Consider the following 63,831-nt stretch of genomic DNA (forward strand, 5'->3'; position numbering starts at 1 on the left):
GAAGAGCAAATGTCATGAGTGTCTAAGGATGTCTGTGCAAGAGAGGCCAAGGTTGGGCTGGGTGGCAGTGGGAGTCTTTGCTGGTGAGGTAATCTTGAAGGGGCCTCCCATCACCTCCAGAAGGTTTTACAGTCATTAAAGTGACCTTGCATGGTCCCACTCCACCATTTCATGCCATAATGTTTACATCAGTCAGGACTGAACAGGTTGATCTCTCAACTTCTGGTCACTTTCAACTTAAATAGACAATCTAAAGAACATTTTGTGCATGTCCTCAACATATGCAGTGTGTTTTAGTTAAACTGTAAATGTTGTTGTTTGTGAGTTTCAGAGAAATTTTGTGAAACGAAGGTCTCGTGGACAGAATATGTTTTTTAAAAGGAGTTTCTAAAAATGAGTAGCCAAGGCCTCAACGCACTTGACATGCATCAGGGTATGCAGGTGTGGTTGGTGGCAGAGCAAACAGAGCAGAGGCTTCTCCACCTTGTTATAAGAGCACTGATTCAGGGCAGATTGAGTTCACCTGTGTTTACTTGACTCCACACAGCACAGTTGTGCTCGTTGTTCCCAGAGCTGAGCAGGCTCAGAGCAGACATGGAAGCCTTTCAATCCACTGTTTTACCTTTAAAACATTTCTCATATAGTTTTTATTTATTTGAAGCATTACAAGACCTTAATGGACAGTCATGCTTTTGTGTGACTGAATAATGTTATGTTCAGTTATGTTAAGATGGTGCCACCTCTTCTTGGTTTTTAGTTGGTAACCACTCGAAGTTCTCATTTATGAAACTTTTTTTTTTTTTAACTGTAAATATATTTCAGTGGTGTATAAAATAGTTCACATCACGTCTCTGCCCCTCAGTGAATCATCACCTCAGGTGTGTCATTCAGTCTCATTATCCTCTCCCTGTGCCCCATTCACATTAAGATGCATGTTTTCCCTTTTTTTTTTTTTTTTTTTGAAATTCAGGACAAACATAATACAGATAATAATTTGTTTGCTCCAGCCAGGGCTGGATTAACTTACCTATAGGGGCAATGGGTTGTGGGGCACAACTGATTTGGTTATGGTGACTTAAACCTGAGAAGATGAAGTAAAACATTTGACTCATTTACAAAAATGATACCACAAGGTGGAGCTATGACCGCAGGGTTTTACATGATTCACATTCTGCAGTTCTGCAACACCAAGACCAGAACAGTATACTTAGTAGAGACCACTGCAGTGTGAGGAGTGTCTGAGGGCACACTTTAGCGGTTGTTGGTCACTTGTGGCCCCTGGCTGGTTGAGAAGAGTGAAGAGTCAGCCATAAATCACAATATGAAAACAGAGCAGTGGATAAAATCTGTTTTCAAAGATTGTGAATCACTTGAACCATGAGAGGTCATTGAACCTGCAGTCATGAATGTGCACAAAAATGCCAATTTTCATAATGAAAATGGTGGATATAAAAGTGCCATTTATAAACACTACAGTCTGTTTTGTGAAATGTTAGTAACGGCAGTAAAGTGTACATGATTTAAAAAAAAAAAAAAAAAAAAAAAAAAAATCAGCTGCAACATGCAGAAACATTGGTAAGGTCCTTTTAAAGTAACCAACCAGTACATGACTTTATGCCATTAGTTCCTGATTTGTTACTGTGCTAAATCCTCTGCACTTAAGTCTAAACCATTTATTAAAAATAAAAAACAACTTTTAATACGATAACAGTAAGAATCAAAGACTAATTAATTCCTCATTTCAATGAACAAGTTTCCTGTTAAGTCCATAAAAGCTTCCTAAAGCGTGAAACGCACCTTTGCGAACCTTTCCTGCTTCCTGCCCCAACTGACGATCCTTAAAGCTTGTTTCCTGCCGCTACGCATTGTAATCAGTGTTAACAAAAGGAAAGCAGTCCTCTGTATGTCATGCACGTAATGTGACTCTCACTCAGTGTGCAACACAACAAAGAGTGTTGCAGACACAAGCCTTCATTGCATCGGCAGCATGCAGGCAGACACTTGAGTTTGTGTCAGCATTTGTACTTGTGTGAGTGTGTGAATTGTAACTTAGCTTAAATAGTAACCTATCAAACATACTGAAAGTACAACTGACAGAAAATAATCTAAAACTGAAACAAAAATGCATCAAATCTCCAAAGAAACAGGCGGTTTCCTCCCGTCTTCACCGGCAGCTTGCACGTATTAAAGCTCAGCCCCCCCCCCTCCCAGCATTGGCCCGTTTGTCAGAAGGTTGCCAGTGCTGCTTCCTGTCCCGGCCTCCAGCAGCACACTTTAAAGTAACGCCGTGCTGCATCATTGCTTTTTGTCAGGAAGACTTTCAGCATGCTTCTTCCCTCTGAAAGGCTCCAGATGAATGACCTATTTTTTAATTCAAGCATTCGTTTTTATTCAGCCTTCAAGTCCTTCTCACTTTGGGTTTTTTTTTTTCATTATGTCCATGTAGTGAGTTGCGGCTCAAGTGATTTTCACTGTAACTTTATGATTTAAAACCAAAACAACTTTTTATGTTTTGAAGTGAAACTGAGAAATCCTTTGCCAAATGCTTTAAGCTAGAAGAAGCCAAACTGAAAAACTAAAACTGAAAGAAAAATTCTTTTTATCGATTCCTGAGTTTCTTCTTGTCTCCACTTCCTCTGGATGATGGCTGAGCTGTGGATCAGTGATGTTAGCTGACGCCAGCTGTGTGTGTATTCTTTGTATAGTGTGATGAGCTCATCAGTAAGGGACTGCATGACAGTTATTGAGGCATTGCACAAGTACCTTCACTGTAGTTCTGTTGCAGTGCAGAGTTAAGTAAAGGTGACTGTTACCTTGTGAAGAAAGGCACAGTCTTTACAGAGATCATGTTCAAGCCTTACTAACTGTAATAATCCACATTTACTTAAACAGAGGAACAGATGCTGCCGCTTTATGAAGCGTCAGCGACAGTCTTTCTTTCTTTTTGTGTTTCTTTTTCTTTGAGTGGAAGTCAAGTATGTGACAACGCGCTGAACATTCATATGACTCTCCTCACTGTCAGCTGGATCATCTGTGCTCTGCACTCATAGGTTTTGTGATATATATATAAGAGCAGCTACACAGACGATGAGCACCCTTGGCAGGAAAAACCTTTGTGAACAAATGCGCCGAAAGCGCTGAGCTTTTTTTAATTTCCTCAAGTGAATCTTAGGAAATCATTTGCAGCCGCTCTGGCAGCATCCGGAACCCACATGTGGCTGCAAAAAATGGTTGCAGTTGTCACTGAAGATAAGGATTTGCATTTGTGATTTCAGTTTGAAGTAGTTACCACCTCAGCACATTTCAGTGTAAACAGAACTGAGCTCAGGATGGTGCAGCCACACACACACACACAAACACACACACACACACACACACACACACCGCCTTTTCTTTTTCTATCGCCTTAAGGTGTAAATTACCTACTTTATTTTTTCAGGTATTCACCACCACACCAAAAGTGAGAATCCATCCCTGCCACACCCAGAGACACCTGGCCAGGCTTGTATAGAGCACAATCTATAATCACAAAAATGATCCTTTGTGCTGGGCTGTATCCTGTACGCTGTATCGTTTCACATCATCCACGTTGCTGCAGTGACTGAACGCTGCGGTGAACGGCACCGATGAGAGATGGTGCTTGGATGAACCCATCAAAGCTTGTTGGCTGTATGGTGGGTGAGGGGTTGGAGGAACGGGACACCGACCCTGCAGGGGAAACAGTTTCGGGAAGGAGGGGGAATCCACAACTGAAGCACCGCCCCGCTGTACTGAGAGAGTCTGCAGACCTAAAATCAGGCTGAAAGAGAAGCACATTTCCAAAGGGACACTATTATATATCAATGCACAATGTTTTCATCATGCACTTGGAGGAGTCCTGCCTCTGGCTAGGTTTCATTAACAGTTAAGCCATCGATCACCCACACTAAATGCCCAGATGCATTGGCTTTTGTAAGGAAATACCGGGATTGAATGCAAAAAATGGGACCTGACAATAGCAACAAAGAAGTCACATAACAAAAGTGTCTATTGGTCAAAGGAGTAAGATTCAACCTCCTCACACTGACAACATTTTAGCCGCTGAAGTGTTCCTTAAGAGAGAAATGACAGTTCCTTAGAACAGACGTGCAGTTTCTTAAGCATCTGACTGGAAAGTACCTTACTTTCATCTGCTCATGCTTACTCAGCGCGGCAAAGAATGACATAATAACAACAATAATAACTGTCATACTTTATGTCAGTTCTGGTGAACAGTTGTCCAGGTGTTATGGGCTATTGTTCTGGATTTAAGGCTAATCTGCAGCATAAATACAGAATGTTTCATACACGACATAAGCTTCTATTCTTTAACAGCTGTCAGGATGTTTAATAGTGACAGTCTGACAGATGGAGTGTATTCTTCTGAAACCTTGGAATAATTACAACAAGCCTGCAGTCTATCTATCTATCTATCTATCTATCTATCTATCTATCTATCTATCTATCTATCTATCTATCTATCTATCTATCTAATAGCAACATGCAGTTACTGGGTATCACCGCTAGGCGGCACCAGGGGGTCGGCCGGCGGAACGGCAGCCAGTCTGTGGGTCGCGCGGTCGGCGTCTTGTCATCCAGCGGCGGCAGCAGCGTGGGCGGCCACTCTACAGTCACACCGAAAGTCTGAGCCTGTGCGGCGGGCGGGCAGCTGCAGAGGACCCGGTGTGCTTCACACAGAACAGCGGCTTCGTTCGGCTTGATGTTTAACGCCTTTATGGGAACACCGCCCTCGCTAACATCTGGAGCTCGCGCCTGATAGTGAAACTACTCTCCCTCGTGATCTCGTGGTGATGTGCGGCACGGATAACTTATGAAGTGACCGTTAGCGTCTCACAGGTGGAGCTGGTGGTGTCGGTGCCGCACCGGGCTGCAGGAACCGGACTCGGTTTGAAGGTGAGCCAGAAAACGCTGCGTGTCGTAGCGCGGCTTGTCGCTTCTCACGCCGGCTGTCGGTCCGTGCGCACCTCGCTGTTTGTACGGCGGGAGGTGACAGCGTGTTCTCAGCGCAGGGCTGCAGGCTTCCACCGGCGCTGCAGCACGCAGGGGTCTCTGGGTGGGGTCTCATAGGTGACAGCGTCAGTTCATGCATGATGTATGCTAAAGAGTTTTGCACACCTGGGCTGGCCTCCGAGCCATTTTTATTAAAATGCCACATTTTTGTGAAGCCACTGCTCAGAAGTCCATTGCTTAAAGTGAGAGGAACAGGTGTGTGTGTGTGTGTGTGTGTGTGTGTGTGTGTGAGTGAGATACCATGTGGCCCTTACTGCCGGAGTTAGATGATATTTTCTCCTTCCCATCTTGTTTTATTGATGCCTTTCTCTACTATGGAAGGCAAAGGCATGGGAGGCTTTCTCAAAATGGACTTAATGAGGTGTGTGTGTGTGTGTGTGTGTGTGTGTGTGAGACAGAGAAAAGCGAAAGAGAACATAAAGCATTCAGCACCGTGTAACCTGCTGGCAAAACCCCCTTTATATGATACACTCTTAAATGCTGCAGTCAGTCAAGTCAAAGCTGCACACACACACACACACACACACACACACACACACACACACAAGTTTTAAGAGAGATAAATGAGTTTGAGAGGGCTTCAGGCTCTGCTGCTGTGGAGATGAAGGGGGCAGTTTTGGTTGCTGGCTGAGCAGAAATCCCACAGAGACAATTAAACTACTGACCTGTGTCATCAAGGATTTGTTTGGGCTTCCTGTTTGGAAGGATGGTAGGAAGCAGACTTTTGGGCCAGATGGCAAGAGCCCACACACACACACACACACACACACACACACACACACACACACACCTGGAACAGCCGATCATGGCCCCTACTGAGGGACACCGGATTAGTGGCCAGGGTTTGAACCTGTGGCCTGCAGTGCTCAGATGTACATGGAGACTCAGTGTTGAGGTACAAATGAGTTAACTGACACACACACACACACACACACACACACAGACACACACACAGAGGCACTTGTTGGACTTTCCAGACCCTTCCACTTATGACCACCACTCCCTCTCCTTTTTACTGACTATAAATTATTTTCCAGTGCTTTTATCTCATTATGAGACGTTCCGTCCTCTAAAATGAAGAACAGTTACGTCCAGCAAAGACGCTATCGTTTCGAAAATCTAGTGCTTCTTCCTGTCTCATATCACACTGTGCTGCAGCTGGTGGAAGCATCATGAGGCCATAAGGTGATTTAACTGATGCAGATCTGCTGATAAACTGAAACAAACGTGTGATGATCTTATAGAATATGATGCATTGCTGTAGCTTCAGTTACCCAACAGTATATAAAGTAGTTCAAATGCATATATATATATCTGTAATTTTGGCACATGAATGTAAAAGCTGTTGCAATTGGGGCTGCAACTAACTATTATTTTCATTATTGATTAATCTGCTGCTGATTTGCTCCATTAATCGATTCATTGTTTGGTCTGCAGAGTAGTGAAAAATGCACAAACAGATAAAGCAGCAAAGTTTTGGTATTTTTGCATTAAAATAATGAAAAAATATAAAAAATGATCTCTTAGAAAGAGTGAAAACAGTTGGAATGATCCTTTAACCGTCCCCAGCTGAACCTAAAACTAATCTTAATCTTTTACTGTGAACTGAAAAGCCTCTGTTTTCCTGACTTTTACTCTCAATATTGCAACTGAAAGTGCTTCACATTGTCTGACGACAAAAGTAGAACCCCCCCCCCCCCCCCCCCCCCCCCACACACACACACACACACACAGGCATGCAGCTCTGAACAGGATGCTGAGAGCATCCTGGAAGAAGTTTCATCTGGTGTGAACCGTCAGTCTGCATATGTAGGTGTGAATACGCTCTGTGTCTGCGTGGATGGCGGCATTTTGCAGGTGTGTTTTTATCTCTTCTCTCTGGCACACTGAGCGTTCTGAGCCTGTTTGAACAGGTTGGATGCAAAAGAAGCAGCAGTGACAATAGCAGGTTTATTGCTGGGCCACCGCTCTGGGAATGAAACGCACCCTCCTGTTTATACGGAGTCCTCCAGCGGGTGCGTCAGGGTGGAAAACTGGTTTGGTTTTTACAGGAGCCCTCCAGCATTTTCACAATGCGTTTTTCATGGCAGTTCGCCCAAAAGCTGCACTGTTTATCTTTCTTGTGTTTTATGCCACTACTTGTCACTGCTCAAGCAGTTCTTTCATCTCGGATGCCTGTTAAGACATTTGAATGGAATTTTGTCTGAAGTTACCTTAATGAAAGCAGGAAACAAGAGCAAGCAGAGTAACGTGCAAGGAGACAATCTCATAGATATTCAAGTTTGCAAAATATATACAGAGAAAAGACCAATATATTCACATTTCTAAGCAGCAAATGTTTCGACACAGGTCCTGTGTCGCCCGTAAAGAGATGTCTGCAACCTCTTAATGCAGGACCCCTGCGTCTAAGAGCCATGAGCGGGTCAACTGATGACATTCCCATCAGCTGCATCAGCATGTTAGCGTTGTCATTGTTAGCATGTTAGCACGCCGACGTTAGCTCAACGCACCGCTGCGCCTGCAGGCTTTGTTTTTTGTGTGAACCCAGCAGCATGACGGCGAGAAGAAGATTGTGCATGACGTATGATTTTTCATGGGTGCCAGTGTACTTAGGGCTGCAACTAATGATTTTTGTCACTCTATATTATTTTCATGATTAACCGATTAGTTATTCAGTCTATAAAATGTCAAATAAAAGTGAAAAGTGCTCATCATGATTGCCCAGATCCTGAAGTGACATCTCCGAATTGCTTCTTTTGTGCAGCCAGCAGTCCAAAATCCAAGGACTCTTCAGAAATTACAAAGAAAAGCAGAAAATCCTTACAGTTAGGAAGCTACAACCAGCACCTAGTGGACATTTTTTGCTTGAAAATTTATTGGAGCAATGAAGTGATCGTCAAAATATCGACAAATCGATTAATCCACTATCGTTGCGGTTTAAAAGTGTTAGCCTCCAGCGTGCCTGCTGGTTGACACTGCAGCAGAAGCAGTGCAGAATAATTCATCAGAAGTGAAAGTTTGATGTGCGTGGATGAATCAAAGGTTTCTGTTGTTATTTTACTGCTGCTGATTGCACACATCTATCCATCTGCCGTGCGTAGTTGTGGCTTTAGACTGACGTCATCGCTGCAGTCAGAGAGCACAGATGCTGCCTCCAGCAGGTATCGGTTGACCAAGATATCAAAGCAGGGCAGGTGAGGAAGGAACCTCAAGAAAAGCTAAAACCAAATCAACAAACATCATCGTGCAGCTTTTAGCCATTTGCATCAATTCTATAATGTGTGGGTATAATGTGACTGGATGACGGATGAGCAGCGCTGCCCTGCACGCCTGCGTCACATGTGTTTGCAACAGAGCTGACAGGTGATGGCAGAAGTTACTTGGGCTGTTTGTTGTGAGGATGAAATGATCAAGATTTGAGCTGATCCCCGGCGATCTAGACGGGGATTACTTTAATTCTCCTCCTGGCTCTCGTCATGTCTCTCTTTTTTTTTTTTTAACACTGTGTCATCTCAGCTCTCCTGTTTTTTTCCTCACACACGTCATCCCACTGAATCAGAACGGCCTCATCGGCACGGCAGATACACCTGCACTGCCAGATCAGTCACAGATGATAGAAAAACAGAGTTACACATACGAGCTATTTTTACTTTACAGAGCGAAAGAAATGGAAAAGCAAACATTGGATCACCTCATTTTGATCAGTCTGTACCCAGTACTCCCACTACTCACCGCTCTGTGTGACGTACATATACATTTGCACTTCTACTAATCCTCTTTTTAACACAGAGAATTATTTTAATCTTAAGTCGCCCACTGTGTTGTTGCTTTATTTTCCTTTTCCAGGCAAAGAGACAGAAATAGCACGGCTGTAGAAATGCATGAAAGTTCTGTACATGAGGGTTAAAGTGAGGGATCAGCAGGATACAGTAGGAGCACGGACAGATGGGTCACCGAGAGGTCGTGAGTGGATCACTGAATGAAGGGCTTGAGGGGGTTGATTAACAGGGGGCAGATCAACTGTCGTGCTGTCATTCATCTTAGAAATCTGTTCAGTAAGTTGCAAACTATATTTCCATCTGCTGGGTTGAAGCTGCGTGAGCAGATTTCACTGACTGTCAGAGAAACCCGTGAGGAAAAGACTCTTTGAAGCTGCTTCTGAATGTGTCAGCTGATACTGGAGGTGTTTCATGGAAACTGATGAATATTCTACTGTAACAGCGAATGGCTGTACAGTGTAACCACCACGAACCTCTTACACATTTTAAAACATCATGGTCAACAGATGCACAAGCACACTTTTCCACCTCTCGGCTGCTGTGCAGTAATATTGAGCCGTTTCAGGGGAAGCTGGTTAGCAGAGCGGTGTTTAGCAAACATCAGCGCCTGATTGGGCTGTGCGCATCGACTCCTGAATTAGCCACATCCTGCTAGGTGGTGCAACCTTTACTGCAAGGTGAAGCTGGATGTTATCAAATTCGTTATCATCACAACATATCTGTATTTTGTTTTCATGCAATTGAATAGTCAATGTTTAGATCGGCTTTGTCACTTCCATCCATCACTTTTAGCGTAATATTTGAACACTTTATCCTCCCAGCAAGCAATGTTGAAATATTGTAAAGTTGAAACAACATCTAAAGCTAGACCTCATCAGGGGGTTGAAATATACGTCACAGTGTTGTTTCAATGTGCAGCCTGCATCAACATTTCAACATCAGATGTTCTTAATGTCAGTGAATCCCAACAGAAGACCAGAATCAATGATGGCTTGATCCTGTAGCATAACATAACCAAACCCCAATATTGCCCTTGTTGACATGTTCCTTCACTTCCACGAAAGATGACGCTGCAGTTCTTTTGTGAGATAAACGAGTGCATTGCTGTGTTTCCTGTGGTATTTGTTGACAATAAGAATTAACGGTCATCTTATCCGTTGCAGGGATTTTGTTCGTCGAACTTTTCTAATTTTGACATTTGCAACGAATTCTTCAATAGCCACCCTTTGTCTTTTTCTTGGACTTGTAACAAGTCTGGATGAATAGCAAACTGTCTGTCAAAAAGGAATTTTAATCTGCCCATTATGTGGCATACACTGGTCTCCAAACTCTTCCTCAATGTCCATTCGACGACAATGCTGTCCCCCTGCCAGAGTTCTCCAGAGAGACTCCAGACTTCTCTGTGAAGATCCTGAATAACTCCTCTCTGTTTCTTTGAAACCACAATTATGACTTCCATTTTTCCCTTTAAATATTCTTTTCAGAGCCAATGCACTCTCCCCCGACTGTCTTACCCTTATGTGGCATCTGTGGGCAATTACCATTAAGTTTTCATACAGGGCCAGCCAACAGAGGAAGCTGTTGTATTGGAGCTCGCAGCGTGAGTCTGTTGGCTGCGTAGCAGGACGGCAGGAAGGAGGGATGGCGGGAGGGATGGATGGCTGCTGAGGGGATCTATTCATGTCTCCAGGCGAGGCCATACTTGAGTAGACACTTATTGTGACGGTGACCTTCCTGTCACCATGCAGCAAACACAAAGCAGCTTCATATGAGGGTCAGCTGAGCTGCTCTCTTTGTTTCTCATGCTGCCTGTCAACTCCTCACGCCGCCTCTCTTCCCATGTGTGCCGCTCTCGACTGTGTGATGAAATGTTTATATAGTGAGTTCTCTTTATATTGTCTATCAAACAGCCGTCCATTCTGAAGAGTCAGATTTAAGCAGTTCAACATGATGGGGTTTACTGCCTGTAGTTACAAACGTTTCAAACAGCAGCGGACCCAAAAGTGATTTTAAGTTTTCAACCTTCTAATGTGTAAAATACCAAAATTCCTTTGCACTTGAAAGCCTTTTTAATATCACTTTATCTACATGCTGTCCGTCATAGGTTTGGTGAGTCCGTTTGTGTTGAATTGGTTCTAGGAATGGCTCATCTTACACCCTTCTCCCTCGGAGTGGACGTGTTGAATTTTGGAGAGGTGACAGACCAGGTGCAAAGGAGAGCTTGCCAGTAAGCTTCAGGCAATCTTTTGATGACACTTGAAGTGTCTGTAAGTGCATCCACAGGTCTGCTCCTGTCTGATTGAGGCTCCGAGTGGCCACCAACGGCACATTTAAAGAAATCCGGGATTTGCTCAGAGTTAGTCGTCTATGAGAGCCTGTGAGAGCAGAACATTCCAGGCTGAAATCCATGGCTGGAAATGACTGAGGTGGGAAAGTCAACAAGAGCCGCTTTCCAGCCTTTCATCGATACAGTCTGCATGAGAAACTTCCACTGGATCTGCTCAGTAATCAATGCAAGACTGTGAATATGTATGAGAGCAGACTTATCTCTTAGAAAGTGTTTTGGAAAGCATCTTTGGATAAAGGAACGGCAGTTATTGCACCACAGGGAAAGTAGTGGGGATGGAGAGCTGAGGACTTTCACACCTGTGAGCAGGTTGTTGATTCAGTGTTTCCCTAAGACTGCGAGGTTCCTCATTCTACCGATGTGGTCAACATGCTTTGAAGGTGATATTGCCTGCAGCCAATAAACATGACACTGTTGCTGTGCTGCCCTCCTTTGATTCGATGGTGACGTTAGACTTCTGTAAAAACACGGTCGCACTCATAAAGACTTTAAAAAGACTTGACCTCAATTATATGAACCTTGTAATTATAAGTTCAGTTTGGCCTGTTTTGTTTTGAAAGTGTTTTGGAGTTCTGCCTTTTCGATGTTCTTCGTAGAAGTCAGTTTGTTGTTCCTGGCAGAGCAGCCGGCCAGAAGGTCGTACATGGACTTCAGCAGCGATGCCCTCTAAACTTACCGTACTGTACAGACTGAACTCTAGTGTCTCATTCTAATATCATCTATGATGCCTGGTAAATCTCTGAACAATAGGAACTTGAGGGCCTCAATCACCCTACATAGGACGGTACTTTCTGCTGAGAGGAAAGAACAAAATGCCAAGTGAAACTGTGGCAGCGAAATATTCCCAGAACATAAAGTATTTAAGTGCCAAAAAGGAAATATTTGAAAAGGCTGTCATCCCGGTTACACTCATTTATTTTCCAGTCAACACCCAGTTCAAAAAAGGAACAGAGAATTAGTTTTACACTGAGGATTCGACGGTGAGGCAAAAATAGCACACGTGTATGAACTTGCTTTTACTCTTTCATATCGCTGTCATTGATATGTGTGAGAGCTGCACCAGCACCAGTCTATTTGTCCTGTTTCAACTGAGCAAGATGATGGGAAAATGAAAAACTGTGAGGAGGACACGGAAACAGAAAAGAGGGACAGAGGACAGAGACAGGCAGCCCTGTTGGAGGTGCTCAGTGCTCAAATCTTTTACCTCCGTCCAATGAATGTATATTCGATCAGTTTTTATGTTCCTCCTTATTACTGACTTCTAAATAATTAGCATAGAGATCATGCAGTGTTGTGTATTTTTTCACCTCTGCTTCTTATGTTTTGATCTTCCTCTCTCTCTTTCATCTCCGCTCGCGTCACCCTGCAGTCTCTCGCGGCTTCTGTCACCAGCTTCTGCTTTCTCTGCCGCTGCTCCGTCCTCTCGAGTCCTATACCTGGCGTAGGCGCTGAGAAGCCATTACGCTCTCTCCAGTGGCAGCTTTGGCAGTCGACTGTGCCGTGAAGTGTTGGAGCAGCGACGGACGGCGCTGCTGGCGTTCTCTTTAGGGAGTTTTTCCATGAAGTTATTTCTCCTGCATTGCTGCGCAGCTGTCAGTGTGACAACACGCCAATCAATTAATGGGAAATGATTTCACCCAAAGCTTTTACTGATGTGTTCGTCTTCTTTTTTCCATTCTGATCAAGTCATTGCAAAACACTGTAGAACCCATTTAATGAGCAAGGGGATGGTTTCTTTTGGCCAGACCAGAAAACTTAATTTCAGTGTTGATTGATATTAATAATAGATGTGAAGGTGGTCGCTCATAGTGACAAATCCACGGATCCACAAATCCAGCAAGTAGCTGGTGGACACAGCTGAGCATTTAGCAGTTCAAGAGACAGTTGGTTGACAGAAAACAGAGTGAAGTTTGGAGTAACCTTCATCAGGTGGACGCAAATGCTGAGCTAGTGTTGCTTCCTAGTCCGCAAACCATTTGCTAACGAGTTTAGCATATCACATTTAGAGGTGAGCATGTTTGCAGCTTGTTTCCGCTGTGCTCACGAAGCCAAAAAAAGGTCCGCTCAGGCTGCTGTTTACCGATTTGCACTGCATTTTTTGAGTAATGTGCCTGGAAGTGTCTGAAGATCTGAAGTATCAAAGTTGGAGCCACTGCCATCGCACATTAAGCTAATCATACGCAGCTTATGCGCTCTGTTGTCTCCGCAGCTTCACCCAAACTAAACTTACCCTTGAGGCTCACAGGTGGGTAAACTAATGCAGATGTTTGGCACGGCAGACAGCCGGACATGCACTTGGACCCGCATAAAGGTATGAATTAACAAGCGCAAACATGCACGCGTTTACACACTTATGCACAAACCGTCCTGTGTTTGTTAAGCAAGCCCACACAGTGAAACTATGCAAATGGATGTCACATGTTGTTTAGACACGCATGTGCGAGGTAGACAACTGTTTTCGATTGAGAAAGAAAATGCGTCTCTTCCACGTCCATCTCTCCGCCGCACCGTGTCATGCTATTCTCTGCTCTGCTGCGATGGATTTCCTGTTGGTTTTGTTTTGCTCTTTCACTTGGTGGAGCTTTTTTTTTTTTCTTTACTCCTCTACTCCTTTGCTCCTTTCATCTTCTCCCAACATGACATGGAGCCCGTTCTCTGCTTTTTTTCAACTCTCCATCTGTTGCTTCTTCTCTCTGCCTTGATGCAGGCTGGGTCATCTGCAGAACGAGGCAGTGATAGCAAGAGCTGCAGATGTGATACCGCTTTTTTTTTCTTTGCTCGCCTTCCTGTACAGACTGCTTCGTCAGAAATGTGTGGGTGTGCAGTGAGGTGCTGTGGGTCGGGGTTTGAATATTGTGCGATTCAAAAGCTGCTTTCCCACAGGCCACGTGTCAATCTATTGTTGGAAACGCTTGATAGCAGTGGCCTCTGCCAATCCTTTAATCATTTCTTAATGACTTCCATGGGAGGCGGTTCTCACTGTTTGAGAGATCTGAGATTTTTTGATTATACAAAACCAGGAGTGGAGGAAGTTTAGCTGCGGATTTGAACTTTTCAAGTCGCCAATTAAATCTCTCCTGTTTAGACAGCTGAGGGGAGAAATGATTGCGAGACAAAGCATGTAGGCCTGACCTCTGATCTGCTCTGATTGTCTGTGCTACTGTTTATCTCTGTATAGTTAAGCAGCTTTTTTATGCTGTTCCCTCATTTATTCAGGTCAAAGGACAGTCTGCCAGAGGACAAAAACATATTTCTTAAGTGTAAGCTTTGCATTGAGTCTCCCAGATGTTAAAAAGGATGTTTTTAGGGCTGCAATTAATGATTATTTTCATTAGGGGTTAATCTGCCAGTTATTTTCTGCATTGTTTGGTCTGTTAAACATCAGAAAGACAGAAGAAAAATGAAAGATATTCATTTTATTATAATGCAAGATAAGGCGAAGCAGCAATATGTTACACTTGACAAGCTGGAACCATGACGTGTGCTTGCAGCTCCACAGAGTCTTATCTTTGGTTGTATCTAGTCATGCACATAACTTCAGTTTTCCATGTGCTGAAGTTTGGAGATATCTGCTCCTGTTAATGCACTGGGACTGTCACTAATATTAAACATTTACTCTGTAAACTGCAACTTGAATTAACAATTTGTAGTACACTTGGCTAAACCTAACACTATCCCAAGCTTTCCTTGCTAACGTTTCACTGCTGCCCACTTTAATGTGTTCAGGCTGCTGTGTTTTCAACCAAATTAGCTAACTGAATTTTACATGTGCTTTTCTTAAGATGCCTTTTGCAAATATGTATACACGCACAGTATGTATTTACTCATGTTTAATGTGTGATTTGCTCTTCATGGCGTTAATATTTCATACACTTTTCATCATTCATTATTTACCAGTAAGTCGCAGAGGGACCCCATATGTTCCTCCACTGTGTGGCTTCGTAAACAATCTTAACATCACACGTTTGGCCACATCTCATATTTATGAGATGAATTCACTGACACGCTAGACTGGTGGTGCTCGTGGTAATTTTTAGAATATATATATTTTGGGGTGAGTGCATGTGGTAGGGGCTTAATTTCCCCGGCGAGGCATCAATAAAGTTTTATCTTAATATGATGTATTTCCTACCTACAGTGGAGCCACATAGTGACTCAGTTTGCAGCACATGAGGAATCAGTGAGGGATCACAAAGCCAATCTTTGTGCATTTTTATTCTTGTTCTTTTGTAACAAGGTCTAGAAGATGGCGTCCACATCTTGCACAATTACTGATCTTTGCACAGTGTTGCAGGATATTTACTGGTGGTTGCACAAGTGCCCTGAAGGTGAGAATTGAACTCGACCTGAGTACCACACACTGACCAGTTGTGGCATAGCAGCAGCTAATAGCTATGGTATTGCTCGCTTGCAGCATACATCAGTCAGGCATTGCATTCATATTTACTGTAAACAAAATGATGCCTCCAATGAAAACACCACATTGTTTTTGAATTTGCTGCACTGTTTTATGGCACAGAGGAAGACTGTTTTGCAGAACAGGGTCCGGGCACTGGTTTTCTACTAAAATGGACTCTTCTGAGGGTTCCTCACAATGGCAGATGGTGTAAGGATTGAAAAGCAGATGGAAAATGAATGATTTGAAAATGTTCATCCTCTGCAGTAACATGAATGAGAAAACCAAGCGTCCCCAGGATGTGGGTAGGGGAGACAAGGGTTCAAAGGCCTTTTTGTGGCAGGAGGGGCTTTGAGGAAATCTGGTCTTGATTTTAAGAAACACGAGCAGCGACAAAGATACCTGCTTGTACGCAGCTATAAATCAGCCTGACTTATCTTTTTTATGTTGAATTAATAATCCAAGAGTGTCATATTTGACAGTATGTATAAAAATGCTCCATACACAGTAGCTTTCAGTAGCTGCTTCCTGTGTGGTTTTGAATGCGTGTTAAGTGGGTTAAGACTCATGTCAGCACCCCGGCACACTGATCTGGGTGGAGGCGTAACAACACAGTGGCTGACTGACTAATGAATTGCTCGCTCTCGCGCAATCTGTGGTAACGAGATGAAAGACGGACGCCACAAGACAACCGAAGCTGTGTTCAGACAAATGGCTTCAACTCATTCTGACCCTGAGTGAGAGTCTGCCAGTGGATGCAGGAGAATAATCGAACCCTTTCGAGTGCATATTGGTGTTAAACATTGGGAATTAGGATTGGATTGTGTCGAAAGGATGATCACTGATATATTGCTTTCGTTGTGGCGGATGTTTAATTGTCAGTGTTTGTTTGTATAGGTAGCATCTGATTACACACACTCGTACTACAGGAGGGCTGCAAACAGAAAGGAAGTGGCCTGCTGTGTTATGGCTGTAACATCTGGCACAGATGCGAGCTCAGGGCATACGTGGTCCGATGGGAAAGAGAAAGCACACAGCGTAACTCACAGTTAATCTATGTGACCTACTCATGCTTTGGTACATCAGAGCCAACGGGACGATGGAGGAAAAAATGTACGTTTTTGGAGAAGCTTCTAGAGGGTTTTTGTGCGAAAAAAGATCTGTAGGATCGGATAAATGCATCATTTTCCCCAAAGAGAAGACTCAGATTTATTTCCTTGTGCCCAAATGAGTTTCTGATGTGAAGTGAGGTCGTTTCTCTGCCCACAGGAAGTAATGGGAATGGAAAATACCTAATAGCGCTTAAAAAGCAGCGAGCAAGTCCCATGTCAGAAAGCTTCCTCACCAACATTCGATCTTTTTATCCTCTCATGACCTTTGGTACTAAAGATCACAGACAACATGAGAAGAAAACAAGAGTGTGCTGCGTGCAGTTCAGGGACACCACAGTGCAGGATTTCTGAGTAATGGAGGATGAAATATCCATTACAGATTTACAAGATCGACACCGTTCACATTAGCATCATAAATGTAAAGCTTCAGCTGATAGTCAGCTAAGAAAGAATGAATGATTCCTTCTTTTAAAAGAAGAACATTATAGTCAACTAATATGCAAAATCCTCTTTTTAATGATTTTCTGCATTTGTTTCAAAGGTCAGTTGGATTGTTGGTCAGACGAAAGTTGTGAGGACATCAGGCGGTCGTTTCCCATGGCCACAACTTCTGAAAGCACGGTCCTTAAAAACTGGATTAACCCGAAATTTAAAATGGACCCAGCGGTGCTGTTGGGCAGGTTGTAGTGCCTATTAGAGCAGAACAACGCCAGTAACTAAGTCCAAACGCACCTTGACTGTCTGAGCATTAATCTGCTGCCGAGTCCCCAACCAATTAACTTGGACGCGCACTGTTAATTGTCAGTTTTACAGCACCTTCCTCTTGGACAGAAAGGAAAAGAGCTCGACTCTGAACCTAAAATTCAGCATTAAAGTAACCACGGTTTTTCTGACTCATTCTGATTTTGGCAGTTGTCGTTGCTCGATGCCAATATTATGCACATTTGACTCAATGGCTTTGGACAGAGCGATCTGTGAAAGCTTCAGCGCAACCGGCCTCACCCAACGTAAGAATTCTGGTGGTTTTTATCAGAATGTTGTTTTTGTCGGGCTTTTCCACAAAGTATGTCAGCGTGGTATTAAGGCCTCGTCACACCTGCAGTCGAAACAGCAGCATGGTATTGCGGCTGACTAGCACTAGCCCGGCTGGCGAGCACGATGCAGAATATTACGCAAAGATGCACCAAGTAATTTCACTGTGCCACTTTCTGGTGGGCGTTCACACTGACTGTCGAAGAAAGCGGTGAATGAAATGAGTGTCAGCAGAAACGAGAGAGAAGACAGACAGAGAAAGAAGGAAGAGAGAGAAAGAGGGGGGAGGGGAGAGGTTCGGAGAATAAAAGGACACAGGGCAGAGATTAGCTTTTGGGCTGCTTTGAGAGCCATTGAATATCAAAGCTTATTGACACGCAGTCACAGCGAGCCTCTGTGCCGTGGTGACTGGGCGCCTCGGCCTCAAAGACCAGAATCAGGGAGCGGTGTCAGGACTTGCTCGGGTGTTGAGGAGATGGAGTTGTTTTATTCTGTCTCGGCATGTCAGGAAATGTCACCCTATTTAAAAAGGATCCAATTACGCTGCTGTTCTGCTGCGGTCCCCTAAAGGCACATCAGGCTGCTGCACGGGAGAGAGCCGCATTTCCTGTGATAAATCTCAAAAGAGCTGGAACTCGACAGAGATGGTGTGAATGAGACAACAGTTATCATAGAGTGCTTTCTCGATGTAAATCTCAGAGAAGACACCAAGAGTTTAAACATGTGCATCGCAATTTTTTTAACCCTCCATTATCTAAGTTTCATCACACCTCTTCCACTTTGAGGGTGAATACCTTGGTATCTGAGACTGCCACTTCCTGCTGGGTGCTGATGACACCGTGGCAGCGATATCGCCATCCAATCATGTCCTCTATGGCCTGACAGCAGGGCCATGTCATGTGGTGTACAGCCCAGGGATTACAGCCCCTAATCTGCCTGTCATGAAAACCCAACTAGAGAAAAAAAAAAGAGAGATCACTATCGCGGAGTAACAAATGGCGGATGTTGGAAACAAGATGGAAAACAGGCAGATTGACGTCGGACCGCACTGCATTTCCTCTTTATCCGTATGGAGAACTGCAAAATCCTGACGTGGGAGACTGAAGCAAGGGCTGTCAAGTGAGTGTTTATATGCTGTGAGCGTGCGAGCGGGTCGACGTGTGCGCGTTCGTGCTTTACATCGATCGGAGAGCGTCCGTCCTGCTGTGAGCGCGTGCGCAGGCACACACCAGGCATCACCACCGCAGAATAAGCAAAGGATGTGGTTATGGATCGTTCTGGTGGAGGTTTCTATTTGCAGGGGTGTGTTTATCCTCTGTGACCGTAAGAGAACGCGCAGGCTTCCACATGTGACCACAGAGAGACCAAAACACTGACACGGGCAGCTGAGAGCAACAAGGAATAAGAACGAGTCAACCTGCCTTTCAGGGCCGCTCTGCATGTGTATGTTTAAAGACTGCATGAAGGGTATCTGCACATGTATCCTACAAACGACGATTCAGCTTGAAGTCTGGTCAGGGCTCGGAGTTTAAAGCCATTGTGTGTATTCATGTCATTATTTCAAAGAATCCTGGTGGCGTTTTTTTTTGAGCAAGCCCGGATGACGACGACAGAGGAAAAGTGGAGGGATCACCAGAGTTATTAAGACTCATCCTCTGGGCACCGTGGATGTCTGTACTTCCCAGCAGTCCGTCTGATAGTTATTGAGACACATCGGGAAACAGCTAAAGCGTTAACCTGAACGAGGCACTGGAGGAAAAGTGAAGCGATCGCCGACAATGTTCGAGCTCTGTACTGAACGTCCTGACAAGCTGTCAGATAGTTGTCTTGGCGTTTCACTCAAAACCTCCTGATCGCGCTGGAGGAAAAGTCAAGGGATTACCAAAGTCATTAAGATTCATCCTGTGGGCACCATGAATATCTAGTAAAATCTCAGGGGATCACCAGTAAGCATGCAGTAATTGTTGAGATATTTCAGTCTGGTCCAATGAGGCTGATCATGTGTCTGATTTAAACACCTTTTATAACTAACTCTTACATCAGAGGACAGGGCAGGGAGCTAAAACAGTGACCCGGCATGGAAGTGTAAATCTAAATGAAGTAATCCTGCATTGTCAAATCCATTGTAGAGGAGAGAAATACAAACATCCACACCCTGCGGTAACCTCAGTAGATCAGTATGTGATGGAACAAGCCGCGATGTGTTCGACGGCTTTGTTGAACTGCATGGGAGCACATGCTCAGCTCATGCTCCCGCTGCGCTACTGCTGTAGCTGAGTAATCACGCTTTTCATCTGTCCAGACACCCACCGTTTACTGAGAACCACAAGTTCACACCTGTGCTGCAGGCGCTGCTGCACAGCCTCCTGGGAAAAGTAGGAGATCAGTGTCGAAACCGACAAGGGAGTTTTTAGGTGAGAGCGGATACACCAGAGGAGAGAATGATAGCGTTTAGCGTAAAGTGTGCACTCACGCTGATTGTATTTGACAAGTAAGAGGATGCAAGTGGGGATTTTCCCCTTCAGCGCATAGCGCACCTGTGACTGCTTTTGTGTGTGCCGTCGTTTGGACGCCTCCAGCTGCCGGCGGCGAACGCCTTTCAGCTGGTTAGACTCAGCTTTGGCCAGAAGTTTGAGTATCGTCTGCGGCAGCACGAGCGACGGAGGAGATTATTGTTCGGCTAATGGCTCTATGGCAATAGAGGGGAGGCTGTAATTTCACTCCCAGCAGTGAATCACAGAATGATGGTTCACAGCTGAGGTCTGCAGGAGCTTCTCATTGGTGGTCGCTCGTTACGTCTCGCCACAGCCTCGTGCAGATGTCCTATTATCCAGTAATAGTGCTTCCACTCCTGCTCAATGACTTCCCCTTGGCCCAAGAGACACTTTTTCACATTAAATGTCATTTTAGTAAAGTGAGCTGGGGAAATAAATTTGGAAAAGACCAAGTGTGCCGATGGTAGAGAGAAGCAGACATGCTATTAAATTAACAATCAAGACCTTTATTCACCACAACAACAGGGCTTTAGTAGAGGTAAACCATAAAGAGGTAGAATTGACCCAGTTTGCTTTATTCATCATTTGTCTTGCAGCCTAAATCGACCAAGCCGAAATATCAGCTAGTATTATTGCAGGTGTGTTGCTGTCAGTACACGTCAGCTGGGTACTGCTCATATATTGTTAGCAGATATTTTAAAGCCTCAAGGATTAATACTGTCTTTTTATTGGGCTCAAAAATGCAGTATTTCATCAGGCTATACACAGTTCCAGGTTGTGGATAGACTAAATGGAGTGTCTTTATTGAGACTGTCAGTGGGGTGTTGATAGAACTGAGTCCGTTTATGAGACTGTAGTTTGTGGGGTTCAGTTAGATTTTTGATTCACAAAAGCAGTATTTCCTGCAGGGAAATTGTATTTTGAAGTAGTATTTTGTCAAACTCGTCATCCATGAAAATAACCTTGTTCTTAGATATTCAATCTTTAATAGATCTCATGCAATCTGTCTGGTTGGTAATATATGTTTGTTTAACAAACAAGTGTTTGTCATAAATTACAATCAATAATCTTCCAAATAATAATGTGCCTGCAGCTGAACTTTGTTCATGGGACTGCAGTCAGGGCGATGCTCAGTAGGCCTAAAACTGCAAATGTTAGCACGTAAGCATGGCAGCCTAGCACTGCTTTCACAGCCAAAGAGCCTGTTGTTAGCTGACAGTAGTTTGAGGGGTCATCGCCTAGAAATGTGCCTGCTTCTGTTTCTCGAATCCGCCTAAAATCAGTGACCTATTGTTTAAAAAATGACCATGAATTTCATGTCGTAAATGTGCTGCCATTAAGCTGCATTATGTGCCGCGTGAGCAGGGAGAGATCGCTCAATTGGACTTTGTGTCGGTCATCCAAGAGGCTTTTTCTCGTCTCCTCGACACTTTACATAATTGAGTGAGGAGTTTTTCAGGTGTGATAAAGTCCTTATTGTTACGATGAGGTTCTAGTAACACAGTAAGCATGCTTCACCCGAGGAGCTCAGCAGCTTTTGTTCCCATAGACCTTCCACGGTTAAGCCGGAAAACCCCTTTCACTCTCCAAATGCCTTCCTTCACCCATAAACCCATTAACCAGCACCGACCGCATAAGTGGAGGCTTTGGCTTACTGTTCTGTGGCTTTCCCTCTGTTTGTGTAGCTCTGTTGTTGGATCTATCAGGCTGTCTCTGTCTGACACTGTCTGCTAGTAGGTGGCCGGCTGCACTCAGACCTCTTACCCTCTCTGTCTATTTGTGCCTGAGTAGAAAAGAGAGCCTTACCTCTGAGAAGCCTAGCACCATCTTGTGGTGTTGGAGCACAGCTGCACTCCTGCCCTTTGAAAACACTGCTAATTGTCTGCACCACAGAGGCTCCAGTGGCGCAATCGGTCAGCGCGCGGTACTTATAAGACAGTAACCAGCAGAGTGATGCCGAGGTTGTGAGTTCGAGCCTCACCTGGAGCAGAGTAGTTTTAAGCCGAGCTGCCGCAGGAAAAACTCTGGCATGTGGGCAGCAGGTAGAAGCATGAGAGAATTCTGTATGAATCTCAGCAGACTGAAATCATCATTGTTGACACCAAACAGAGGGTTTCTATATTTAATAAAGGTGAGATATTTATATGTGGCCAAATTTTCAGCCTAACTGGAAACTGGAGGATCAACAGGCACGAATCACCTGTTCCATGGAGTTGAATAAGGATGCGATGCAGGTTATCTGGAGGAGACGCTCAGAGTGACTGGCAGACCAGAAGCTTTAAATATTTGGATTAAGCAGCTCCAAACATTTGCTTCCACGCTGCATCTGTGTGAGCTCACACCAAGCAGAGACATGGATTACTGTTGATTCTGTGCACATTCTGTCCAGTGTCTGTAATTACTCAACAAAGCTGCTCACTCTTGGCTTTTGACGGTTGGATTTTTTTGTTTTTTTTGTTTTTAACGTGTCTGTGAACATATTTTGCCTGTGCACTTTGTCCTGGAAACCCATTTCCTCTGCTTGTGTCATGCAGCTGGCAGGCGTAGGGGGGGCTCACGAGCATGGATGAGCCGGCCAGCAGGAGCAGCAGCCTGCAGAGGAAAAAGCCGCCATGGCTCAAATTGGACATCCCGACCATCCAGCTGACGCCGGACGACACGCCCGCGCCCACCCAGGTAGAAGCACACGAATGCACGTCAGAGCAGAACAGCCCTTTGTCTGATTTCATGAAGTGGCACAGACTCGGTCACGTGTTTGTGTGTTACAGCCGGTGAAGCGCCTGCGCAGCGTCAGCATGCCGGGGGAAAACCCTCAGGCCTGCATCGCTGCCTTGGAAACTTCCAACAACTACCTCAGACCTCCTCTGGAGAGACTGCCCTCCTTCACACAGTCCATCAAGAGGTTAGACACACACACACACACACACACACACACTCATAAGAGCTTTGTTCTTTCCTCTCGGCTGATTTTCTCCAGCTGCTAATTTCCTTCACCCTGTTGTTCCTTCTAATTCTAATAACTCCTCTCCACTAATAAATCTTTAGCGAAACTAACTGAAGCTTCATCCTCCTTTCTGATTTAACGCTAATGAATCTCTTCTCTCTTGTCCTCCCTTTTCTTTGATTTTGCCTTATTTACCATCTGCTTTTCCACACTGCCTCCCTGTCCTGTCCTCTACATGCTGCTGTGTGTAAAGTGAGAAAAGGGTGCACTTTGAGCGGGTCAACACTGTTCCCCCGAAGGGCCAGAGGGGCCCCAGGAGGGTGTCGGCCGTTCGAAGGCGGTCCTGCATCCCCAAAATACTGGCGCGACGGCGTTCATCTATACCCAAACAGATCATCAGGTACAGGAGAGGTGGAGGAGGGAGGGAGGGGATAACAGCGGTTTGCAGGTGTCCTGATTTGGTGCCATGCAAACCAGTATGCTGAATTATAATGCAAATGATTCTAGCATAACCAGGAGCTGCCACAGATTCTCTCGACTCCTGCTGGATTGGTGGAGTTTAAGATCCACCAGTTGGACCAAAAGAGCCATTTAACTGCCAAAGAGAAAGACAGTTCCCTCTAGAGTTGGTGGAGACCAAAACCAGAACTAAAAGGAGAGTGAATATTCATAAGGTGGCCAGAAACATGACTCCAATTGAAGGCTTCATATCTCCTTGATGTGTAAATAAGCTACAGTTTGCTAACAAGTCTGCCGTACTAGCTTCAGGTTATAAGTCAAAATAGCTTTTGCAGCTTGTTTCTGCTGCCCCCAAGTGGCCGTAAGAAGCAGTCAATGCAGGTTTAAAGCAGACCAGATCATTTCTGCACAAATACAACAGATCTGCACTGCAGAAAATTGTATTTCAAAGATTTTCAGGCCAACCATGGGTGGTAGAGTACGGGTTTTTATGTGTTGATGTGTGTACAAAATCCTTCAGAGAAGACAGGCGCCCAAAGGAAACCTGGTGATACACAGAAGTGGTCGAGGAAAAAGTGAATGCACCAAAAACACACTGTTTTCACTTCTCCGCCCTTGATGTCTGTGTGGAGGTGTGCACTAAAGTCCTTCCCGCCCTCTGCAGCGTCTTTGTGCTGCAGACGCGACACTTTGAACAACGTCCGACACATGAAGGCTGCGCATAAGCTCTCGCGCACGCAGTGTATCAGTATCAGCCCAGGTGGTGTACACCACCACATGGTTGGAGGCAGACAAAATAATACAATTACTCATACAGACTTTCTATGTGCCTCACGCAGCGCGGGGGCCACATCAAAGCGGCCCCTCCCACAGCACCGAACTGAATGTTAATGTTTGAACACGGAGCCAAAAGTAAAGCCTTGAGTCTTCAAAGGAGCGTCTTCCTGTCTTAACTTTATCAGGCCCAGGTTTACTCCCCTTGTATGTGTATGTGAGGGAGAAGCAGAATTAATGCGTTTGATGTTTATGAGAGAATTAATGGGATCGAGAGGAAGTTTGTGTGTGTGTGTGCACGACTTCTTGGAGGTTAGCTGAGGTGCCTCCTCCTCACCCTCCTCCTCCTCAGAAGAAGAACGCATAAATACTGGATAAATCTTTACTCTTCAAACAAACTGTGCGTCAGTGTGTGATTTGCCGCAAACTTGTAGCTTTAAGGGGAACTGAGAGGTCGCCCTGGTGTTTGTTGATCTGCAGGACAACAGGCTGAAACTCTTTGTGAGTCATTTTTCATGCTAAGGAGCCATTAACTCTGACAGATCGTGGCCACAGTTTCGCGCGGATAATAATCTCCCCCAGTCACACTGATGCTGGTAATGAGGTGTTTGAACTGAACTCAACACACTCAACTGGACTCCTTTTAACTGCTGGCACGGATATATATCCCTGCAAAGCAAGGTGGGGTTCAAGCTAAACCTCCGTGGTACAACCTCTCCGGTGAATGAGTGTGTGTGTGTGTGTCGTGTCCAGGCATGTCCCAGTGCCCTCCCTCAGCCTCTCCTCCCTCACAGTGTGTATGATGTCCCGTCTCTCCCTCCTTCTAATCTTCCATTTCCTGTGGAGCACTGGTGTGTTAGAGGGAGAACTGGTGTTTACACACACTCCTGCGAACCCAGGCAGAGACAGAGAGAGATCAATAGAGGGGCTCTTGAAGGGGGGGGGTGGGGGGGGGTACTTTCAGTCTGACAAGGACCAGAGCCGCTGTGTTCTTTGCCCAGTAGGTCACATCCTTTTACGCGAACTCTTGAGGAGGGATACTGGGAGGCCTGCCAGCGACTGACACATTCACACACTCCCTCACGCATGCACAGTCATATGGAAACTTGTGTTGTGTGCTGGGAACGCAAGGTCAGAAAATTTAAGAGCCCCCAGCTCATCAGTGCGCCGAATGACCGAGTCCAGCTGGTGGAAGACTGGACGTCTTCTGTGGATCTCCTTCGCATCAGGACGCTCACAGATCAGATTCCCGGCAGGCCGAGGAGATCAACGCCGGCTTTTCCTCTAACCTTTGATTAACCAGGGGGCTCAGTGAGCAGGGCAGGGATGTTACACAGAGTCTGGACATGTGGTGATCATCCTCTCTTTGCATAACAGCGAGTGTTACAAGGTACTGCTGGCCTGGATATCAGGAAATCCCCTTATGGAACGCTGTATGTGTGATCTGCAGAGGATCAGTTTGCATTCAGCGGATCAGGCTTTAGTACTGGTCAGGGGGTAAGCAGGGACAGTATGTTAGTGACGCCAGTGATGGAGGCTGTGCAGCTCCACAGTCCCTGCCCCCCTCAGGTATGACCCAGACCCTGAACCCCTCCTGGAGCTCTCTGGACAGGTGAGTGCGCTTTGGTGTTGCTCAGTGGGACAAACCAGAGCAGAAGATACTGAACTAAAAGGTTGATCTGAGTCAACAGATGATGGAATTGCGGATTATGCCTTTGTTTTTCATTTGTTGTGGATTTATCAAATTTAGCTGCGACTGGCGGCTCACATCTGAATAGTTTTCATTCTTGGGTTGCACTGAATTTTGCAGTTTGGAAGGAAGTATTCAGATAGTTAAAGGAATCGCTTTGTAATAGCTTGTAATTGACAGTGAGATGAGAAGACTGATACCACTGTCTCGTCTGTATAAGAAACATAAAGCCAGCCAGCTGTTACTTACTGTAGCTTAGTTTATGATAGACAAAGACTGAAAAAATGGGGGAATAGTGAGCTAGCAGGTATAACTTTCAACTTTACAACTCTATGTTTCATCTATACAAAAGCCAAAGTGGTCGTGTTTGTGGCTGTTTCCTCTGTTTCCAGTATTTGTGCTAAGATAAGCCAGAGTGGTATCAGTCTTCTCATTTAACTCTTGACAGTAAAGCAAATGAGCGCATTTCCCAAAATATCAAACTATCCCTTTAAGTGAAAGTAGCAATAGCAAAGTGTAGACATAATCTGGAAGTGAAAGTAAAGGAACATAACAGGGTCAACACAACAGCAAAATGTACTTCAAGTATCAAAAGTAGAAGTATTTATGCAGCAGAATGGTCCCAGTCATTGTATGTTAAGATGTTAGGATGCAGTGTTGTGGCTCGTCAAGGTTTAGCTAATTTTAACTGCTTTATGTAAAGTTCAGTAGTGTAAAAATGCATCATTTTGCGTTCTATTTTTCGTGTGGAATTCCTGCATTTGCAAAGGGAGTGCAAAATTAATGCTATTGGATAAGAAATGGAGTAAAAAGTTGCTTTTGCCTCTGAAATAAATTGTAGTAGAAGTATAAAGAAGCATAAACTGGATATTGGAGGGATGTCACATCTGTGTTTCTGTATAGTATTTGATTAAATGCGGTTAGAAGTCGCCACTGGCCAGTATTTCATTTCATCACCGTCACTTGTGATAATAATTCTTCCAAAAAGACGTTCTGTTGCTCCTCAGGAGTTTTCTGTTTGTCAGAGTGTGAAACAGCATTTGGATCACCACGATGCTAAAACACCTCGTTTCAACAACAACCCAAAAAAAGTGCCTGCAGCTTTTTGTTCATCTTAATTACTCTTAGTTTTCTCTTTGTGAAGTAACACTAAAACCCACTTGTTGGCGGATTAATCCAATCGAAAAACTCAATAGCTGTCATCAGCGTTCATATTTATCGTCTGTTTTTTCTTTTTTTTTTTTTTCCAATCGTAGCATTTTATTCACGTTGCTGACTTGCCCCTTGGCCTTTTCTCCCAGATGAAATGAATGCTGTCTCAGCCTGTAATTACGGTACAGTGGATCGCTGCTTCATATGTACCAGCCTTACCTTTAGGATATGAAAGCTAATTCATGTGGCTTCACCTCGCTTTGATCTCTGATGGGTGATGAATCTGTGCTGTCGTCAACCAGTCATGAAATATTTTATTTATGGTTTCGTGTGGGTGAAAATGACCTGCGTGCCTGTTGCTGCCTGTGTGCACGCAGACAAATATCCTCTTATCTAAACAAACACAAACAAATGTCATCTCGCTCGAAACGGGTTCTGCTTGGCGATGTGGGCGAGTGTTTGCATCTGTTTTACCGCCAGCGGATGTTATGCTAATGCTGCTCGTTAGCTGTTTTTAATGAAGATTTCTGCAGCTTAACTCTAATGAGTTACCATCATGTTTACTCCTCCTGCTCAGAGAGGCCCCGTCTGAAACCGAACCTGTCTGCTTTCTGAGACATTCCTCTCTGGAGGGACAACAATCAGGGCTGCACCACTCCCCGCCTGCCCCCGTGCAGCCTTAAAAGGCGTCCTCAGCTGGCGTCTTTCTTGATGATGAGGCTCGAGTGTTTATTACTGAGCGTGCTGCTCTCCAAACAGTCTCCCCTTAGTGGCCTTCCCCCTCCTGAACATGCAGCCTGGCAATGCAGGCACTGTTTCATGGAAGAAAGGGGACCTGGATGCACACGTCCAGTGCACATTTATTGGGTTTAAATGAGGAACACACAAAGAAACACACGATTCAGGCCATCGGCTGCAGAACTATCAGCTGCAGCATCAGCTTCTTTAGTGCTGACGGAGCAGAGGGCAGCAAGGATCAAGACTGTATTTTTTTTTTTACTTCAGCCGCTTTCAGCTGCACAGATAAAAATAGAGGAGAGGCAAATGTTTGAGGGAAGCTGAATGTGAGGGGTTTTAGTCAGATATGTTGGCATGTTGCACAAGACATCTTGGCTGCATACTGCAGCTGCATAATGTAATCCAATCACTTAATCATCATCCAGAACAAAGTTTAAGATCACTGGTTCTCCTGAAACAAACCTAAATGTACAATATTTCATCAGTTTCTGTTCATCCAACATGCTTCACACATGTCTTTCTTTTTTTTATTTAGTTTCTAAACGCTATGCCTTTTGGCTTTCTTTTTAGTATTTTAGGCACCAAATAAAAAGTGCAAGGCTTCATGCATAAAGGTTGAGAAACCAGATGCTCTGTGTCTGTTTTCAGGTATTGTTCTGTTGAGCAAATGAACCAATTTACCTGTCAGCTAATCCCCAACAACCAGCTGCAATCAGTCAACTCATCAGAGAATCAATCTGTCAACAGACACTTGGTGTGGGCCCAGATTTTCTGAAGGCTGATGCAGATTATGGCCAAAAATAGAACAGAATAGACAATGAGGAGAACAATGTTATTATGTTTTCATTTTCTTTGTTGGTTGGCTTGAAGGTTTGGCTCGGCCCCTTTGTCATGACTTGCAGAAAAAACAAGATATTGTTTTTGAGATGAAGCAGTGATGTTGCCTTAGAGCACAAAACTGGCAAGACAGCCTATACTTAAACTTTGTTTTAATCTTTAATAGCTACTGAAATCATGGAAAATAGCCCCTGGCAAAGACAGAATTACCTGCAGAGCTGATGACATTCCCATCAGCCTCAGCTGTGCTTGTGTTTTGTGCTAATCAGCACATGTTTGCATGCTAAGACGCTACACTAAGATGATGAGCCTGGTAAACATTGCAGCTACATTATGAATATCTGTATTTTAAGTAATGGTCAGTCTAATGCCCCATGTCCTTTTATAGTGGCTTCAGGTGTAGATAAAAACACCTCAGTCACTTTTATTAAAAGCATTGAGTACTTCAGTTGATTGCTCTCTCAGTTCTTCACTAATCAGAGCGCATCTTCTCCTCAGGGGTACGGCTGACTGGTTCGGGGTGAGCAAAGACAGCGACAGCACCCAGCGATGGAGGAGGAAGAGCCTGCAGCACTGCAGCCATCTGTACGGGGGTCTCAAGGCACAGGTGATGCGGGAGATGGAGCTTCACAGCCAGGACAACCTCTCCCTGGCCAGCACTGAGACCCCTCCACCCCTCTACCTCCCACCCCACCACCCCAGTCACCACCACTATGGCATGCAGCGGGTAGGCCGCACCTGGGGCGCCTGAGAGGGATTTAGGAAGAGACAATAATTCACCTTTAGCTCCATCACATCTTCCGTTCTCTCACTCTTTCACGCTCTCCCTTTAGTTCACGTTAGATTTCCTCCGCCTGCTCCACCTCTTTGCTTCGTTTCGTTTGTCCGCTACTTGATACTTCTGCTCCACTACAAGTCAGACGCAAATATTGTACTTTTTGACAACTTTAGTTACTAGTTATTTTGCAAATTTAGTTTAATAATACAAGATAAAATCCTGTTATATTACAGATTAAGATAAAACTATTGATCGGAGAGGAGAAATTCTCAAACTACCCAGCAGATAAACCACCTTTACAAGCTTCAGCATTGAAGTGATGAACACATTGATGCATCAGTAATTAGAATCCAAGAATACGATATACATTATCCTGAAACATGCCATTCTGCATATTAAGTACCTTTACTTTTGATACTTGATGCTAATGCTTTTGTACTTAAATTCACTGCATGTCTTTTTCTTGTAACTGAGTATTGCTACACTGTGGCTTTGCTGCTTTTCTTGAAGTTTTAGATCTGAGTGCTTCTTCCACCTCTGAAATATCAATCCTCTGCTGCTAAAACCTTCTGATGAAGCACTTTTGTCTTCTTTTTTCCTGGTACATCAGTGTAACCCTCGCTTCGATCTGTCTTGCGTGCGTCCCTGCTGTTCCCCGTTCTGTCACTGTTGCATACGGCTCGACAATTGAGTATGGAAAAAAAAAAAAACCTGTGGTGAACCAACACATACGTAATGTGTGCGTGTGTGTGTGCGCAGATCGTAGACCCCCTGGCCCGGGGTCGTGCCTTCCGCATGGTGGAAGACGCAGACGGCTTCAGTGTCCCGCAAACTCCCATCACGCCCGGCACCGCCTCCCTCTGCTCCTTTTCCAGCTCCCGCTCCGCCCTAAACCGGCTGCCACGAAGGCGCAAACGGGAGTCTGTCGCAGTCATGAGTTTCAAAGCTGCAGCAGCGCTAATGAAGGTGTTCATTTTTTCTCATACAGTGGATTTCAGTTTGATTTTTTTTTTTTTTTTTCAGTTGCCAAGTATTCTGTGCTTTGCAAAATGTTTTACCCTCTTTTAACTTCAAAGCTACTGCCAGCTCCTGTTGTTCTGACGCCGAGATAACTCTTTTCTGCACAGCGTGAATCCACATCAGGACCAGCTATTGTATAACTGTGCCTCACTAATACGATATTAAGTGGTTGCAGTACAAAGACAATTGTAATCCATTGTGGGCAAACAGCAGTAGATCCCTATCAGTCAGTCTGAAACAGAGCGCGGTCTTTTTCTCTGAAAAGGAGATTAAGCTCAGGATGTATGAATGCTTTACGTTTTAATGACGCTTAGTGGCAAATCTTCAGAAGACCAGTCAGCCTGTAATGTGGTAGTTTTCATACACATGCACACGCTTTAATCTCCATTCTGTTACGTTTTTGTAAAGAGATTCCTCGAAAAAGTTCCTAGAAAAAGTACATCTGTCATATTCACATACGAACGGGAGGGTTTTACTTCCGAGTTTGTGTGTGTCCTTATGTGTGTGTAGGAATGTTATATAAAACACAAGATCAGCTTGTCTTATTGCGGATTAAACACAGGGCCAAGTGTCTCGCAGTGGAGTGTAGATGAGTCTCTCAGTGTGGCCCACTGGCTGCAGACGTACACATGTAAATGGATGTATGTTCGCTGAGAGTATCTGCGAGTGTGTGTTGGGCGGGGAGCAACTGGGGGAGTTTTCACCAGCAGATGGTCCATGATAATACACACCGAATGCTCAGCTATCTGCTGGATTGCAGTCAGAATATTCCGGAAGTGCAGACTAATCCACTGACACGCAGAGGTCACAGCTGCTATGTAAGCATCAGACACAATCATTAAGAAGGCGCAGTCGCTGATTCCTCCAAATAAACTGTCAGTTCAAGGATATACTGCATGTGTTCTGCAGGTCACTGTGTGTGTGTGTGTGTGTGTGTGTGTGTGTTAGGGCCGAACGTTAGGCGACAGCACTGCCGGGCGGTGTCGCAGACGGAGCTTCATGCCTCCTGGTTTCTATGAAGACGACACTGCAGACTTCCCTGATGATCTGGACACTTCCTTCTTCACCAGAGTGAGCGGTGGACACACTTCCACACACTGCCAGGATAGCCTTTCATTCACCATCGAGCGGCCATTTTTGTGAAGTTTGTGCCTTCTTCAGAATATGTTTGTGTTGCTCAGCTTTGAATTCCTGCTTACTTTCGTGTGTGTAGGACGGCCTGCAGGACGAGTTGTCCAGCTACGCCGATGAGGTTTTTGAGACACCGTCAGAGGCAGCCCTCAAACAGCTGGACGAGAGCGAGCTCACAGGAAGTGCGCTGGACAAGAATGAACTGGAGAGGAGTCACCTCATGCTGTGAGTTGAGATTTTTTACAGCTTTATTTATATGCACACATGAACCTCTGACATGCTGCAGGGGAGAGAGTGCTGTATCATACTGTCCTCCTCCGACTGAAACATTTACAATGGTTTCTTCCTCTTCCTCAATCCAGGCCTTTAGAGCGAGGGTGGAGGAAGGCAAAAGATGCCTCTCTGGTCCAACCCAAGGTGCGCCTGAGGCAGGAAGTGGTGAGTGTCAACAGCCATCAGCAGCGGGGACAAAGGATCGTGGTTCCCGTTAAGAAGCTGTTTGCCAGAGAGAAGAGGCCCTACGGGCTCGGCATGGTCGGCCGCCTCACAAACCGGACATACCGCAAGCGCATTGACAGCTTTGTCAAAAGGCAGATTGAGGACATGGATGATCACAGGTAAGACGGCGGAGTCTGTTTTCCTTCCAGATTCCTTCCAAACACCCAGCAAATGGAGCCTGAAATTGTCCCTGTGTCCTCCGTAGGCCTTTTTTTACCTACTGGATAACATTTGTCCATTTGCTCATCACCATTCTGGCGGTCGCTATCTACGGCATTGCCCCCGTGGGCTTCTCACAACATGAAACTGTCGACTCCGTGAGTGTATTTCACAGTGTTTATTAGGAATACGTTGGCATATTGCCAGTGGATTCGTGATGAATTCCTGCAGAAGATGTGGGACTGAGCATTGTTTGTAACATTACTTTTCTCATTATGTTTGAGGTGCTGAGGAACAAGGGAGTTTATGAAAATGTTAAGTTTGTACAACAGCAAAACTTCTGGGTGGGTCCAAGCTCGGTAAGTCATTTTTTTTCTTAAATATACAATCTTCAGTCTTTGACTGTGCTTTACTCAGCTTTTAAGTTTGGCGGTCAAAATGGGAAAAGCTCGAGTGTAATTATCTCTAGTTGTTCAGGAGGTACTTTTACAGTTTTACGGGGTGTGTGGAAAAAAATGAGGGGGAAAAGTTTGCACGTTAAGTCAGCTGTAACGAGTTAGCAAGCAAGCAGACAAGTCAAAACAGTTCACTTCAATAGAAAGCTAAACTCAGTTAGCTGTAAGTATTCAATTAAATGACGACCTCACCGAGCTGTAATGTCTCCCCCCGCTGTCCTGCAGGAGGCGCTGATTCACCTGGGAGCCAAGTTTTCCCCTTGCATGCGTCAAGACCAAGAGATCCACAAACTGATCCAGGAGAAGAGAGCGAGGGAGAGAGAGTCCGGCTGCTGCGTGAGGAACGATCGCTCCGGCTGCCTGCAGACGCTACAGGAGGAGTGTTCGGTCAGTGAAACCGGCCGGAGCTTTAATGGACTCACACAGCTCTCTGAGTCTTTGTGTTGTTTGTACGATCTCTGTCTTCTGCCGCAGAGTACCCTGGCAGTGTGGGTGAAGTGGCCTCAGCACCCCAGTGCTCCCTATCTGAATGGCACACTACGGCAACATGGCTCAGTCTGCCACCAGGACCCCAGGTAACATAAAGACACTGTACGCATATTGTAGGGATCATAATTCAGGCAAGAGCAGCAGCCTGCTGACGCACAGCTGTTACTGTTGATAACAGAAGGTAGAATGTTCGCTGGTATTTATTTTTTAATCGTCTGCTCTCTGTAGAATTTGTCTGGAGCCAGCCTCCGTTTCACCTCACGAGTGGTCTGATGACATCACCAGGTGGCCAGTAAGTACATTTCTATGTAAGCACTTTAAGCATTCAGCTGATGCCATTATATTAAACTATTACATGCTCAGATCACCAAAACTGTAGCAACCAGCTGGATGCAGAGGTAATATTGGAGAATTTGGCTGAAATATGAGATCAGCTGCACATTGTTAGGGACGGAGCACTGTTGTTATTGTATGACTGTGCACTAAATACATTGACGTTGAATTATTGCTCTAATCTGTTGAAAACAGCACTGCAGGATAATTATAATAAGAATTAAATTAAGAATCTTACTGGGCCATTACTTGAGGTGCGGCTCAGTAGCTATTGTGTAAAACTTTTCCTCTGATTCTTATCTGTAGGTTTGTACAAGGTACAACTCTGGGAATCACACCAACCTCCCCCACATAGACTGCACCATCACAGGCCGGCCCTGCTGCATCGGAACCAAAGGACGGTAGGGACGTTAAAGGCACATTCCTCTGGGGACAGGATCACTGTGAAGGATCTCCAGCTATACAACAATTTATTGATCTGTAGAAGTTTCATTTCAAATAGAAAGCGTTATATTTTATAGCTCTATACAAGGTATGGGGTGGTTTGGAAGTCCTGGTCTAGGGCCTGTTCAGTACAGTATTACCAGTAATTTGGTATTAAAGCTGCTGCATATGTGCCAGTATTAACTGTCTTACAATCAGACTATTTTCATGCTTTCAATGCTTTTTAATATCAGGACAGAAATCATGTAGAAAATCTCTAGTATATCAGACTTTTAATGAATGGTGAAGAGCGTCACATGAGAACACTGTGCAGGATAAACAGGCTGTTTCTGCGTATCCCGGGTGGGATAACCTTTTTTTTTTCTGTGAGCTGTTGATGGATGGAGTGTTTCATGTTGCAGATGTGAAATCACTTCACGAGAGTACTGTGACTTCATGCACGGCTACTTCCACGAGGAGGCTACTCTGTGCTCACAGGTGGGACAATCAGCCGTTTCGCTATTCATAGACATTTTTCTTTGCCTCAAATTGGTCCCACTGCTGGTTTCTCATTCACCAACTCTGCGCAGCAGTTGCTATTTTTGTCCTGTCACTATTTCAGTTTTTCAAATTTAAAACACTGCTGCTCCAGGTGAGGCTCGAACTCACAACCTCGGCATTGCTCTGCAGGTCACTGTCTTATAAGTACCGCGCGCTGACCGATTGCGCCACTGGAGCCTGCAGTGAGCTGTGATCTGAAAGCACTTTGGACTGATTTCAACACTCTCCTTTTCCTCCACACGGTGGCAGTGGCTCTTCATCAGTCCTGACTGAGTGTTTGTTTCCTGACAGTCACTCTCTCTCTTCCAGGTGGCCTGCATGGACGACGTGTGCGGTTTGCTGCCTTTCCTCAACCCAGAGATCCCAGACCAGTTCTCCAGACTCTGGCTGTCCCTCTTTCTTCATGCTGGGTGAGCGAACTGTCCTCATCTCACAATGGGCCTCAGTTTTTAAAGCAGAGATGTGAAAATGGAACTGTTTTATCTGTCTAAATCATAGTTAAAGCTAAAGAAATAACTGTCCTGTCTGTGTCTGTAGGATCCTGCACTGCCTGGTGTCAGTGTTTTTCCAGATGACGGTGCTGAGGGACATAGAGAAGCTGGCTGGCTGGCTGAGAATCTCCATCATCTACATGCTAAGTGGCATCACAGGCAACTTGGCCTCATCCATTTTCCTGCCCTACAGAGCAGAGGTACAGTGTCTCTGACACTAAAAACCCCAAACACATTGCTAACTGTTACTGTGAAAACCAGCACTACAGCTATGTTGTCCATGCAACACTTTCCTGAGCAATATCCAAGCCCTGGATGTGTTGTAAACCGCACATCTTGTTTCCTCTGATTCATCTCAGGTGGGTCCTGCAGGCAGCCAGTTCGGCATCCTGGCCTGTCTCTTTGTGGAGCTGTTTCAGAGCTGGCAGATCCTCGAGCGGCCGTGGCGGGCCTTTGCCAAGCTGCTCGCCATCTCAGTCTTCTTCTTCTCCTTTGGTTTGCTTCCTTGGATCGACAACTTTGCCCACATCTGTGGTTTTGTGTCGGGATTCTTCCTGTCCTTCGCCTTCCTGCCGTACATTAGGTAGGTGTAGACAGTGATGTTTCACATTCTTTTGTTCATAATTTGGGTGAATATGCTCATTTGCTTTCCCAACAGTTAGATGGGAAGATGGATGTCACTTGTTTGAAGCAGCCCGTTAGCTTAGCTTAGCATTTAGACTGAACAATGACACCCAAAATCTGTCTATCAGCAGCTATGTGCTGGCTGTTTCCTGCTGCCTCCAGTCTTTATGCTAAGCTAAGCTAGCTGTCTCTTTAGCTTCATATTTTATGAACATACATGAGAACAGTATCGATTCTCCATTATCAATGTTTTTCCTCCCCAGCTTCGGCCGTTCTGACATGTACCGGAAGCGGGTCCAGATCTGCGTCTTCCTGCTGATCTTCTTGGGTCTTCTGTCCACTCTGGCCGTCCTCTTCTACGTCTACCCTGTGAAGTGTGACTGGTGCGAGTACCTCACCTGCATCCCCATCACAGACAAGTTCTGCGAGAAATACGACCTGAACGCACACCTCCTCTGAACGTCAGCCTTTGAAACGTCAGCTGGATGGCTTAATGGACGCGCACTGACGCCTGGCTGGTCACAGCATTTCTAAATGTTGGGTGTCGATGAAGTTGAAAGTTGGATAATGATGCTGCAGTGCCGTTTGTCGCCAAGCAAAAACATTTCTCCTGGAATAATGAGCAGTGTTTCAGGATTTCATGTGGACCTTATGTCTGACTGTTTGTAACAGTACAACAGACCCACTATGAATAAAGGCTGTGCATGAAAGCCTTCATTTAACTAATGTAAACCTGAGTGACAAGAACTCAAGATTGGTGTGTGTGTGTGTGTGACTGATCTGTAGCTGTGCTAATCAATGACCAGTCACACTGGAGGGGAGTTACAAAGACAGTGGTTGCCTGCCAAATTATTGACCTCACTTCTGTTGTGAAACGGGCTTAACAGCACCCCTTAGTGGCCAAAATGAACAGTACAACCTGAGACAGCTGCAGTCGATTTTGGTTTTGTACTTTTTTACTGACATTCAAACTGTTTTGTCCATTTACAAGATGTCCTTCAGAGTTAAAACTCGCCATGAAATGAGACTTTAAAATGCTTAAATGTGCCTTATTGACACACAACCACACACACACACACAATGTATTTTTGTGCCATTTGTCAGTTTGTGTTGGCAGTTTCTGACGTTTCGGGTCCTGTTCCTTAAACTCTGTAGAAACTGTATCTCACACTCTGACAGAATCATGTAAAAGGTGTTTCTGCTTCAGTATTTGGAGGCTGAAATGCCATTTTTAACCACACTGGAAACAATCGTTTCCACCACCGCCTTTAATGCACTTCAGTCACAAATGGATTGTTTTTATATTCACCCTGTGTTACGTCAGTACAGGACACACTTGTATGATAACCTGCTCCATTATGAATAGCTGTTAATGAGGTGAATTTGTGTTTTGTTATTCAATGTGGTGGCGTTTTAGCTACCTGACAATAAACACAACAAAACAACATCTGTTTGCTGCCTGATCTCAAATGATACGATGTCCAGAAAGCTGACGTTGTCTTCTCCAGGTGACGCTTGATCTCACAAGCCATTATTAATTTTACCTTAAAGTAAAAGCTGTGTATCCATCCACCCCCTAGTGGTGATGGAGCACAGCTGCACCCCTGCCCTTTGAAAACACTGCTAATTGTCTGCACCACAGAGGCTCCAGTGGCGCAATCGGTCAGCGCGCGGTACTTATAAGACAGTAACCAGCAGAGTGATGCCGAGGTTGTGAGTTCGAGCCTCACCTGGAGCAGCGGAATTTTAATGTGGTGGTCAAGTTAAAATAATTCTCCGATCACAAGACTAATAGCGAAGACGTTGACTTAAACCTGTATGTTCTAATAATTCCACTTCAAATAGCTAAAACAGGCTTTGGCCTTCATGCAGCAGCTGTAAAATAAAGGTGTCCTTCTCAACTGAACAGTTCGCTGAAGAACTGTCTCAAGATGCTGCACTGCTGCTACTTAATGTAACGGCCAGTTTTGGAAGGTATTTGGAGTTTCCCATGAAGGAGTCACATTGAAAGCAGCAACTTGTGATTTTAATCAACAGCTTGTCAGTGAGAACAATAGCTGATTGTTTCCCTTCAGTAGACTTCACACTGTGTCACCTTTACCAAGACAGCTGCAGTGTTTGCGGATAGAAAACCACAATTTGTTGAGGAAAATCAGTTGTGCACCAGTAAATGCAGGTGTATGAGGTTTGAAAAGCACTTCAACATGTCAACACAGGCTGTTCTGGACATTTTTTTCTCATTTGTTGCCTAATTAGGCTTTTTTCCCCCTGTCTTTGTAGATGTGTTAAGAGCAAACTGGAGTACAAATTTCCTTTCTTTCTTCTCTGTTGTCTCTGAACTAATACTTATTCTGCTGTAGTAACTACGGTACCAACAAAGACTGAAGATGCAAATATTACCAGAGCTTCATAAACGCATTAAGATAATCAGGTCTTTTAGGACTTTTTAAGCTGTTTCTAACGCTTAACCGTGGATCTCACAGGAGATGACACTCTTTTGCTCTCACAGAGCTCCTGACGCTCCTGCATTATTCAGTAGGCAATCTGCCTGCTTATATTAACTGAGGATTCAGTATAAACAAGGACATTAGAAAAGAAAGGAGGTTTGTTGTGTTTTGTGAATGCCCACTAGATGGCGACCCAAGCCCAATAACTTATAGGTTGAATAAGACATGACTGCTGCAAAGGGTAAAAAGCTTGAATTAGGACACCGTCGCTGTGTTGTTCTTTGGGATTTGAATGCCATTAATTCGAGCAGAAGCTTTATTAGTGAGCAGATCTTTTATTGGTGCTCACTGATGCTCCCTGTGTGTTGTACCACTGGGTTTATTCATTCCGTCCATTCCCTCCCTGTCTCTTTGACACACATGCACGTGATTGCTCTGGCGGCAGTCTCGTCTTTAATTGAGTCTAAATAAGAGTGTGCTTACGTTAGAGAGGAGCTCTGAGAGCACAAACACAAACACTCTGATCTTGCGCTTAAGGCTTTAGGAAGTTGATTTTGTCACAATCTCAATCTTCACAGGGAGGTCAGAGGTCACACGCTCAAAATGTTTTAATGGAAATACAGTAAGCAGAGCATCTGGGCGATGCTGTGAGTCTCAGTTTGTAGCACTGCTGCAGTGCTTCCTTTGCTTTCCTCACCCAGAAAAAGGGAGAGGGAGTGATGGAGACCTTTGCTATGGCTCGCCGGCGTTATTGATTGTCAAACCATCTGACATTTTGGTCATCTGGTTATTTGGGGGCAGAGGGGGAATTTCTGTCCAACTTTTGCTGTGACCTTTGTCATGAAGTCTTTGTCATTCGTGTTCGCTGAAGAGGGTCACGTCCTGCGCTGCTGACGGTTTATTGACAGAGGCGACGAATGAGCAGGTAGTATACAGTGAGTTTTTAGAGCTAGGGCTGCAAGAGCAGTGACATCGAACCAAAACAGTAAAGTTGTGGGCTCGAAGTCCAAAACAAAAAGCTGAAAGATGCCACAAAGCTCTGCAGAGCTGAGAGTAGCTGCACACTGGTGATGATTCCCTGTAGGTTCACCACTTTGAGCAACCCTTTCCACATTGCCATATTATCATTTGATACGTTGCTGTTATAAAAAGCACTGCTTATAGCAGCTTTAAGCATCCTCTAAATGAAATATTGCATGTGTAACACTTTGTGATCTTAATATTCTCTGTCCGCCTCCTCTCTTTTGACACTATTCAATCTGGTGAAGCAGCTAATAGTGACAAATGAATGACCCTGCCAACATTCAGATCCTGAAAAAAATCATCTCAGGACTTATCTTATTCTGTCATCTAGTGGGTGCTTGGCCTGATAGAGGCAGCATCCATTAGACCCCCTCCCCCCACTCACAGCCACCCATCATCCCCTGCAGACTCCTCATAGGAAATTATCTCTCCCCTCACCTCCCACTTTCCACCCTCCCCTCACACACACACACGTCTCCCTTCTCCAATCCAACTCCATCCCATCATGTCCTCCTCCTCCTGTCCATTTCATGCCTCCCAATTTCCATCACTCATTCATCACTTGGCTTTTTCAACTCCCCCCTCCGCACCTCCGTTGCGCCCTCAAACTCTCCATCACGGCTCCCATAGAGATGGTAATGTGACATGAAGAGGATGGTATCTACGAGCCATTAATCAGCATCAAACAAGACACACTTAGATGGCCCATAGATACTCCCCAGACCTCCCCCTCTCCCCTTTGCAGCTCCTCGCATCATCTGATCTATTATTTTTCATGGGAGCAAATTAAAAATCAGGTTTCCAGCATTTGCTGCAGGTTTCTCAATTCTGCAAAAAAGAGACAGACAGACAGACAAACAGACAGACAGAGAGACAGACAGACAGACAGACAGACAGACAAATAGTTAGATAGATAGATAGATAGATAGATAGATAGATAGATAGATAGATGTTGCTGCTGCGTCTGCATGGAAAGCCGACCCTGAAATGGGACCCTGACAGCTGGCCAACAGGTGGCCACTGACAGACCCTTTCTCTTCATTGTGCCTGGAACAGCCAAGACACACACACACACACACACACACACACAATCTCCTCAGACCCAGGCCATCAGGTGAAGGAGGCCAACCAAAGGGGGGCAGGGGAGGGGGGTGTTGTGTTTGTGTGTGTGAGAGTGAGGGGGGAGGGGGAAAGGCAGGCCTAGCACGCACCTGTCTGATGATCCCACCTATGGCAGAGTTGATGGAGAGTAATGTTATAGGCCCCCCTGAAACCACATGGTCCTATATACCACCTGGACTGACACTGACAAACCTCCTCTGTGTGTGTGTGTGTGTGTGTGTGTGTGTGTGTGTGTGTGTGTTTCCATCATTTTTATCATTTCAGGTATTTACACAGTTGGCTTCATACTCCTCAACAGATAAATACATTTACACTGTGGCTTGTCTGGCTGCCATAATATAATTTATTTCGACATAGATGACATAATAGGTCCTGTTTAAACTCAACATAAACGCCGCACCTTGACATGCTGTAGAGCTCACTTTGCTGCTTCTGTATGAACCAGTGCTAACGAAAAACAAACCGATGGATCTTTTGCACCAGTTCATCTTTGAGTTCAATACTTACCAGGTCTGCATTGATGCGTACCGCCTCCAGGAAGTAGCCGCATACCTGACTGTCTCATCTGCTGCAGAGACAGAGCCGGATGGTTCCCATAGAGAAGCTCAGGGAAGCAGCTGTGTGCTGCGCTCAGTCGGAGGCTGACCATTAATCTGCTGTGCATTCACCAAAGCAACCTGAAGCCTTTTCTCTTGTAACATAACCAGTAGGATTAACCAATCAGAAAGATCTAAACAAACATTTACAGCTAAATCTAATTTCTACATATACTAATAAAACCCAAAGCTACTATGTTTGCAAGCTTGTCATTCACACCTTTCATTATAAACGGGGCTGGAATTACTAGATGTGATTGCATACTCTGTACTGTAACCCCTATTTGATTCTTTTTCTGTGATCCAGCAAGTTTTTCTATTCTGTCTAGATCATCAAATTTTCATCTTGACCAGTTGTAGTTCATTTGCATTTGCTTACAAATTAAGTCCAATTAGACCCTCTGAAAGGAACAACTGAACATCTCTTCCTCCCATCATAACGTGCTTTTTAAACCGAAGGTAGTCACACAGATACCTGGATTTGCGGGCTTTGCTTAACAAAAAGTAATTATTATGGAGTTTGTCATAAGCAGCACCAACATCAGGTTGCACTGAATTCTTTGGGGATTGTGCTTCAACAGGGGAGCCAGGGGTAACATCCAGCTCTCATAGCACTGTAATGTGACTTACTTCCTGAGTGCCCCCCTCCCTCCACACACACATTTCCCTGTCAACGCCAGAGGCCAATCCTCCTCTTCCTTGCCATGTGCTCGCCAGCCGCACCCCGAAGACCTGCTCTTATCCTCCACTCACTGGCTGCCACTCACTAATTACACACACACACACACAGGTGCACCTATACGCACACATCTCATTAGCGATCACTCCAACAATACTTTTCCCTGAATGCCCTTTGAGAATCTCTCTGATGTTTAGTAATTCTCTCATCCTGTTATCTGATATTCTCACCGCACACATGGGACCCATAGAGGAAACAAAAGAAGAAAATGAATGTCAGAATGTCAGGAAAAAAAAGACAAATCAAGGTGAAGAGATGAAAGAAAGTTCACACTGTCTCAGATGCATCCTGCCATCGAGCATGTGCCCCTCGTGTGTTAAAGTTAATGATGCACTGTCCAGTAACATGAAGGGGACAATGGGTGCACCTCAAGGACTGATGTTAAGCCCCCTATCATTTATCTAATCCATATTATGATCTTCCACGGCAGTGTCACAGGAGAGAATTGCAAACGTGCTGATGACACTGTTGTATACACACATGCAAAAACAGTTGAAATATGAGCTGTAGAGCTAACAACTGCCATGGAACGAATCACACAGTGGATTGATCAATCGTGTCATAGTTTGACAATTGGTGAAATGAAAGATGTATTTTACTCAAATACCTTGGCGTGATAATGGATCCAACTCCTAATTTTAAGAAAAATATCAAAAATGCAAAAATGAAATCAAATTACAACTATTAGACAAATTACCAACTTTACACTGAGCCATAATAACCATGCTATCTTTTCTACATGTCCTATTGTATTACAAGTTGGGGTTAAAGTGGAAAGTGAATGTCCTGAAACCACGAGGTCCTTAAAAATTCTCTCTAAAAAGCTGCGCCTCCATTACGTGGAGAGGACAATAAAATCTTCAAGAATATCTTCGGAGCTTGCACTGAACCCTCACTCACTGGATTTTGTTCTCTGTGAAAGGCACAACTCAATGGACCAAGCAGAGTAAGGAAAGAGTTTCAGTTCTATCAGCGGCTTAAATGTCTGCACAAAGCTGCTCAGCTCTTAAACCCCTGATTCTGCATTATATTGATTTTGCCTTATGAACAAATGTCCCAGCATTTCATTTGTTTATCACTCTCACTTGCTGCTGACATGGGGGGTGTGTACTGTGCCTTGTTTTTCTAGTTTGGTAAATGGTCTTGTGTCGCTGCCTGTACATTTTAATTGAGTGATTGAGATGTTAATTAGGTTTAAGCCAACTCCAGGACAGGACATCAAATGGTAACATTGATGTTTAATGTTGTACATAGCACCACAATAAAGGAAATCCATCCATCCAGGAGGTGTGTCAAGGATGTGATGTGAACAGTCTGAAATAATTTTACTGTGCTGGTTGACTTTTTTAAAGACTTTTTGGACTCAATAACCTAAAGAATTACTTGCTCAAAAGAAGTCCAACTACATTTTTAATCTGAGTATAAGACAATTCCCCTTACACACATAGGTTTTACAGTGTAAAGTGAAAGTGAGTCTCTCAAATGTCCAGTATGGCACACAGTCGCAATCATCAGTGGAATGTGGCTCTCCCACACTGCGTTTCTCTTATTGTTCATAATGAAACGGTCTGGTTCGCCCTCTTCGTTTCATTCTGTTCCAGTTAGTTAGAGATGGGTCAATGGCGATGCATAGCTGCGAGGACGGGACCATTGTGTCCGGTGTAAGACAAGCAGGACTAATCATTGTACAAGGCAAGTCTGGGCCTGCCTGGACAGAGGAGCGACTGCTGGCTGTTACCAGTCAGTCAAGATGCTGCGATGGGCCATTATGACTCAGCACAGGAGGAAGAGAAGGACGTGCACACACAGTAAAGGTGAAATCGTAGTCACAGTGTGGTTGGTTTTCGTTGGAATGAGAGTCGAGCATTTGACTTTGCTGCTGCATTTCTGGTTTGGTTAAATGTGCCCAAAATGTAAATGCCATGGACATCCAGTATGGGTAATTTACAGGTTTGTTCACCTGCCGTTCAATGCAAGAGCTCCACCTGCACCAGCTACAACAGTGCAATGCTACTTACAAATGAATGCAGGAGTAATAACAATGTAATGTTATAATATTACACGTTAATTGTAATGGAGTTTTATATATAGTATTTATATATATGAGTGGCTGTATTGTACGGTGGCCCTGAAAGCTCAATACACTGCAACTTCAGAAAGACTGTGCAGCATGCAGGAAAAAAAACATGACATACATGCAGCATGACGTACCTTGCACTCTTGTACACATTAACACACCTATGCAAACACACACATTCCCCCAAATCCTCCTTCCCAATGCTAAATTATATTAACTAAAAGTTCGATAGACTTCACACAGCAGGGAATGGCGTTCCACTTCCCCGAGCATGGCCGGGGGACATTTTTGTTGGTCAATCATCAGATTTTTCTGTAACAAGACAACCGTGAAATAAGATCCCATTCTCAAACCTCCTAAAATCAGATACTATATGTTTGCTTTGATTAATATATAACAAATTTATGCAAAGAGAAAGCATTCATCCTGCATTTTTGTGCTGATCACAATGCAAATCAACCTCAATGGCAATTTCAGTCCTACAAATGTCTTAACATCCCATCTCTCTCCTCCAAAGCAGCAAATCAGAGCCTCCCCTGTCCGAGACTCAATTTGACAACCAAATCAATGTCTCATGAATATTTTTGGAAGGCACCGTGCGCCATAAGACGAGCCCAGACTAAACACTGTCATCAACGTTATCGCTATAATCATCAAAACTCCATACAAAGTGCAATTTTCTCCATCGCTTTCCATTTCTGAAACTTGCTCGAAAGTCGGATTTTGATGGGCTGCAGTATTGATTGGTCTCCTTCCCTTGTGAAAAAAACCATTTCACGGGGCATTTTAAATTGATCTTGAACTTTGGCAATCAGCTAATCATTCTCTGATATCTGAGATAAATCAGTCTCAAGGGTCTAACAGCCGATAGGAGGACCTGGTTTGAGAGGAAAATGGTGGAAAATTCCACAAGCGACCCCACACCTCCAAATAGATCACCACCTCTGCAACAGCCTCTGTCAATACTCCTCTCGCTGCTTATCTGTAAACTCCGCTTTAGTTTGTTGTTTACTCATGTTTCTTTATAGGAGTTCTGCTTGTGTGGGGAACAGAGAACACACACTCTGCATACACAACCTGTACTAGTCAGCTGTTTATCTTAAACTCTCCAATCTGTTTACTCTGGGTCACCTGCGTCAATAACAGTTGGATGCGGCTCTTCCTCAAGATAAGCACCTCGCTCTTTGTTTCATCTCCCTCTCTCTTTGTGCAGTGGAGCGATTAAAGCACAGATTTAGCAAGAGAAAAATGCCAATAAGCGTGGCTGTATCATATATCACAGCCTTTGTGTGACGGCTGGGTGCGTATTTGTTCTCATAAGAATCGCTGGTGAATATCCTCCTTCGCTCCTTGGCTGTGTGCTGCCATCATCTTTCATTTCTGACAGGCTTTGTGGCATCGCAGGGCAAGCTTGGGCTTGCACAGTCAGCCCTCCCAAGGTCTGAGGCATGCGCGCACACACACACACACAGACACACACACATTCATACACACAAACACAACCTCTCCTCCAATCAAATTGAGATCTTGTGAATGCCCCACAACTAAATTGCTGATTTTGGTGAGAGCGCAGCTCTTCAGACGAGGCCAATCATGTGTGGCTTCTGCTAAAGAGGCTACAGTCTCCTGCTAACCCGTCTGACCTCCAGCCATCGTCAAGGAGAGGGGGCAACATTTTGTGGCGGCTTTTTTCTCCTAATTTGGCAATCATCAGCATGAGACAGAATCGTCCCCACAATCTGCAGGGATGGCTGGTTGTGGAGTCGCCATTATAATTACAAAGCAGTGTGCTGTTTAAGTTGAGCTTAAGTTTGAATTCTCCTCGCTTTTTTGTGTAAGAAAACTAAAGTATGAACAGGGCATGCTGACAGATAGCACTCAGCCGGCTATTACCATGTCTGGTCTTGAAACAATCTGGTCATCCACCATTTCCTTTATTCCTCCTTTCAAGTTAAATGAGGAACAATTGTCCTAAACAGTTTTCCTGTCCATTGAAAGAGCAGGTCTGTGCTATTAGGTACATAAAACCAAACCCCTCCTCTCTCACCACTGACAAAACGAAGTACATAAACCCAACAGCTCCGCCATTCTGCCTCCTTCCCTGATCAGACACAACAAGTGTAGTGCTGGCTGTTTACAGGGGGGCCTAGCCGGGCCTGCCAGGCTCTTTATGATCCGGGGTGGGTTACAGCAGTGAATGGGCCCCTGCCAGTCGCCAGCGGTGGTCGGGGCTATACATGGGAGAGGGTCTCGGCAGGCAGCTATTGTCATGGTAAACGGGGGATTGAATGGAAGAGGATGGGCAGGACACATACATAAAACAGAGGAAAACACGAGGGGGGGGGGGGGGGGGGGGGGGAGACAAACACCCGACCACCTCAGAGATGGCACACATGTAAGCAAGCAGAGGCCTTGTGCATTTACCTTTATGAGGGAGAGCAGTTCAGGCACATAGTGGGACGAACTAAAGCTAACTGTTACTTTAATATGATGAGAAACATCATTGACTCAGGAGGCAGAAAATATTTTGCCAGTTTGAAAAAAGCGATAAATCTGCTTGTGAAAGGGGACATCGACTACTGCTTAAATGTTTCAGTTTCATCCATTTCATTCATTCATTTGGCCACTTTGGCGTCAAACATCACACCACACATAATTACATACAGTGCAGCTCCAATTGCGAGGCCATTAATTTGTGCATTACAATATCAAGTGCATTTCTGTGTTATTGAATGAGAAAGCGTCGAGCTTTGAAGCATTGATACTTCTATTCAACCGTGCTAATGGAAATGCAGATAGGTAATATTTTACTTTGTGCTATATTTAGAGGGGATGCACATGGATTTTTCCTTTGTTAGCCATAGGAGAAATGACTCAAAATAACAGCTACAATCAAAATTGGCTTAACTAAGTGACTAATAGCAACTACGACTATCTTTTGCGTGCATGTTGACTTGGTCGATGAGTAGAAACCTTTAAAGATTTCTTAAATTTGACCCACATTCACACCTCATTACCCTATAGTGATTGCTTCACGCATAAACCTAGCAACCTGCTAAAAAGAAAGAGAAGAGCGATGAGGCCTTCAAAGAGCTGTAATTCACATCACTACCCCCTGGAGCCACAAAAGTAAATGCAGTGGTACTCCCCTACGCCTGTAAACGGACTTTAATGGGTAAAATCTGTGGAGCGACCTTTCGAGCAATACACATAAAAAGAATGAAAGTGAGCAAGTATTGAATATGGTTGTAAATGCAAAAACAGTACAAATAGCTGCTATGCCTCCAGTGGACATTCAAACTGCGATGGAGACGTGATGGAGACATGGAGTTTACGTTCAGATGCTGTTCATAGGGACTGAAGCTGCAGAGTCTTTTGGCTGCCAATGGGTGCGTTGTGTCATCATAGCCTTCTATTTATTTGTTAACAAGGTAAATAGACAAAAAAAAAAAGTGCATTTTTCACTTTTATGGATGGAGACATAATGGGAGCATTTGTCAGCTGCCGGGTCGGAGCAGGGAAGGTAGAGAGAGGGTTAAAAGGCTCCGGCTGCCTGATAATCCTCCACCGTTAAAAGCCCTCCAGAAAGACGTGACGTGTGTGAGGTAATCAGTAAAAGATTCAAGTGTGCCAGAGACTGTGTACACACACACACACACACACACACACACACACACACACACACAAGCACATACACTACTAAATGGACAAAAAGAGAGGGAAAAGATTGAGTAGAGGAGGGAAGAAAAAGAGACTAAACACACCTCCTCTCGCTCTTTCTCTTTTCTCCTTTTTCTCTCGGCCCCTTTCTCCTCTTCCTCTGTCTCTCACTCCCTGCTGTGTCAACACAATGTGACAGAAATGTTCACTAGAGTTCCCTCTCAATAAAGCAAACACCCACATGGCTGATATGACCTTCTGCCTTTCTTCCCGGTCTTGTATTCCTCTTGTCTCCTTCTTGTTCTCTCCTCCTCTGGCCGTGTTGTTTGCTGTAGCCTCCTCGGACAGTGAGACCACCTTGTGAGACACAGCCCTCGCTGTGTCTCACTGTGGCCGCGAGCACACTGACAAGATTGCCCACCTTTTTCTATTTTTACATGATAGCAGGTGTAATTTTTTTTTTTTTTTTTTTTAAAAAGGGCTGCTCTCAAGTTGTGGTGTGGACAAGGAAACTCAGTCTTTGAGAAAAGGTTTCGCATAAAAATCACCTTTCTGTTACCTCCAGCTTTCTCTTTGCCTCTCTCTCTCATGCCAGATAACACAATCTGTCATGTGACCGTACAAGAAGAGCGTACACCTATAGAAACAGAGTATCCTGCCATGCCTGTCACTCTCTCCCTCTTTATCTCATTTTTTCACAAATATCAAAGGATTTCGATATTCCACACTAAATGTATTCATTCAGAAATTGTCATCACCATAATCCCCCCCCCACCCACCCCACCCCCCACCCTCACCCCCGGCTTGGACAGTCCAATCAGTCTCTGGCCAACGATCTTCAATTACCCTCTGTGTCGCAGCATCAAGCATTCAGAATCTGGCATTTAGATGTTTAATTGACTGTCACTGATAATGGGATTGTGTTCATTCAAGCACGGTGTTCGAGGGGTGGCACAAAGCCTATGAAACTGTCCGAGAGAGGGAGGGAGTGGGCTAGAAACCGACACTCTTTCCTAATATAGAATATAGTATGTCCCATAGAAGGTATTCATGTGAGCAGTTTAGTTTGTGTGGGAATGTTAATGTGATTTTGTGTGTTAGAAAACACAAATGCAGAGAGTTTAGGGTCTCTGTTATCATTCGTCCTGTCCGTCATACAAGCTAGATTGTGTAGAAATACCTTCCTAAAAAAAACAAGACTGTCATAGATGGAGTTAATATAAGCTAATATGAGACTTCAGCAATCTGAGTTACGGACTGTATGAAATTTAGTTGTCTCTTCCCATGCTAGCACTTCTCGTACAGTCCCTTAGCTTTCATTGAGGTAAGTCATGCCAAATACAATAGTCAATTTAATTTTTTTATACTTTCCAGAAAACTTTTACTTCGAATCTGAAATCAAGCTTTAGGATTGAGGTGGAAGTATATAAGTTGTACAAGTGAGCTACTATCAAGGATTTTAATTAATAAAAACCTTTAATCAGTGCTACTGGTCTGTGTAAGACTGAGCGCAAGGTGGATTTGAAAGGAGAAAGCAGACGTGTCCGAGCGAGTCGAAAATGTTCCAGCTCGAGTGAGAAATTTGCAAAATAAGCTGAAACTTAAAATTAAGCCACAGGTGAGCTCTGAAATGTCTGAGTCACTGAGTGTTTGACAGTCTGACCACACTTGAACTTGGACTACCTCTACGTATCAGTGTAATATCCCTGTGTTTTCATTCACTGTTGGAGCTTCTGTATTACTTGATGCGCACACACTTGCACACGCGGGAAGCTCCGTAACCACTGCAGTTTGCGGCTAGTTGGCCTCTTCCCCGCCACCTCCCACAGGAACATAGATGTTAACTGGCATTGTTGGGGGGCTGATCTGAGGGTGGTTTTTAATAGCTCATGATTACTCTGGAGAGGGGAGCCCATAATTACAACCACAAATGATTTCACGCCCCTCACCCCCATGATGTGCTCTGAACCTAATCACAGGGAAGCACAGAAGGGGTGTAGCGGAGGAATTGGAGCTCCGACAAAAGAGGTTTCCCCTTTGTTTGCTGACAGGAAATCGAGAAAATGAAATTTGCCCTGTTTCACTCAGTAAATGTACTGAACAGAAAGAGTTCTTCCATGTCTACTGCATCTCTGCTAATCACAGGATTCTAACATTCTGCCATTTTACATACATGATTTACATGGTGTTTGAAACAAAAGGCTTCCACTGCAGTAAATTAACACATGCCATCTATTACATATTGATAAAATTCCCTGTTTTTCCCAAACCCTTGTCACTTGCACCCCATCGTCCTCCGTCTCACGTGTTTGTCTACTTGTTCCTTGGGTTTTCCGAACACTTTCTCTTATATAGCCTGCTGACATCATCCTTTCATCTCTTCCCAAAAAGCTTGAAAAGCTTTATTTGCCATCGCCTCATTTGTGTTTGCTTCTTTTATCCATTAAACATAGACCTGGGACTTCCAAAGAAACCACAGTAAGACACCGTGAGGCGACACTGGTGCTTGCTGCCTTGTAAAAAAGAAGGTTTTTTATTTCTTAAAAATATATTATGATCTCGACCTTGGTGTCTTCATACACAGCTCCAGTCCTCCACACACACACACACACACCTTCACACGCTTTGATACTACCTAACAATCAACCTGAGTTAGCATTCTGCCCACACATCTCTCTTGCCCAGCCCATGCCAGCCAGCCAGACACACAAACACATAACGGCCAGACTACATGTCCTTAATGGAGGTGCAGACAAACAGAGGAATGCTGGGGAGAGGACGGTGCAAACCCTACGTCTGCCCACATCAGCCAGCCCTGAATAGAGATTGGCCAGGAACGCGTAAACTGGCCCTGCAGGAGTAAAACAGTTAAATGGGGCTTCTCTTCTTCTTCTCTTTCATTGTCTGACTCTTAAGACTGAAAGAGAAAATGCTGGAACGTGAACAAGCGTCTGACATTCACCCAAAGCTTTAACATTTACTTACATTACATTTACATTTGAGGGGGATTTAGCATGCAACAGTGGCACAGGGTCGCGTTTCAAAAGAGTGTGAGCTAGAACAGTTTATTTTTTCAACTATTTATCCATTTCAAATGTTTATCCATTACTTTCAGCTGTGCCAACCCTCTATTAGCTACTTTTATTTATTCACAATTTATACAATACCTCTATAATATCTGTAAGTATGTTATATGTACTTCTTCTCATCTAATGCAACTCTATATACAGATGCTGCATGTGGCTTTTTATAATCATCATTTCTGTTTCTTCAAATAACTCAAGCTGCTCCACAATCTTTCCACATGGAAACTGCAGAGCCATCCTGTAGGCAGCATCACTGGCAGCCTGAGCGATAGAGCCTTTGTATTCCTGATCCTAAAACACTAGCAGATAATTCAAAGCAGTTGTAATCACTTAGGCAAAGCTCTGATATTTGCTACCATACATTGTGTTTTTGAAGCGCTGGGCATCTGATCTAGAGCATCGTCCTTTGTTTCCTCCAATAAAAGCCGAGCAACATTTCATCGCACATTTACCTCATTAATATTTCCCCTAATGATGCTCTGCAGCCTCAGTGTTGGAGGTGCCCCAGCTGTCTCCTTCAGCAGAAGAGTAAACAAGCTGAGAGCTCTCTGCAGCCGCAGACACAGATCGCCGTGGCCTGTTACTCTCCCTACCACTAATTGACCATCGGCCAAAGGACAAACCTCAGCCCTTCTGCTGCGTCCCTCCCCCACTCCCTCTCATCTTCTCTTTGTGTCCGTCTCCACTCACCGCTACCTTCCTCGTCCCTCACACATCCCTGTCTTTCATCTGCTGTCTCTAAATGTGTCAGTTGTATCTTCCCTCCCTTCATTTCTCTCTCTTTCTTTCATTTCATCTCTTCTTTTACCGGCCCCCCTCTGTCTGCCAGAGCTGTCTGCAGCCTTGCATAATTAGCTGGACCGAGCCGCTGTGGTCTGGTCCAGGTCTGGCTCAGGCTCAACCCGACTCATTACAGAGAATACGCCTGTCTGTCCTGCCTCCTCCTCCTCCTCCTCCTCCTCCTCCTCCTCCTCCTCTCTTTACTCTCTGGGTCTATGTTGGGTGAGCGTGTGGATTCAAATGGTGAAAAGACACAACCAAGTGTCTCTGGGATCAAAGACAAACAGGGACTCGTTGGCTATGTTCACAGCAAAACTGAGACTAGCTCTTCTCAGATTTTTGTTCTATATATGACACAGATGTTGGGTCTTTTGAAGAAAAGCACACATTTTGGAGAAGCCATGAAACATCAGCTTGGACAGTGAGACAAGAAACTGTTCACAGCAGCTCTGCTCAGCTAAGCTACCTAGCATGGTGGACAAAGACTTAGCAAAAATTCAGAGAAAAATAGTCAACTTGTTTGCTGCTCAACAAAACACACAATACTTGAAACCAGGTAGAAATAGATTCAATCAGCGAAAAGCTGAAGGTGCTCATGTATTCTCTCAGTTAGAAAGGCAGTGTCCTTTTTTAAGATTTTCTAAAGCTAAAAACACCCAAGACTAAAATATTAGCATGTCCAGCTAACTAGCTTACGACAGTCACACTTCACTTCTTTATCAGAGTTCAGTTTAGTGCTGTCTGTCCTGAACTGGGGTACTTCTCGGTCCATGAAACAGTTCATTTCAGTGTTTGAATTTTATATATAAGGAATCTGAATCCCAATCTGTCTGCCCAATGTTTTAAAACTGCATTGAAACATATTTTTTATTATTCAAAAGCTTCTGGCTCTGTAGTCTACTCCTTCCTTGATACGTGACTCCACAGAGTTGTATTCCTTCACTTTTGCAATAGCCTACAACCAGGCAAACAGTTCAGCATTGAGCACAAAGGCCTGCAGATAGTAAAAGGACAGAAACAGACTTTTCTTTTTTTTTTTTTTTTTGTCGTCATTTCTACCCTTGGACTTTTTCTCTACAAAGTGTCAAACCATGCATGGAGGGCTTTGATACAGACTGAGAAATAACAGCTTGTCCTTTTCACGGCATCACAGCAGACTTTGTATGACTTCTGTGTCATGTTAAGGAGGCCCGTCCGGCACAATTACGACTTGTCTCTCTCTTCATTTACAACTGCTCACCCCTGACTGTCGGCGTGTCTTTCAAATCTGCTTTCTCGGGGAGAGCGCAGCTGAGAGACAGAAAACGTATGCTTGGCTTTCTCTTCAGAAAGTGCTTTGTGTGCAGTCATACCACCTCTGATGATGATGACTTATATCTAAGTCAAAGCACAGGTTCACAAAATAAAAGCAGACCTTAGAGACAGAGCAAACAAGATGCACATGGCCGGCTTGACATGAGTAATATACTACAGCTATACATTCAAAGGAAAATGACAGGAGCTCGCTACACAATGACGCGTCAGTTATATAAGCGGACTAACCAAAGGACTTCGGTGCAAAAACAGGTGAACTTATGGTCTCCGAGGCAGAGGTGATCCATAGTTATTGTTAAAATCCCCCTTCACACAAAAATGTGTTTGTGATGCGTAATGCAATTCACTGCTGCGTGTTCAAAAGTAGGATGACTGACCCAAGGGTGCAGTACACTTTCAGGTCACACCAAGGTTCCATTATGTTCTAATTGGCCATGAAGGGTACAGTGCACCATTAGGGACAACGTGTTTACTCTCACCTTGTTTTTTTTGTCTCAAGTTATTCTGACAACTGTATCTGTAATAAACACTATTAATTCCAGTATATTCACATGATCTCTATTCTTAACACTCTACTCTTTTGTATCCTATTGACTGTTATTATAGCTTATCATATATTGTGTCAAAACCTCAGTTTACTTAACTCACAGTAACTTAACTTGCAGTTTACATCATCAACACGGTCTCCTCTTTGCTGTGTCTCTGTTCATACTCTCATATGCTCACCTCCCCTTGTTACACCACCTCTACCCATATTTCCTTACTCATACTGGCTCATTTTGCTTCCAGCATTAGTCTCTCCACTATCTTCCCCTCTCTCAATTACCTCTTATACAGCTATCATTTCCCCCGCTCTTATTTTCTGCAGCTCATTTACAACTCTCAGTCGTGTCTTCGCCCCTCGGTGCTGCCTCTCATCTTCCTCCACTCTGTCATGTCCGCGCTGTTCTTTCTTCACCTCTCCTTCCATCTCCGTCTCCCTCTGAGTTTCTATCTCCTTCACTCCGTCGCTTTTTTCCCTTCACCTTTTCCCAGCAGAGTTCCTGGATCGGTTTGTTCTCCAGTGGCTAATTTGACTGTTCTACTTGCCAACCTAGCAGCGGGAGCTCTATGTGTGTGTGTGTGTGTGTGTGTGTGTGTGTGTGTGTGTGTGTGTGTGTGTGTGTGTGTGTGTGTGCGTGTTGTACTTCTCCCCTGCCAGCTGCTGTTATACAACACTAGTTCTTGCCTCTACACACAAACACCTCACTTGCCAGCAAATATGCACACATACACACACACAAAATCACAAGGGCTATCATGTTTTTTATCACTGTTTCATTCATGCATTTGACTGTTTACATGCATGTGTGCAGGCTTTTGCTCTATCAGCATCATCATGTGAACTGGAGTGATACTTTAACTGATGACACTTTATGCTGTGTGTGTAATCTCAGTGATGGTGAACATGATGATCGGAGCCTTAAACCATATATACGTCCCCTCCTCCAGTGGCTCTCGAAATGACAGACGGGCAGACGGACGTGAAGTTGAACCAAAGCAGCGATTGGTTCCAGCGAGCAGAGTGTAATCAGCACATCAAGCGTGAGGTCCTTAAGTAGCTCTGAAAAGAGGGGACACACACAAATGAAATGCATATGTACCTACCGACACAAATCACATGCAAATGCACAGTTAACTACTGAAGGGCACACACAGATGCATATGTATAACACACACATAGTCCTCATTGTGATCTAATGGGACTGCTTTGAACTCGGAGCAGCAGGGCACATGATGTGCTAACAGACCGATGTGCTAAGCACATATCCGCACAGCATCACACATGTACACAAATACACACGGCTCATATGAGCCTGATACCTTACCTGTCAGAGGCAGGTGTGGTCTCTGCGGACCCAATCAGTTTTAATTAACCCCTTGTGGTGGCTAGTAGGTGGGGGGAGGGGTGTGGGAGAGACAGGAGAAGAAGAGTGGGGAACAAGATGAGCAGAAGGAGAGAAATTTCTGCTTGTCATTGCAGGAGACATGGGTGAGAGATGGGAATTAGCAGAGAAAATAAGAAAAGAAAAACCAGCCTCCTTGTTTAGGAGAAGTGGCTGATGATTTGCAGTACAGCCTGTGGGCCATCTCATATATCTGCAAACATCTAAAAGTGAAGGTTTTAAAAAAAGATGATTTGGAATTTAAGGTTTCATTTAAGCATAAGAGATGTGTAAAATTAATTTTCAAAAATGAGTCTTTGGCTAAATGGAGAGCAGTGAGGAACAGACCAGGTTTAGCCTATAAAAGATTTATGTGGAGGATCATCAGCAATAAAAAAGTATTGAATCTGCCTGTCGTATCCAAATCCATTCATATTCTGTATTGAATCTTCATAGTTAGTTTGTTTGGTGGGAAATGAAGACATCTTTTAATACAGTGAGATTCTACTGTGCTGGAAGGTGTTGGGCCTTCACAACATATTGAGTCACCGCTCTGTGGCATTAACCCTGTCCTGACTCATTGACTCATTTTTCCTCCTGCGGTGAGGGAAAGCAACAGTTGCTCCTCACTGGGGGGCTGTTATGCAGCTCCAGAAGAAGTACAAGCTTTCATAAAAACAGCTCGCTTGAAATAACATTAATTTGCCAGTTTTTCTGCATTCACAGTTACCAACTTAGAGCCAAAAACAGAACCAGCTATCAGAACCGATCTTTAGCTCTCCACATGATAAATGTTAGCTAAAAAAGTGGCATTGTGAATGCAGGCTGTGAGTTAAAGTTCATCATTGTGTGTGTGTAGTCAAATTTAAGATCGTTTGTCATCTGTACATCACAAGTTGACAAAATGCCACACCGGAAAGTCTCTTTAGTATCAGTTCTGGAGCTTTCCTTCACATGAAACGTGACATTAGCAGCAGACACGGTGTATTCTGTTGCCATGGAATTAGAGCTGTTCAAATTAAAAATGTTTCTGAACACTTTAAGGGCCTCTCATCCTTGCCGGCTAAAAAGCTGACCTTAAAAGTTTTAAACCGAACTATGCCTCTGGTGTTTTAAAGAGCCCTCCTCCAATTTCGCATCGCACTCCTATAATGCTGTCAGACTCGTGATGGGCACAGTTTAAAGAGAAGATCAAACCTGAAGCAGCCGAACTGGAGATATTGTCTTTTTAATTCTGCACATTCTTCTTCCTTCTTCCACTTGCATCACCCACAATGCCAGTCGATGGCTGACACTTGGATTGGAGATTTGGGTGTGTTATGCTAGCAGCTAATGAGGCCTTAAGCTGCTAGCCTCAAGCAGAGATGAGGAGCGGGATACAGAGGTCTCTTCACTCCACAACCCTGATTTTTATTTCAAACTCTTCAGCCCTAACCAATGCTGACTCGAGTGACATCACTTAAGGCAATTATTCCAGTTTCTACTCTGTTTCACCCCCTTCTTGGAGATGGATGACAATAAAGGAACACAACAATAAATGAGTGGAGACAGATAACGGATGCAGATGCAGAGGTTTTGTGTGAAACATGTATTGCAGTCAGTTCTCTCAACCCAGTTAAACACATATAGAAGGTTTTGGAGCGGCGTGTTAGTGCGCTCCACCACCATCCTCAAAGCTGTTCATGCAGCTTGTGTGGGCTCAGCACCTCACTTAAACACGTTACAGTGGCTTCCTTTAATCTGTCACCCATGTGCATCTCCCCTGATGAAGAGAACACAAAGTGGAGTCTGACATTGACACGGCGACAGCCGGTGTTTTGTTGCTTCTTTTTCACACATCTCAAAGACACGCACCCTCACCAACACATTGACCTCACATCCATTATTGAAGGGTTGGTGGTTTGTGCAACCAAGGCCCGGTAGATAGAGTGTCGTTCTGCAGTCATCCTTATGTAATCAGAGGTGATTTCCTGAGAAGGCCAGGATGAAGTCATGGCCAGTAAACAGACATCGGTTTACTTGCCATGTAAACCAACATAAACAAAGGGTTTCGATGTTAAAAAAAACTGTGCACAGTGAAGGCTGTCACATGTTTGGAGATGAAGACTTCATTTTTATTATATATAATAACAAGGTATTCACTTGTCAACCTTCCGAGCATATGTGAGGCAGCTTTGCATAATTACACGTGTCTGTTATGACATCTGTTCATCACTTGACTGCACAGAGAAAGGAAGGAGACAAGGTTGGGCTAATCTTGAGGAAAAGCTGGATTTGAAATGTACTTATGTGCGTGTATCCTGTATGTGTCTTTGTGTGTGTGTTTGTCTGAGAACCCCTGCATGCGTACATGAAAGTGTATGAGTGCTGTGTACAGCTCCCCCGGTGAGCCAAATGCTCCAATGCTTCACAAAGCAAATCGCAGCTAATCAAATAAGAGCCCTCAGCAGCGTGCAGACATAGGGAGAAGAATGGGAGAACTGTGTGTGTGTGTGTGTGTGTCTGGAGAAGGGGGTGGTGGAGGCAGTCTAGTGCCTTTAAGAGGTCCTGGATAGTAGGTGGGGGTGGAAGGACACACACGTACACCTGCACAACCTCGTATTGCTGTATTGCTGATGCACATGCTCATGTATCACACTGACATACAGCAGATACATAAATGAGGCAGTCAAGTACAAACAAATATGGAGCGTCATTTCTTCACTTTCGAGTAAATATCTGCGACTTTCTTGGTGTTTCGTGTGGCCTCCTGGGAGAAAAATGAAATGTTGACGGTGGCATAGTCAAAGACTTGTGCACTTCTGTGGATTTTGATTGACTCCAATGTGTAAAAAACATGTCATTTGTGGTTAAAACATGGGCAATTCATCCAGATCAGTGATTACCAACTCAGGGTACTTGTACCCCCCTGAGGGTACTTCTGCAGTTGCCCGGGGATACATGGGAAAGATTGTGGAGTCGCTCCACTAATTTGAAACAAATTAGAAAATTGTTGATTTGATTAGAAAATATCTATCCACTTATTTGCGGTTAAGAAGAAAATAAACAACCATATAGAATTACCAGTTGTTGTTATGATGATGTTTAGTAACTGCACTGTCTTAATAACCACTAAGCTAATAGCGAATCGGCCATCTGCACAGTCCAGTGCACACATCCCTCCACCACGAGCCAGCTGTGACACCCAAAAGACACGTCTTGCCACTGAGACTGCATGAAGACAATTTAGCATGCAGGAAGAATTTTAATAGTAAGCTGAAAGAAACAATATTTATTATAGTATTTAAGGTAGTTACATGAAGGCACACTTGACCACACTGATCTAAACTTTGACAATTCAATTGCATGAAAAACTATTGTAATGAGATCTGGTGGTGTCGATGAAGGGGCACTTGAGTTCATCTCATAGGGATGTAGACAAAAAGAAGCTGATCCAGAGCAGGGTCTTGCCTATCTGGGACCGGAGAGCACTAACATTGAGCTGCCTCAGGGCGAAAAGCAGCACATTGTAACTTGAACCTGGATAGATTGTTTGTGACCATGAAATCTGGAGCTCAGCGGTGATCTAGCTAGGAGTTTCCTGGCTGAGAGTCAGGCAGAGCGGCAGGCCAGATTGAGGAGGTTGGTCCAGACTTGTTTTCTGCTCTGCTCCCTGGCACCGATATTGATGCTGTGTGAGTGGCAGAGCTCCAGCGCTGTCCTGGCTCCCCTTCTACACCCTCGTCCATGCTCACCCTCCTGACACGCTGCCCTCTGGCTAGCCCTCTGTGTGTGGGCATGAGTGTGTGCAAGCGTTGGACGGTGTGAGGGTCCATGCAGTTGTATCTGGGTGCCTGAGTAATCTGTGACTGGCTTGAGTCTGTGGGCGTTATTGTCTCTGTGCTATGTGTGTTTTGTGTGTATGTGTGGCAGCTGTGCGCCCTCCTCCTGTCTGCCTGTGGGACAATCAGCCGCTCCCTGCGACCACAGAGACCGAAGGCACGGGGCAAGAATGTCTTTCACTGACCGAGTGGTGGATGCCAAGATGCACACATACACGCACACACCAGACAAAAGAACACACATATATGCTCATATGTGCAGGCTTTACCTATACAACTGTATCATGAATAAAATTGTATTCATCAATACAAACGCACGGGTGCTCTTTATTTGCAAAGGTTAAAATTTTCCGGGGGAATGTTCATTCAATGAAGGCCCTGTCACACCAGCATTAAAAAACAGCAAAACCAAGTTAAGTTCAACGGCCAGCCGTCTGGACAGTGCTGACCTGACAGCTACAGAGTCCAAAAAATGAGAAAGCTAATGCAGTTTATTAGCAATTTTGTACCATCCACTTTTATTTGGGCCTACTTTGTTTGAATAGTTCTATAAAGACCAATAGTTTGCAGGCAGGGGTCAGTAGAAGAAATAGCTAGCAGTTAACAAGCTACTTAGCTCATAAAGCATTTTCCCCACTTTCCACCTTGCATTTGATGTTGAGAGTCAAATGCAAGGTGGGAGTGAACAGCACATATAGAGAAAATGAGATGTTCTCAAGCTATTATGACTGTAGCACATTCCTGATTTGCTAGTATAGCCGTTACCTGCAACTAGTTGCCATGTCATCAAACCATTAGCACAGGCTATTTCACGGGGAGGTGTAGAAGACCATTGGCACACGCTGGTGCAATGCAATATTATATGCACTGTTGTGAAAACACAATACTATATAATCAATTAGTGTACGTGCCGCTGTCACATATTAAGAGCTAACGGTAAACAATGGGACATATGACACCCATCATCTTCTCAATGGAAATTCACTGGCAGAACACAGGAGTCGCCAGCGTTCATAGACAAATGATCCCTCTGACTGATGTGCTGATGTGCAGCGGACAACACTGACAGCGTTTTCCATGGGGCTGACCTCACTCGAGCTCTAATGGCAGTAGCATTACTGTCACTTTGAGGCAGTTGCTGAAAGTCTACTCTGTGGAGAGCAAGAAAAATGTGAAGGTCAAGGCCCACGTTGGAAAGGCACTCTGAGTACATAAGAGCATAATAAATGTAATGGAAATGGTTTATAATGTTGCTGCACCCTGCAGCGATGTCTAATCCTGAGTTTATGTTCCAGTACTTCCAGCTCTGCAGAGAACTGTGAAAGAAGCGGGGCAAGGAGAAAACCAGTACATAAAGAGAAAGTGACACATAGGCTCTGAACACTCCTACAAGGCTGAATAGAGCCTTAAATAACCTCTATACGTATTCGTAATTGCCATCTGTGTGAGTGCAGTTGTGTTTGCACTCATTTGCACACCTGCATTTGTCTCCCTCCATGCTCCGAATAAATAAAATTAGCACATCAAAACTGAAACAAAATCTAGAGGGTTTCTGTGGGGGTTTGCGTGGCGTTGGCAAATTGGAGATCCAGTCTTCATTAGTCATCGCCACATTCAGAAGAATAAAGGCTCTTCCGGACAAAAACTCCACCAATAAGGCTTTTGTTGAAGGATAAGGCTCGGAAACATTCAGTTCTTTGAGTCATGATCCTGCTGTTATTGTATGCAAACACGACCGTGTGCACACTTTGACCAATTATGCAAGTAGATAAAAACCTAATCTCTGTAAATGAAAGAAACCCCCCCCCTCACCATACTATGACTAAGTCCTTTTATTCTAATTTACCATCCGCAATTCCTTTCAAAATGGAACAGGCAATCTAAATGGAAACCTCATTAGCATTAATACATAAGCAACATCCTTTTAGAAAGACTGTTTAGGTGTATTTCCTGCCGAAGTCCCTCCTCTTGTGTCAGGCCGGTCTGGAGAGGCATTAATGGATGGTCAGACTGCTGAATATCATCCCAGTCTTTTTCCCTTATCAATATGTGATGAGGGCTCGGAAACCAGAGATGGACATTATTTCCTGCACTTTCAGAGAGGTGAAGGTCCTTCCCTGTGTGGGTGTGATTCCTTGCTTGCTTGCACCAATCAGGAAATTGCATTTATCTGCGTAATCTAACACTTATTTGTACATGTAATCACGAACACTCAGGGGTTCCTCAGGGGCTATAAAACAGACGCAGGCCGTTTTTCCTCTGCCACATTTTACTTTGTGCCACAATGAAGGATCTAATTAGTGAGGGACCCCCATCATGTGTCTTCTATTAGCTGATCCCCATAAAGAATAGGTCTGTGGCTATCCCCAGTAAATGAGGAGTTGAACCCTCTGTCTGTGTCACGCTGGGAGGGGCGCTTCTTTAGCAAAGCTGGTTGACCCTGTTTATGCCTGACTCTAATCAGGAGCAGTCCAGAGGGTGCCACGATGGCAATAAAACACCGAATACACCCTCCTCTTGTCTCTGTTTCTGCCTCTGCCCTCCTCTGTGTAACCCTCCCTAGCTGACACACAAACATGATGCGGAGCCCCCCAAGAGTGGCACCTAGGAGGAGGTTATAAACCATTATAAGCCAGGTTAGCCTACAGTGACAGCCCAGCTTGTTCCTCCTTCTTTGAGCAGGTCCGCGTGCTGGGCAGTCCCAGCCTCTCATCCACCACGCTGAATAGAACCACGGGGCTCTGGCTCCACAGAGATAGTGTTATCTGGGCCGCCACGGGGCTCCGATCACAGCCGTGTACACACACGCTCAGCGGGCAGCGCACACATCAGCGCGAGTGCAGACAAAGAAACATGTAGACCAACACAAACATTATCGGTGTGTAATGTAACAAGCACATGTGCATGTGGACACAGACAAACAGAGACAAATGTGAAAGTTCTCACACATGTTTGTTTGATGGATGCCCTCTTTACCCTTGAACTTACGATAGTGACACTGATGCTCCTTCTCTAACTTTCCTCACATTTCTTCTGCAACTACAAGCGACCTCTCGGCCTGTAAATGGTACAAAATGACCTGTAGCTGACACAGGATCAGCCACTCTATCAGCGGGAGTGATTTTCTCCACGCAGGGCGGTCCATGGTCACACGCCTCAGCCTTGAATCTGGCTGTAGTTCCTGCTGTTTTTAGGAATCTGAGTTATTCCACCCATTCCTGGAGATCTCCACACATGACCTGTCGCTGCTGGGAGCCGCGTGCCAGAGGGACGGGGATAAGCCGCATTTCTCCCCTTTTCCTCCAACAATTTCAATTAAAAAGAGATTTGAGGTGGAAAAGCACATTTTCATACAGGGCATGCAACCAAAATCCTGGAAAAGGGTGAGAAAATATGCAGTGGTAAGTTTTGAGGGCATTTTCTAAGGGCTACGAGACATGTGGAGATTGACCTGATAGATCAGATAGGTCAGCGTGTGGAGTGGGCCGCCCACATTGATGCATGGCCTTGGACAGAAACAATGCATTATATTTCACTGCACTAAAGTGATGATCCCACTGTCAGGTAGTTTTGATATTTATGATTTTTCACCACTAAAACCTGTACTCTTCATATTCCCTCCATATTCCACTGTGAGGGATTGCCATGACAATTGGTCCAGATGTTCATGGTCCCCAGAGGATAAACTGTAATCACTTTTATCGCCTGGCCTTTCATTTTCCTTCATCAGGTCCAAATTTCAACTTTATTATTAATTCTTTTATTTTCAGGGACAATGCTCGTTGATCAACATGGCTGTTAATGTGCCATTGTTAGCCAGAACTCATTTTCAACCGCTGTCCCCTGCACAGATATTAAATTAGCCATAAATACAACATGCAAAATTAGAATAGCGGAAAGCAAAACATGAAGCAGCTGAACAGGATAAAAAGCTTTGAGGAGGAAGGCAAGCATCATGCAAAGTGGGTGCATGTACAATGCAGGCAACTGATATAAATCAATGTTAAGCAGACAATCAGCACACGCTATTAAAATGTGACAACATAAAATCACATTACATTACAGAGGGCAGGTAAAACCAGACGGGTAAGCAGGCAAACAAATGAGGAGAGACATGACTACTTGTCCAATACTTTGGTTTATGATCAAATACTAAATGCCTGAGGCTGATGACAATCTCATCACATTATATGTACTGAACATTAACATGTTTAAAGTGTGTTAGCATGATGACGTTTGCATTTGGCCCAAAGCAGGGCTGTGTTACTTTTATAGTCTCGTGCTATCTGATTGTTCCATATTTAGATTTCCTCTTTTGGTTTAGTGCCAATTAGTACTTCTTAGCATGCTAATACGCTAAACTAATAGGGTGTATGATGGGGTATGATCGTTTTCAACCTTTTCCTCCTCAAATGCTTCACTCTAGCCAAACACCACTCTCGCTTCAGAAACTCATCAAGCTAAGGGTCTTGGGTGCAGCTATGAGTTCTGTTATCTCAAAAATGGTTTTAAAGTGGAATACACACACTGCCAGGGCCATCGTGCAAACCAGACTCCTGGAGGACACAATTAGAACAGGGGGGAAGAAAATAGTGATCTAATTTACTGCAATTTGACACATATACTCAAACACTTTGTGGGAATTATTTTAAAGCTTCACTAAATCAGTTTTTGTGGCTCAGTAATCGCCCACTCTATATCATTGTAAATACTGTATATTGATTTAGAGGTGTTCATGTCAATTATGTGTGCTGTTTAAGCTCACTCACTCATTCAGTCGCTTCTACGCTTTAGCTCCTGCACTGCTGCCACTTGAAAAAAGAGCTACATCTCGTCTGCTTCACCCCCCAAAAAATCAGTATATCCACAATGCAAAAAAATTTAGAGAGCATAGACAATAAAGGCACAGATGAAGGGAACCTGCCAACATGGTAATAGCTGTATTATCAGATGCACACAGGGGAAGCAGCATGAGTGCAGGTGAGACTGCGCTGACATTACAGTGTTGCACATAGCAGCACATAGACCCTGTTTAAAGCTGGCATTAACCTGCATCTTGGGTGTTGGGATCACAAGTGGACAGCGCTAAATAAAAGTGGAAATGTCCATCAAGACACTCTGTGATCTGATTGCTCAAACCACTTTCCGAGGTGGTCTGGTACGCATGACCACGTATCATTTATAGTGTAAACGCTAACGCTAATCTTTCAGTTAAATCCCCATGCATTTCTATGAAAGAATAAAATCGCATCACTATAAATCTCACCTAAGATAACCTCTGCTTCAACCTCCTCACTGAGGACAGAGCTGGAGCTTTCTGAAGAATGATGAGATTCTCAACTGCATCTTAACCTCAAACTGTGTGTGTGTGTGTGGGTGTGTGTGTGTGTATGTGTGTTTGTGTGTGTGTGTGGGTGAGTGGGTGCACAGGCTACCTGATTTCATCCTGCAACTTTTGGAAGAAGGGGTGTGTGA

General features: G+C 44.4%; 1 protein-coding gene and 3 non-coding genes across 8 annotated transcripts; 3 read left to right on the forward strand and 1 right to left on the reverse strand.

Annotated features, from left to right (window-relative positions):
- The first annotated feature begins 4,550 nt into the window (after positions 1–4,550).
- rhbdf1b (rhomboid 5 homolog 1b (Drosophila)) lies at positions 4,551–37,192 on the forward strand. 5 transcript variants are annotated; one of them, XM_076759452.1, is made up of 20 exons: positions 4,551–4,932; positions 22,745–22,886; positions 22,979–23,112; positions 23,408–23,554; positions 29,303–29,531; positions 30,342–30,548; positions 31,551–31,673; positions 31,816–31,958; positions 32,096–32,350; positions 32,437–32,548; positions 32,675–32,749; positions 33,071–33,232; positions 33,320–33,420; positions 33,563–33,626; positions 33,974–34,068; positions 34,513–34,588; positions 34,961–35,061; positions 35,189–35,342; positions 35,502–35,725; positions 36,030–37,192. In XM_076759452.1, exons 2-20 carry the CDS (start codon positions 22,773–22,775, stop codon positions 36,223–36,225), a joined length of 2,712 nt encoding a protein of 903 aa, XP_076615567.1. In that variant the 5' UTR covers positions 4,551–4,932; positions 22,745–22,772; the 3' UTR covers positions 36,226–37,192. The 5 variants fall into 5 exon arrangements, with proteins under 5 accessions (XP_076615567.1, XP_076615570.1, XP_076615569.1 ...); XM_076759454.1 differs by having other exon boundaries at positions 4,792–4,932; positions 29,303–29,411; XM_076759453.1 differs by lacking the exon at positions 4,551–4,932 and adding an exon at positions 18,701–18,834.
- On the forward strand, positions 22,106–22,199 carry trnai-uau (transfer RNA isoleucine (anticodon UAU)). The gene is made up of 2 exons: positions 22,106–22,143; positions 22,164–22,199. It is a non-coding gene; the product is annotated as a tRNA-Ile (tRNA).
- trnai-uau (transfer RNA isoleucine (anticodon UAU)) lies at positions 34,735–34,828 on the reverse strand. Its single transcript has 2 exons — positions 34,791–34,828; positions 34,735–34,770 (listed from the first exon to the last, which is right to left on the reverse strand). It is a non-coding gene; the product is annotated as a tRNA-Ile (tRNA).
- A 218-nt stretch (positions 37,193–37,410) lies between the features above and the next one.
- trnai-uau (transfer RNA isoleucine (anticodon UAU)) lies at positions 37,411–37,504 on the forward strand. Its single transcript has 2 exons — positions 37,411–37,448; positions 37,469–37,504. It is a non-coding gene; the product is annotated as a tRNA-Ile (tRNA).
- Positions 37,505–63,831: the final 26,327 nt, after the last annotated feature.

This window comes from Chaetodon auriga, chromosome 20 (genome assembly GCF_051107435.1).
Source record: "Chaetodon auriga isolate fChaAug3 chromosome 20, fChaAug3.hap1, whole genome shotgun sequence".
In the NCBI taxonomy this organism is placed as follows: domain Eukaryota; kingdom Metazoa; phylum Chordata; class Actinopteri; order Chaetodontiformes; family Chaetodontidae; genus Chaetodon; species Chaetodon auriga.

Coding starts and splice junctions, on each gene's coding strand:
- rhbdf1b (XM_076759452.1), top strand. CDS start 22,773: ATGGATGAGCCGGCCAGCAGGAGCAGCAGCCTGCAGAGGAAAAAGCCG. Junction 31,959..32,095: donor GAGAGGAGTCACCTCATGCT/GTGAGTTGAGAT, acceptor TCCTCAATCCAG/GCCTTTAGAGCGAGGGTGGA. Junction 32,750..33,070: donor TCTGGGTGGGTCCAAGCTCG/GTAAGTCATTTT, acceptor GCTGTCCTGCAG/GAGGCGCTGATTCACCTGGG.